Source organism: Bos indicus x Bos taurus, chromosome X, assembly GCF_003369695.1.
Source record: "Bos indicus x Bos taurus breed Angus x Brahman F1 hybrid chromosome X, Bos_hybrid_MaternalHap_v2.0, whole genome shotgun sequence".
Lineage (NCBI taxonomy): Eukaryota > Metazoa > Chordata > Mammalia > Artiodactyla > Bovidae > Bos > Bos indicus x Bos taurus.
The window spans coordinates 112,044,276-112,116,364 of NC_040105.1; the positions used below are offsets into that span (position 1 = coordinate 112,044,276).

Consider the following 72,089-nt stretch of genomic DNA (forward strand, 5'->3'; position numbering starts at 1 on the left):
AACCCAATGGTTCCACAAGGCTGGGGCAGAGTGTATGAAGGGTGGAGGGCTATGCAGTTGGGGAGGAAGGGTGAGGCCAGGCCACCAGGCCAGACTAAGATCTTGGTTTTATTTGATAAGCAGTGGAAGCCATTCCACATCGTCTTGCTTAGCCATGAAAACAGAAAAACAGCACAGTGCTTTTCTATGCCCTGTGGAACATTTACTTGAGTCATGGCAATAAACTGGAGTCTTTGTTATGGTCGTTGGGGCCTGTTTTGAGAGATGGGGATGGAATTTGCGGCAGCCCTAAGCCCCCCAAGCCCACCCTGGCCCCTTCTCTCCTGCCCGACATTTCTCCCAGGGATTTTGGCAGAAGTGAACAACACTCACATCCCAGAATGTTCAGAGGCTTCCTTCACTTTCACTGCCTTCAGCAGCAACCCTTGAGATGCCATGCAGGGCCTTGGCCGGGTGGTGCCCCACCGATGCAGATAAGGAAGATCATGGAGCAGGGCTGGCATTTTAATAATGTCTTTTTTATTGCTTCCCTTGTGGCTAAAGAATCTGCCTGCAATGTGGGAGACCTGGGTTCAATCCCTGGGTTGAGAAGACCCCCCAGAGAAGGGAAAGGCAACCCACTCCAGTATTCTGGCCTGGAGAATTTCATGGACTGTATAGTCCATACAGTCGCAAAGAGTCAGACACGACTGAGCAACTTTCACATCATGACATCACATCCTTCTTTATTATCAAAGTCATTTGGGAATAGGAACAGTTATCAATTTTTGCTGACCTACAAATTACATGAATATTCAGCTCGTAAAATCTGCACTTGGAATATCCTATTATATCCAGACTGAGGCTTGGTCAGTGAGGTGGCTGTGCTGCCCACCTGGGGATGAGCTGACGGGGGTGGGGATCATGGTGTCTGTGTTGGGAAGGGTCTGCCACACAGGGGCTGCTGTGTCATGTTCCTCCAACTTCCTCTGCCCTCTCCACCCACAGAGAACTGCAACTCCAGTACTTTTCTGTACAGGAGCTGCCAATTTGACTTTGTGCTGGAGGAGTAAAGAAATCCTTGCCCAGCCACCAGAAGGTCTTCTGGGGTGGTTAGGCAACAGTGGTCTGGGTCAGGGGCCACTCTTGCTGACCTCCTTACTAGGGGTGCATACTTTACATCTCGGGGCTGCTGGTGGTACTGTTGAAGGAAGGGAGGCCGGGGTCTGGGGTCCTGGATCAACTATGTCTGGGCCCCCTTCAGCTGTAGGAGCCCTGTGCCCACAAGATCACAGTGCTCTGGCCGCTCTACCCCACCCCCACCCCAACATCAAAGCTGGTGGGGGCCGGGCAGCTGTGGTGAGGTCAGAACTGTCCAGCAGAAGCAGCAAGGCCAGGAAACTTGGGGTAAGCTACCCCCATGTCCCAAGCCGTGTGCCCAGCCATTGAGTTGTGTATGGGTCCCAGTGCTCAGGGCACTACCCAGTAAGGAAAGCCATGAGGCTGAAGCTAGCATGCTGGGCATGGGCATCCTGGGAGCAAGGCTCACTTGGCCTTTGGATGGGGTCTCCCTCCCAGGCCCTTCCCTGACACACGCCTGCCCTTGGGCTGCTGGAAGAACCTCTTGTCTCCCTCAGAGAGGAGTCTGGAAGGAAAGACGAGCTGATTGAGTGTGTTGTGCACCGTGTATGAGTGGCCTGTGGGGCCCGGAGGGAGGGTGATGGACAGAAAAGCTTTGTCTTGTGTCATTCCAGGTGTAGCTTCCATTTGTGGCATGGGCTGCAGAGCCCCCAGCACCTCCTGGGGCAGTTTAGCACAGATCGTGGGGACAGCCATAGCTATTTCCAGGTGGAGTTGTGGCCTGGGAAGTTTGGCCCATGATCAGTCTTCTTGACGCAAGTCTGCTTCCCTGGGCAAGGTTGGGACAGAACCGCCCCCTCAGTTTGTGATGCAGAGTGCATGCAAGTCTCATTCCTTTGGTACTAAAGCCACCCCTGACCCTCGTGTGGACACTGCCATCTCTTGGTCTGGTCACCCTGTCTCTCCCAGCACCTGACATCAGACAGCTTTCTCTTGGGCTACAATCATCAAGAGACCCTCTGAAGCTGGGGGAATTAGGGCTCATGCCTGGGAAAAGAAAGATCCCAGTTAAAGCCATCAGTCTGCCCGGGCAGCCAAGTCTAAGGTCTCAGCCAAGAGTGCCAAGAATGCCTTGGAGCAGTAACTGGGACTAGAACTGCCTAAGAGAGCTTGCTCAGTGTGTTTTGCCTTTAGTCACATCCAAATCAAACTCATGCTGAACCAGCCAGCACATGAGCACTGGTTCTGGGCTTTAGTCCCGTGCCCTCCACTTTCCCCATCCTAAGATGGGGTGACACTGCAGCTACTGCTGTGGGGATCCCTGGAAAAAAGCAGGCCCTTATGACCCTCTGACCACCTGGCTTGGGGGTTGAGCTTGGAGCCGAACTGTTGATCAAGGTAGAGCCTGAGGGAACCACAGACTACCTCAGCTCAGGATTCTTGTCTGAAATCCAGAGGGTGGTGAAGCCGGAGTCATCTGGGTCAGATGGGACAAATCCTGGCCCAGAAACACCCTAAACATCAAATTCAAATAATAACCCCAACTGGATGCCTCTGGTTGAGTCAACTTTTGTGGTGCCCCTCTTGAAGGCTCTACAATGCCATTAAGCATCATCTAGCTAAAAGGCACTGTCTCTTTCTCCCTCCTTTTTTTCTGATGGATAAACAGAGGCCCAGAGGGCTTCAGTGACTTGTACAGCAGAATGAGGCCCCAGCTGCATTATCTTGGGGTGTGTGCTGCTCTAGGACCTGCGTGACCAGCTCTCTTTTCTGTGTAAAGGGGAAAATACTATACTCCAGGAGTTGGTGATGGACAGGGAGGCCTTGCATGCTGCAGTCCATGGGGTCGCAGAGTCAGACACGACTGAGTGACTGAATTGAACTGAACTATAGTTGGGGAGGGTGGTTGTTTCAACAGATTTTTATTTCTCACAGATCTAGAGGCTGTCAAGGAGATCAAGATCAAAGTGACAGCAATGTAGGTTTTATTCTGAGACCTCTTCGATTGGCTTGTAGGTAGCCAACTAGTTGTGAGCTGATGTGAGTGCCTCTTTGTGCACACAATGTGAGAGGGAGAAAGCCCTTTGTGTCTCTTCTTCTAGGTGCACTAATTCCACTATGAGGACCCCAGCCTTATGACCTCATCTACAGCTAATCATCTCACAGAGGCCCCACCTCCAAATACCATCCCATTAGTGAGAGACCTTTAACATATGAGTCGAAGGGGGGCAGGCATTCAGTCCATAGCACCATGGTAGAGATCTGGCTGCCTGGCAAATGTCAAGCTTCTCCTATGGGTCTGTGGCCTCACTGCCCCTTTAACTTACCACTGGGGATGGGGGCTTCCTTTGCCTTATTCCAGCAATGGCTCAATACTTTAAGACTGACATTCAAAGTACATGATGACTTTAGGTTGGGTTATCCAAGCACCCCCTACCCCCTTTTCCCCTCCCCAGTGCACACACCTGGGAAGATGCTCTCCTTGGTGCTTGACTAAGAGCAAATCACTCTTCCTCCAGGGAGAACACTTGCCCGAAAGAAGAGAAGGAACCTGAGTGCAGAGCAGATGGGCACTGTGCCCTTGAGCAACCAGGCTCACCTCTGATGGGATATACCAGGCACAGCCACAGTCTACAAAGAGAGGTTAGCACCAGGCCAACTGTGTCGGGCCTCGGCTATCCAGAGGGCTTGGGCACACGGCCACTTGGGAAGGCAGGAGCCATTTCTAGGTTCCCAAAGTCAATCCTAAGTTCACAGAGAGTTGTAGTCAAAGATAGTTTTTATTAAGCAGTGGAACTGTGATGATTTTAGCACAATTTGTTGACCTATTTCAGCTTCCCACAATTGGATTGCTATTTCCCATGGGTTTCCCCAGTACAACTGTGGAGGAGGCACAGGCCTTGATGGTTGAAGCCAAGGCCTCGAAATTCTCACAGCTTGAGATGGAACAGCTGTTTACTAGATTGCAAACTGTGCTGGAAAATATTTCTTGGCAGAAAAAGGGTATTCTAAGCTGAGCAGACTGCAGCCTGCCTGCCCATGGTAGAATAGTTAAGTGCAACACTGGGCAGCAAAATTTCCAAGACACAGGTTTTAAAGAACTAACAATTAAAACAGAAAGTATTAGGAAATAAATGCCTTCACCCCCCACCCCCCACCCCCCAGTCCAGGGAACCTGGAGGTCCCCTGGCCTTGCAAGCTTCGTTGGCCTGTCTTATCCCCCTTCTCTCAAGGCCTGAGAGAAAAGTAGAGCTAATGTGGCTCTACAGATTCAAGTGGGACTGCTGTGATGACATACAGGAGTTTAGCTCGTTCGGCCCATTATTCCCGGCTTGGACAGTCCCCAGTTCTGAAGAATGCTGGACTTGTTCAGTGGGTGCCACCTGCTGAGAGAAAAGGGACAAGATGGAGTCCTTTTCTAGAGTTCCTGGGCCCATTTTGCAGTGGTGTGAGGATCCCTTTGGTCTGAGCCAGTAAGCTGCTGAGAAGGAAAGCACAAGCCTGCAAGGTGCCAGTAGAAGTTGAAGCTGGGAGAATGGGATCCTCCCCAGCTTCTCTCTCCCAACAGCATAGTAGCTTAAAGAGCAGCAGAAGTAGGCCTGGGCTCTCCAAAAACTTGTCTGAATGCCTAAGGCTACTGGATTCCCTGTCTGGCTTCCCCCAACCCAGCTTCCAACAAGCCATGGCCAGCCAAGAAATTAGAAGATCTCTCTGGCCTCTCCCTGCCTCTACCTTTAGGTCTCACCATTCTACACAGACTAGATGACTTCCATGCAGAGCCTCAGTGGCAGCTACCTGGCTCACTCAACGTGACATGGAGAGGTAACAACCCATTCTGGCCTGTGGACAGGGGAGGAGGGACAGACACACAGATGGTGTCACCAAGAGTGGACTGCGGGGCACTTTGTGCAGGAGAAAGAGCAACCCCCTTGGGCTGGTTTTTGAAGGTGATAGATTTTAGTGAGTTGAACTCAAGGGGGTGGAGGACAAGACTAGGGAAACAGAAGGAGCAGGGCTGGGCTATGGGCAGAGGCTGAAGGTGTTGGAGGACCTAGGGAGAGCAAGGCTCCAGAGCGTGGAGAAGAGGAGCCAGGGCAGAGTGTAGGAGCCCCCACAGTCTTGTGGACAGGGAGCATCTGACACGGTCCTGCCCTTGGCTGCTCCCCTGGTTCTTATCCCACCTGTGTCACATCCCTGGGTCCTCTTTTCTCCACTAACTGGGCATCTGCCTCTCAGGGTAAGTGCTTGAGAACATGCATGAAGGTCTCAGCAGAGTCTGGCTTTGTAAATGAACCACAGCACACACTGACCATCTGATGGCATCATGAAGGCTGTCCCTTTAATGGGCCACCTTTCTGGAGGGCTGGTGGCCCAGCTGGTCAAGGGGTGTTTGTGAAATGAATCATACCATTTAAAATACCCAAACTCCTTCATTCTTCCTCAGTTTACTGGATTTTTGTTGTGGTTAGTTTTTTTTTTTTTTTTTTTTTTTTAAGGGGTTAAACCCTACACATGGACATCACCAGATGGTCAACACCAAAATCAGATTGATTATATTCTTTGTAGCCAACGATGGAGAAGCTCCATACAGTCAGCAAAAACAAGACCAGGAGCTGACTGTGGCTCATATAATGAACTCCTTATTGCCAAATTCAGACTGAAATTGAAGAAAGTAGGGAAAACCACTAGACCATTCAGGTATGACCTAAATCAAATCCCTTATGATTATACAGTGGAAGTGAGAAATAGATTTAAGGGACTAGATCTGATAGACAGAGTGCCTGATGAACTATGGATGGAAGTTCATGACACCGTAGAGGAGACAGGGATCAAGACCATCCCCATGGAAAAGAAATGCAAAAAAGCAAAATGCCTGTCTGGGGAGGCCTTACAAATAGATGTGAAAAGAGAAGCGAAAAGCAAAGGAGAAAAGGAAAGATATAAGCATCTGAATGCAGAGTTCCAAAGAATAGCAAGGAGAGATAAGAAAGCCTTCCTCAGTGATCAATGCAAAGAAATAGAGGAAAACAATAGAATGGGAAAGACTAGAGATCTCTTCAAGAAAATTAGAGATACCAAGGTAATATTTCATGCAAAGATGGGCTCGATAAAGGCCAGACATGGTATGGACCTAACAGAAGCAGAAGATACTAAGAAGAGGTGGCAAGAATATACAGAAGAACTGTATAAAAAAGAGCTTCGTGACCCAGATAATCACAATGGTGTGATCACTCACCTAGAGCCAGACATCCTGGAATGTGAAGGCAAGTGGGCCTTAGAAAGCATCACTACAAACAAAGCTAGTGGAGGTGATGGAATTCCAGTTGAGCAATTTCAAATCCTGAAAGATGATGCTGTGAAAGTGCTGCACTCAATATGCCAGTAAATTTGGAAAACTCAGCAGTGGCCACAGGACTGGAAAAGGTCAGTTTTCACTCCAATCCCCAAGAAAGGTAATGCCAAAGAATGCTCAAACTACCAAACAATTGCACTCATCTCAAACGCTAGTAGTGTAGTGCTCAAAATTGTCCAAGGCAGGCTTCAGTAATATGTGAACCGTGAACTTCCAGATATTCAAGCTGGTTTTAGAAAAGGCAGAGGAACCAGAGATCAAATTGCCAACATCCACTGGATCATCGAAAAAGCAAGAGAGTTCCAGGAGAACATCTATTTCTGCTTTATTGACTATGCCAAAGCCTTTGACTGCGTGGATCACAAGAAACTGTGGAAAATTCTTCAAGAGGTGGGAATTCCAGACCACCTGACCTGCCTCTTGAGAAACCTATATGCAGATCAGGAAGCAACAGTTAGAACTGGACATGGAACAACAGACTGGTTCCAAATAGGAAAAGGAGTACGTCAAGGCTGTATATTGTCACCCTGCTTATTTAACTTCTATGCAGAGTACATCATGAGAAACGCTGGGCTGGAAGAAGCACAAGCCGGAATGAAGATTGCTGGGAGAAATATCAATAACCTCAGATATGCAGATGACACCACCCTTATGGCAGAACGTGCAGAGGAACTAAAAAGCCTCTTGATGACAGTGAAAGAGGAGAGTGAAAAAGTTGGCTTAAAGCTCAACATTCAGAAAACTAAGATCATGGCATCTAGTCCCATCATTTCATGGCAAATAGATGGGGAAACAGTGGAAACAGTGTCAGACTTTAATTTTTGGGGCTCCAAAATCACTGCAGATGGTGACTGCAGCCATGAAATTAAAAGACGCTTACTCCTTGGAAGGAAAGTTATGACCAACCTAGATAGCATATTGAAAAGCAGAAACATTACTTTGCCAACAAAGTTCCATCTAGTCAAGGCTATGGTTTTTCCTGTGGTCATGTATGGATATAAGAGTTGGACTGTGAAGAAAGCTGAGCATCTAAGAATTGATGCTTTTGAACTGTGGTGTTGGAGAAGACTCTTGAGAGTCCGTTGGACTGCAAGGAGATCCAACCAGTCCATTCTGAAGGAGATCAGTCCTGGGTGTTCTTTGGAAGGAATGATGCTAAAGCTGAAACTCCAGTACTTTGGCCACCTCATGCGAAGAGTTGACTCATTGGAAAAGACTCTGATGCTGGGAGGGATTGGGTGCAGGAGGAGAAGCGGATGACAGAGGATGAGATGGCTGGATGGCATCTCCGACTCGATGGACATGAGTTTGAGTGAACTCCGGGAGTTGGGATGGACAATAAGGCCTGGTGTGCTGTGATTCATGGGGTCACAAAGAGTCGGACATGACTGAGCAACTGAACTGAACTAAGTTCTTTTAAGATTTCTAAAGCCAGAACCCAAACACCCTTTGTTTGTGGCATTAGTCAGATTGAGAGTTTGTGGTCCCCAAGGGGACTTCTGGGAGTATATCTGGGAGCCAAACCTGCTATGTGACTGTGGTCTCGATCAGCTCGCATCCCTGCCCTAGCAACATGGGCACTGCAGGTGGTCCCCAAGGTGGGGTTTGCCCTGCCAAATACAGGGCACTGCATGGTTGGATGCCAAGCACTCATCAGAAGGACTCCTGGTTTATTTTCAATACAAGGAAACACACTCACACCAAGCCTTGGATTTTGTAGCAGAACTAAAGATACAGAAGTTCAGAAAGGTATCCCATCTAGGGCACTGAGTTCAGCATATGGCAAGACTCACTCTGCCCAGGGAACACATTTTTGATAAGTTTCCAAGTAGGACTGCATTTAATATCTATGAGAACAGCTCACTTTTTCATGGAAGCCTAGAGAGTCTTTTGTTCAGCCATGACTGCTACCTCCATGTGGGTACCTGTCCTCAAATTTTCTTGTGCTTTCAAGTGTGGGTTTCACACACAGAGCCTATGCAGAAGGGGTGTAGTGCTGTGCAGAACCTCCAACCTGGGTCGGGGGCAGAGAAGAAGGGAGTGCTATACCTGAGTACAGATGGTTTGGCCCAGGGTGGCCTGCTCATTGGGAGACCAATTACTCATTTGGACCGCTTGGTAAAGATGACTCTGCGAGTCTTGAGGCTCTTGCCAGAGGCAGATGTAGTCCTGTGGAGTCTCCAGTGTTACAAGCTGCGGGTTGTGAGTGATAGTAGTCTGAGGGAGGTTGGTAGAATAAATGTCATGGGACCCTGGGCCGTGGGTCACAGGAAAAAGATTCATGTGGGGCTGATGGTGATCTTCAGGAAATAATCTGTAATGGAAGAAACATGTTACAGAGACACGGGTCTAACAATGAGGCCCAAGAGACATCATCTTGCTCATTAAGAGGTACTCAAAGAACCTTTGGTTTGGGTGGCCGAATCAGGAGTCACTTGCTTGGACTCTCACTTTGGCCTGAATAAGACTCAATTCTCCAAAGTAAAGCAAATGGAAACACTGAGAAAATTTAGTCATTTGTATCAAGTGGTATTGTTGCTATTACTTGGATGGTCCTGCTTCTTTCAATATGGTGATCTCTGTGTAAGTCACTTCACCGACTCAGAAGTCAGGGACTTGCCCTTCATCACCTAAGGAGCCCGAGACCCAGAGAGGCTGCAAGTCTGCTTTCTCCTCTAAGTCCAGGGCTCCCTCTATCACCCTAAACTTGAGGGTTGTGTGATAAACAGAGATTTCTGAGCATCATCCCAGACTCTGAATATGCACTTTCAATAACCTCCTCAGGTTGATTCTGATAATTAGGCCAGTGGGAAACATGGCATTAACCCATCCCACATGTCAGGGTCACTGTTCCTAAAGGAAGACCCAGAAGGAACTCAGGAGAGCTTTAGGAGAGCTGCTCAGAGACTGGCATTCATTCAAAAATAAATATTGGGCACCAAGACTGTGCTTACACCACCTTTCATTGCTGAGCAGAAGCTTCTTTTTCTGGCATTGAGACCAAAGATTTTATCCCTGAGCAGAAACTGTTCCTGTCCTCATAGTGCCTCCCAGGACTTTGTCTTTCTATATTCTTGGCTCTTTAGGTATCTAATGCCATATGGATTGTCAGTGCCATGGAGATCCCTTCACCTGCTCTACTGTGACCACAAGATCCCAGGAAAATGGAAGCAGGAAGTTAGGAGCCAGGAGTCACTCAGCTGGGGACGCTCAAGACTTCCCAATAGACACCCTGTACCGTGAGACTTGGCTTGGCTAGAAGAAGTCAAGCAATTTCAAGATCGGCATGCTACTTCCCTAGCTTGGAGACTTCCTGATCTAGCCTTCTTATTTTCGGAGACAACTCTGTTCCATCAAGGCATGCTTGGCTATGGATCATGCCAGCAGAGGCAGTGAGGCCACAGAACAGGATGAATTGGAGCATGTTGCTTGGGATAGGGGACTTTGGGTGCCCATGGGCACGTCGCCCATGGTTTCGGACGTGATGTCCAGCCACCATAGGAAAGCAGTGACCTCAGTCCTTATGACCATCTCATGGCCTCCTTACCTGAATCTACCATTTTCTGGGCCATTGAAGTTTTCTGCATGATAGTAACCAGAAGCATTGAAGTTTTCAGTAAGGTAGTAGCCAGGGGCATTGAGGCTTTCGGCACGATAGTAGCCAGAGGCACTGAGATTTTCTGCATGATAGTAGCCAGAAGGCTGCTGTTCAGCCACCATTTGGGTAGGAATAAACATGGGTGGTGGTGGTGGTGGTCGTCGTAGGGGTAGGGGTAGGGGCATGAAACCATCATTGTAGCACAACATAGAGCAGCTAAGTTGGTTTGGCACGAATACTTGCATTTCTTGGTTTTCTCTGGTGGTATTACACTGTTGTGGCTGCTCAGGCAGTGGCAGAAGCTGCTGCTGCTGTTGTTGCAGCTGCTGCTGTTGCTCTTGGTTCACCTCTTCCTGAATGGGCACCTGCATCCACAGGAAAGAGAGAAGAGCAACTCAGTGTCTGCCAGAGCCTCATACATGGAACAAACTCTCCATCTTCTGTGGCAGAAGACAACAGGAACACTTCCTCTCTGGGTGCCCCGGCAGTCTGGTGACTCTGCTCCCAGCTGTGAGAAGCTGTGGTCCAGAACCCATGTGTGCATGTGCACCCAGGTACAGCTGGCCTGGACGTTTTATCTCAGGCAAATGAACTGTACCCAACCGGGAAACCACCACTCCCACCAGAGAAACAGGGGAGCCCACGCTTTCATAAGAATGAACTCTGCCTTTGGCTACAGCGATGAAAGCGGCCTGCTGTACCTGAGAAGATGTGTCAAAAGTCTGCTGAAGCTCCTCATGGATCTGAGAAGAACCCGGTAAACATGAACCACTGACAGATGTGGGCTCCGAAATATCGGAGAAGGGACTCTTCATTGCCTCAGAACGTGGTTTCTCAGGTGCTGGCTCCAGCAAATCAGGACTAAGAACACGGCCTACGATGGATGGCAGTGCCTGTAAGGACACAGTATCACAAAGGTCTTACTCAGGGCCCACAGCTTTCCTTAGGGCAGAAGACATGCTGGTCATGGAGCAAGACTTCCAGCTCACAGAGAGCCTTGGCCCATCTCAGCTCCTGCAACTAAAAGAAAAGGAGCAAAGCCCTAAGTCCCTGCAAAAGATCATTCCAGATGTGCCATGCTTCCCTGGAGGCAGTTGCCCTCACGACTAGCAGGCCCTATCGACTAACCCCTTGGAGGCTGTCCAGGTCCCTTACTCGTCTCCCTTTTGCCACTGGCATGGAACTGGTCTCTGACCTGTGGCTTGGAATTATTCCTCTCTTGGAGCTGCTCCTTCAAAGTTTCCAGGGAGCTCCTCTGTTTTTCTAGTTCAGTGTTCAGTAGTTGTATTTTCTCATTCAGCTGCTCCTGGAATTTCTTCATCATTTCCTCCTGACTCTTGAGGTATGATGTGATGTGTGGTGACAGCTGTAGGGGCTGTGGGGAGACATCACTATGGTTTATATATTGGGCCACCAGCTTCTCCAAATTCTACCACATTGTTTCATTCCCAAGCTTTGGCATACTGAGAATGTGAACAACAACACCCCAACCCTGATTTCATTCACTACTAGAAAGTGTGAAGAAATGTTAGGGAATCCAAAAATCCTATCATCAGAAAAGATTACGGGGAATGTTTAGTCTAATTTTTCCCCAAACATTGACTCAGAGACATGAAATAACCTTCCCACAGTCCTTAGTGGAAGAGTCAGAGTGTAGCAGGTCAGATCACAAATGAGACATGTGGAAACATCCATCAAAGCTCCTGCTAGTGATGCAGAAAGAAGAAAGAGGCTCAATTGGCACTTCCTTTCATCCAAGCACTCGTCTAAGCACCATCAGAATCCACAGATCTGACTTTCACACAACTATGGTGTCCACATACAACTTGTGTGGAACACTCTCCCCTTAGCCCTAGAAATCTAATTTTAACTTGAGTATCAGCCTCAGATCTGCTGATAAACAGATGTATGTGTGTGCTTAGTCACTCAGTTGTGTCTGACTCTTTGTGACCCCACAGACTGGAGCCCATCAGGCTCTTCTGTCCATGGGGAGTCTCCAGGCAAGAATACTGGAGTGGGTTGCTATGCCCTCCTCCAAAGAATCTTTTCAACCCAGGGATCAAACCCAGGTCTCCCACATTGCAGGCGGATTCTTTACTTCCTGAGCCACCAGGGAAACCCAAGAATACTGAAGTGGGCAGCCTATCCCTTCTTCAGGGGCTTTCCCCAACCCAGGAATGGAACCTACATTACAGGCAGATTCTTTACCAACTGAGCTACCAGGGAAGCCCAAACAAATGTATAGGTCAATAAAATTAGAAACTGTGTTGCAGGACAAACTAATGCTTTGCACTGGCAGGAAAGGGATGAGGCAAGTCACACTTGAAAGGGAAGCTGGGAAAAGAGCCTTGTGCAGACCATACACATTTAGGTGGCCAGGGAACTTAAACACTGCTGCCAGGAGGCATGTTCTAAAGCACAGATTTGATTGGGGAAGTGACATGCTCAGATCAGTGTTGTAGAACATGCCTTTGGGCAGCAGTGTGGAAGATGAACTGACAGGACAAAGTAAGTCTGGAGTCAGAAAAAAACCTAGTGAGGAGGCAATGGAGTTAATTTAAGATAGAGATAACTGGGACCTGAAACAGATCAGAGACAGGAGACAGACAGGAAGAGTCAGGGGAGTGCCCAAGATGGAAGAGTAGGAAGACCCTGAGCTCATCTGCTCCCATGGGCGCACCAAAATTCTATCTACCGAGCAACTATTGATGAGAAAGATCTGAAGACCAGAACAAAAGATCTTCTACAACTACAGATCTTCTCTACAGAGAAGGAACCATGAAGAGATGGGTAGCAAGAGTGGAGTTGCATGACAGTTCAGTCACATACCCTAGGGTAGGTGACCCACAGACATGAGGACAATTACAATTGCAGAGGTTCTCCCTGGGGTGTAAGAGGTCTGAGCCCCATTTCAGACTTGCCAGGCTGAGGGTCCTGCCCAGGAAGCTGAGTTCCCAGATCATTTGGCTTTGAAAGCCAGTGGGACTTACCTTCAGGAGAGCCAAGGGGCATAGGAAATAGAGATTTCACTCTTACAGGATGCACACAAAGTCTAACATACTCCTGGATCCAGGACAGAAGCAGTAACTGGATAGGAGGCTGGGTCAGACTCACCTGCTGATTGTGGACAGCCTCCCAAGAGGCAGAAGGCAACTGTGGCTCCCCTCGGGGACATAGACACTGACAGTAGCCATTTTTGGAGTTCATTCTCCTATGTGGACACTGGTGTTGGCAAGGGCCATTGTGGGATCCTCTCTCAAGCTTATTAGCCCTGGGACCCAGCCCTGCCCTGGCCCAACAGTCTATAGGTGCCAGTTCTAAGATGCCTCTGGCCAAGCAAATAGCCATACAAGGATACAGGCCCACCTACCAACAGGCTGGCTGCCTCAGGACCACCTGAGCTTTCAGCTAACTCTGGACCTGACCCAATCCACCAGAGGGCTCAGGACACAGACTTGCCCACCAGTGAACTGCCACTACTCCTGGTACCTCCTGGGTCCCCACCCTGCTCACTAGCTGGGCAACATCAGCTCTGGGACCCTGAGGGCTCTGCAGCCAGAAATATCAGGTCCCAGCTCCATTCAGCAGGAGCTGTCACTGTCCCCAAGACACCCTGGGTCCCAGGCCAACCCACTGGTAGGAAGATACCAGCTCCAGGACCACAGTAGCCCCACAGACGGCCCTGTCAGGATCTCGTCTAAAGACATCACCAAAAAACTACTAGAATTTATAAATGAATTTGGTAAAGTTGAGGATACATTAATATATGGAAATCTGTTGCATTTGTATACATTATCGACAAACTATCAGAAAGATAAATCAATAAAATAATCCCATTTATAATTACATCAAAAGCAATAAAATCCTTAGGAATAAACCTACCTAGGGAGTTTAAAGACCTGTACTCTGAAAACTGTAAGACAGTGGTGAAATAAACTAAAGATGACATGAACAGATGGAAAGTTATACTGTATTCATAGATAGAAATAATGTCAAAATGACCATACTACCAGAGGCAATGTACAGATTCAAAGGAATCCCTATCAAAATACCAATGGTGTTTTTCACAGAAGTAGAACAAATAACTCTCAAATTGTGTATGGAAACACAAAAGACACTGAATAACTAAGACAATCTTGAGAAGGAAGAACAAAGCTGGAGGTATCATGCTCGCTGACTTCAGACTATACTACAAAGCTACTGTAATCAAAACAGAATGGTACTGGAACAAAAGCAGACATATAGGTCAATGGAACAGAAGAGAGAACCCTGAAATGCACCCACACTTATATGGGTAATTAATTTACAACAAAGGTGGCAAGAATATACAACAGAGAGAAAACAGCCTCTTCAATAAGTGTTGTTGGGAAAACTGTACAGCTACATGCCAAAGAATCTCACAACATACATAAAAATAAATTCAAAATGGATTAAAGAGTTAAATGTAAGCCCTGAAGCCATAAAACTTCTAGAAGAAAACATAGGCAGTATGCTCTTTGATATCAGTCTTAGTAATATTTTTTGATATGTCTCCCCAGGCAAGGGAAACAAAAGCAAAACTAAACAAATGGGACTATGTCAAACTAAAAAGCCTCTGGACAGCAAAGGAAACTATCAACAAAATGAAAAGGCTGCCTACAAAATGGGAGAATATATTTGCAAAAGAAATATCTGATAAGTGGTTAATATCCAAAATACACAAAGAACTGATACAATTCAACATCAACAAACAAATAAACAGTCCCCAAATGGGCAGGGGATCCGAACAGATATTTTTTTTCCAAAGAAGACATACATATTACCAAGAGGCACATGAAAAGATGGTCAACATCACTAATTATCAGGGAAACATAAATCAAAACCACAACGAGATGTTATCTCACACCTGTGAGAATGGCTATTATCAAAAAGACAACAAATAATCAAAGTGTTGGTGGAGATATGGAGAAAAGGGAACTCTCCTGCATTGTTGGTGGGAATGTAAATTGGTATAGTCCCTATGGGAAAACAGTATGGAGATTCCTCAAAAAATGAAAAATGAAACCAGCATAAGATCCAGAAATTCCACTCCTGGGTATTTATCTGAAGAAAAGAAACACACTAATTAGAGAAGGGTGTTGGAGAAGACTCTTGAGAGTCCCCTGGACTGCAAGGAGATCCAACCAGTCCATTCTGAAGGAGATCAGCCCTGGGATTTCTTTGGAAGGAATGATGCTAAAGCTGAAACTCCAGGACTTTGGCAACCTCATGCGAAGAGTTGACTCATTGGAAAAGACTCTGATGCTGGGAGGGATTGGGGGCAGGAGGAGAAGGGGACGACAGAGGATGAGATGGCTGGATGGCATCGCTGACTCGATGGACGTGAGTCTGGGTAAACTCTGGGAGTTGGTGATGGACAGGGAGGCCTGGCATGCTGTGATTCATGGGGTCGAAAAGAGTCAAACACGACTGAGCGACTGATCTGATCTGATCTGATGTTCACTGCAGCACTATTTACAATAGCCAAGATATGGAAGCAATGTAAATGTCCATCAAAAGATGAATGAATAAAGATGGAGCATACATACATTTGAGATTCCCAGGTAGCACAATGGTAAAGGACCCGTGCGCCAATGCAGGAGATACAAGAGATGCAGGTTCAACTCCTGGGTTGGGAAGATCTCCTGGAGAAGGAAACGGCAATCCACTACAGTATTCTTGCCTGGAAAACTCCATAGACAGAGGAGCCTTGTAGGCTACAGTCCTTGGGGTCACAAAGAGTCAGACACGATTGAGCAACTGAGCACAGCCCAAACATATAATTGGAATATTATATGTTATATGGAATATATATGTTCAGTCATTAAAAGGAATGAATCTTTGTCATTTGCAGCAACATGGGTGGACCAATAGTGTATAATGCTAAATTAAGTCAGAAAGAGAGAGACAAACACATTGATTTCACTAAAATATGGAAAGTAAAAAAGCAAAGCAAATGAACAAGTAAGACAAATCAGAATCAGAGTCATAGATACAGAGAACAAACAGGTGGTTGCCAGAGGGGACAAGAGTGAGATATTAGAGGAAAAGATGAAGAGATTAAGAAGTACAAACTTTCAGCTACAAATTAAATGAGTCACAGATGTGAAAAGTACAGTATGGGGAACATAGTCAATAATTATGTATGTGTATGGTGACAGATGGTAACGACGTATTGTGGTGATCATTTAAAAATGTATAAAAATATCAGACCACTGTGTTGTATACCAGGAACTAACATAGTGTTCTAGGTCAATTACACTGCAAAAATAAACTCATAGACAAAGAGATCAGATTTGTGGTTAGCACAGGTGAGTGGGGGTGGTGGGGAAATGGATGAAGGCAGTCAAAAGATACAAACTCCAAGTTAAAGATAAATAAGTTACAGAGATGTAACATACAACGTGACAAAAATATAACTAACACTATTGTATATTATACATAAAAGTTGTTAAGAGATCAAATCCTAAGAGTTCTTGTCACAAGGAAAAAATCTTCTAAAATTTCCCTTCTCCAGCTTTTCTCTGTCTTCTGGGTATACTCCAGTCTGTCAGTCCATGGCACCCAGAAACAAGCCTATTATATTATCACAGGAAGAGCCAGGCTATACACATTGCTGATTATTTTGACCATTTTAAACAAAAGGTATATTTAAAGCTTAAAAAGAAATTAACTCAAAGAAGAAGAGAAAGCCATCATCAGTGAAAGGGGAAGCACAACTTTCTAGCCTGATAGGGACATAAACAAAGACAAATGTATTTCTTCACAAATTTTCTTTTAAATAGCTGAAAGAACTTTCAGAGCAGTCTAAAAATCCCTGCAAGGCAAGCAGACCACTTCAGGTGAAGAAACTGAGGCTCAGGGGTGTGCCAAGGTCACAGTGCTGGGGCCAAAACACAGTTGTTTTCTAGCCCTCGCTTCTTCTCATTAGAAGAGGATGCCATCTAATGAAGAGACTCACCTAACGCTTGGTAGTTATTGCATACAATTCCACATAACAGACCATAAACTCATTATCTTGGCTGCCAATCCTGATGACAATAATCCTTTCTAATATAAAGATAATCACCCAAACCTGTGATTATGTAGATAAATTTGGACATAGAACAACAAGAGTCATGAATCCAACTGCTTTGATTTGGCCTTGAACCATACATTGGTGCTGACAGTTGAAAGTGGGATATATCTAACATTCTGACAACCCACTGGGGAGACCTAGCTTGTGGTGTGGAAGTGTTGGTATGGGTAGGCAGGAAAACCATCCTCCCATGGGACAGTTAGCATCTCCTCACAGATAACGAGCAGAGCGCTTAAAAACAGTGCCTTTTGTTAGTAGTCAAACTTCCTATTTGACTCAAACTTTCTCTCAAGTACAGAGTGTCTTTGGATATTTCAAGTTAAGAGGAGAACAGTACTTCATCTTACTTAAAGAACCTCCAATCTCCCTGTTGGCTAGGGCCCATTGGATTCTCAGCAGCATCAGAAAATCCAGTACAACAGAAATGATGATACAGTTTTAAAATAAACAAAGAGTGTTCTTTCTGCAAAGTGAAATTGAGCACAAGAGTGGAAATTTGGGGCTTTTTAGGGATAGTGGTACAGATAGATATGTGGAGCAAGACTCCCAGAGCACCCGATCTCTGATATCAGCAGCCAAACTGGAGGACCAGTCTCTTGCTCCACTTGGTTCACCTGGTCTTCCTGGGTCTGCTGGTACTGCTCATACTGCTGTTACTACTGGTCCCCCAGGCCCTTCTGGTCCACCTGGCCCACCCAGCCTACCTGATACTCTTGTTCTTTCTGGCCCTCCTCGTCTTCCTGGTCCTTCTTGTTTTCTTGATCCTTCCAGTCCTTTTGGACTTCCTCATGGTTCTCTTCATATTCTTGATCTTCCTGGTTCTCATGGACATCCTTGTCTGACTCTTCTGTATGATCCATAACACTCACCTTGTGTACATGCTTCAACTCATACACATGAGTCACATGTCCCATCCCAGGTTCTGATTCAAAGCTCTGCCTCGAGTACATTTCTGAGGAAGAAAAAATTGGAATTCATAACGAAAAAGGCTAAATTACTAACATCCCCAAACAGATTACACAGATTTCTCTGTTTATTTCTTGTTATATATTATAGAAACAGGAAGGTACACTTTTACTCCATGTTATGGATTAGATGCACCAGGTACCAGGAGTAATTCAGAACATTATTTAAAAATCTGTTCACATTTGAAGTCCATACACCCAAGCATAAGCAGGCACCCAACCCATTCACATTGTGTCTTTTCATTATAAAAGTTCTTTTGGCTCTGCTACTTGAATTTGGTATGTTTCAACTAATCAAATCAAACCTAGTCATAATGCACTTCTGAAAAACTAGGTTCCCAAGCAGACAGGATCTTGGATCTGCCTGAAGTGCTCTTGGAGGTGGTGTGACATGACTCTCCTTCAGCAGCCCCCAGAACATTATTTGAATAATGCAAAATGATAGAATCATTTCAGTACAGAGTTTGGCAGTTCTCTTCACACACACTTCCCACAGGACCCACTAGTCCCACTCCCAAGAATTTACCCAAATGCTTTAAAAGTGTATAGGCACACAAAAAACCTCTATGCAAATGTTTTACTAGCTCTATTTATAATCACCAAAAACTTGGAACCAATCCAGATGTTCTTCTTCAGATGAATAAATTTAAAAAAAAAAAAAAAAACACCGTGGTACATTCATAAAATGAAGTACTACTCAGCAAGAAAAAAGGAATGAACCACTGATTCACACATTTGAATCTTAAATGCATTTTGTTAACAGAGACAGGCCAAAAAGGCTAGACATTGTATGATTCCATTTACATGACATTCTGGTAAAAGGAAACCGGAGATCAATGGAGTAGAGATCAATGGTTGCCAGAGGATGGGGGACAGAGTTTGAGTTCAAAGACGCAGCACAAAGGAATTTGAGAGGTGGCAGAGCTGTTCTGTTTGTACTGTGGTGGTAGCTGTATGACTTTGCCTTTGTCAAGAACTGTACACCTCAAAGAGCGGATTTTACAGTGTGTAAACTAAATTGGCCTTACACATTTTCAAAATCACAGTCATGGGTTCATGGACTTTGCCCATGCTCCACCAAAAACAATTGGTTAGAAAGGATTTTTCTTCTTTTTTAAGAAATTTTAATTAGAAGATAATTACTTAACAATATTGTGATGGCTTTTGCCATCCATCAACATGAATAGGCTATACATATACATATGTCCCCTCCCTCTTAAATGCCCTTCCCACCTCCCTCCCCATCCCACGTCTCTAGGTTGTCGCAGAGCACCACAGAGACTTTGGGTTCCCTGCGTCATACAGCAAATTCCCACTGGCTATATAGTGTACATATAGTGTACGTATATATATGTATATGTTTCAATGGTATTCTCTCAAATCATCCCACACTGCTTCCCCTACTGTGTCCAAAAGTCTGTTCTTTATGTCTGTGTCTCCTTTGTTGCTCTGCAAATAGGATCATCGGTACTATCTTCTTAGATTCCATATATATGTGTTAATATATGCTACTTGTCTTTGTCTTAGAAGGATTTTTTAAACAAAGCTTTGAGACTGACAACAATACTGGAAGAATTTTTAACTAGAATATTTCAAAAATACAGGCATTACTTCTATATATGGGGATTCTACAAGTTATCAATGATAAGATCAGCTAATTGGAGGGCATGATTTGCATTTGGCCTTCACTGTTGTTTTGTATTCTATTTTTCATACAATTATATTAATGAAATGTTTTTAATATTTAAACTTCTGTAGTAAATATCACTGTTTTTGAGAGACTATCACTTCACTCTTTAGTAACAATTCTTCTTATAGTACAGTTTTTAAAAAAAAAAGAGATTTCTTTGGACTGCAATTAATATACCATAGCAAAAAAGGCTGCATAAGTCTGAAAAGATAAGGTGCTACTCCTCCAAGGACTGAGATCTAGCACCAATCTTTAGATCAAAATTAAATGGGAGATTTACAATGTTGGTTAGTTTCAGGTGTAAAGCAACATGATTCAGTTATATATATATTCTTTTCCCATATAGGTTATTGCAGAGTATTGAGTAGAGTCCTCTGTTCTATACAGTAGGTTCTTATTAGTTATCTTTTTTATGAATAGTAGTGTGTATATCTCAGTCCCAATCTCACAATTTATCCCTTTCCCATGCTTCACCTTTGATAACCATAATTTTGTTTTCTATGTCTGTGAGTCCATTTTTATCTAGATTCCACATATTTCAATAAAAACCTTAAAAAAATAAGTTGGAGATAATAATACCATTCCCAAACACTTGAATCATTGCTGAGATATTAATTTGCACTGCTCTCAAATCATCATTCACAAAAACTTACAGATGATGAAGAAAGTTACAATTCACTTTTGTGATTTCATACCATTATAAACAGAACACTATCTTCATTTGAAAAACTGTAACTACTCTGTAGGTCACTATTTTTCTTTTGATAGTCCCCATCCAAATGTTAAAATGTACCCACCAGAAGATGCAGGTATGCTTGGCAGGGGGGACACTGTGTTGAAGTCATCAGACATAACGGGATTTACATTAAAGGAGTCCATAGAATCTGATGATTCAGAAAGTTCAGTCTCTATAGTATTTGCTGGTTCCTAGGAATTTCCAAAAGGGAAGGAGAAGATGACATCTCAATTTGGTGACAAAGAGATATATAAAACAACAGAAAACACAGGTAGAACACAAACTTTGATATATTTCACATCATTTCTAACATTGTTTCAATAAATTGAATACCTAACAGAAAATTATCATGAAACATGTACTTGAAAAAAATTGCTGGAAGGTAACAACAAGCAGAGATTATGGGTGTCATATGCTATCCAACATCAAAACTCAGAAGAGAAATATGGTATAGATGTGGTAAAAGCACAAGCATAAGAAAAATGTGTACCAGTCGAAGGCTGTTGCTATACAAACACACACACACACACGTGTGTGTGTGCATTTCAGAGGTGTTGGTAGCATGCTGGTTCAGAAAAGTGGGAAGGCTGTAAGAGAACTACCCTCCACTGATGGGGCCATTTTTCTACAGATCTTCCACATGCAGACTAGGTTTAGAGAAAGGAAAGGACAACTGGGGGCTGTTTAACCACTTCTCTCTTTTTTATACAAACTAAAGTTGAAAGTATTATTAACAAAAGTACCTTTACTATATAGTAGCAGAGAGACAGCAATGACCCTGGGGAGCTTCTAGTGCAAACTCCCCATTTGATAGTGTCAAAAAGGAGAAGGTCATACAGCAAGTGAGAAGCAGAATGAGTGATATACTCCAGTGATTTCAAGCTCAGTCTAAGCTATCTGTTGTTTTAAACCATATACATTATATTCACACTTAGTGATCCACTTCCACTTACATAACAACTGGAGCCTTTCTGAATAGTCTGGGGCTCACTGTTCATATGAAATTTAAGTATCTGGTTTATCAGTGAAATCTTGGAAATCTCTGCCAAAAGATCGTGTATGTGTTTGTGTGTTTGTTTTAGACTAGATTAACACATAGACGCATGCTCATTTTTTCTTAAGGAAGCTGTTTGTTGGAGCACATTCATCTAGATCAGGTCCCAGCATTTGAACTTCAGGAAACTATGCAACTTCACTGCTCAAGTACAGTGTTTTGTACTCTTCAAAATGAGCAATATGTTTCTGAGGATGTGGTAATCTTTTCATTACGCTGAGAAAGATATTCGGCTGGGGAGATATTCATTAAGATATGATATGACCTCTCTTTCTCTGTCCTCTTGGTTCTGTTCTTTATCATAGCTATATATCAATTTAATCACTAGCTCCTTGCTTCCTGGGTGATTTTCAAGGGAAATATATATACTTGGATGTTAAGATGTCCATATTTGTACATTCATAATTTTTAGCCCATCAACAGAAATGCGGTGAGTTAAGTGATCTTAACTGATGGAATCATGTACAGTAATAGTAAACGGCTTGGGAAAAAATGAAGGAAAGAAACAAAGCAAAGAATCTTCTAGTTTAAAATACAGTTAGGATGAAGGCCTGAAGACAGTCTTTCAAAAGAGGCAGCTAGAAGCTAAAAGTAAAGATGAAATCAACATGAACACATGGGGCAGAAAAGCAAACAGTAAGCTCACACACATTCAAGAGGACTTTCAGATTCATTTTTATTCCATAATTGTTTCTATGAATAATACATTGAAGGATTTAAAAGAGAAGTATGGCCTTTGAGGCTAGATATGGAGCAAGCTACCAATGCAGCCTCCAAGACCTGATGCAACTGTGAACTAGAAATGAGTGTATATCGCAAGGGTGGAACTCCAGAAGTTTCTCCCCCAATTTTAACATTTTCCCCGTAAGCTGGCTTAAAACTCAACATTCAAAAAATGAAGATCATGACATCCAGTCCCATCACTTCATGGCAAATAGATGGGGAAACAGTGGAAACACTGACAGACTATTTTCTTGGGCTCCAAAATTACTGCAGATGGTGACTGCAGCCAAGAAATTAAAAGACACTTGCTCCTTGGAAGAAAAGCTATGACAAACCTAGACAGCATATTTAAAAACAGAGACATTACTTTGCCAACAAAGGCCCATCTAGTCAAAGCTATGGTTTTTGTCATGTATGGATGTGAGAGTTGAACCACAAATAAATAAAGCTGAACACTGAAGAATTGATGCTTTTGAACTGTGGTGTTGGAGAAGACTCTTGAGAGTCCCTTGGACTACAAGGAGATCAAACCAGTCCATACTAAAGGAAATCAGTCCTGAATATTCATTGGAAGGACTGATGCTGAAGCTGAAGCTCCAATCCTTTGCCACCTGATGGGAAGGACTGACTCGTTGGAAAAGACCCTGATGCTGGAAAAGATTGAAGGTGGGAGGAGAAGGGGATGACAGAGGATGAGATGGTTGGATGGCATCACCAACTCAATGGACATGAGTTTGAGCAAGCTCTAGGAGTTGGTGATGAACAGGTAAGCCTGGAGTGCTGCAGTCCATGGGGTCACAAAGAGTCAGACACGACTGAGCTACTGAACTGAACACTGTAGCTATAAAATCAATGGAAGAAGCTTTCATGATTGCTCCCTGAGTCAGGTTTGTCCTGTCCTCCTCATTAATACATAGCTTGGGTAAAGTGCTTCCAAGTCTCATGTACACTACAGTTCTCCTGCCCTACTCAGCCCCTGGTACAGGGTCAAAGCCAGCATCTTCTGAATAATTGCCTGCCACCTCCAGGCAGAATGGATTTGAGTGGAAAAGCATTCTGAAAATGTACAAGCTCCAATTTTGCCAAAATGCCTATGTAGTGAAACACAGTTCAGGAACAACAGATCTCTACAGATGGGTGACAGAATGTCAATAGCTGGCAACAACTCATCTAAACTCATCGTTAAAATAAAGTCTTTGGGACAGAATCAGTTAATGACAATGTGCTTTGGATTAGCATGGTGGAGAGGTCTGACCGAATTGGTCCAGTGGAGAAGGGAATGGCAAACCACTTTAGTATTCTTGCCTTGAGAACCTCATGAACAGTATGAAAAGGCAAAATGATAGGATACTGAAAGAGGAACTCCACAGGTCAGTAGGTGCCCAATATGCTACTGGAGATCAGTGAAAAAATAACTCCAGAAAGAATGAAGGGATGGAGCCAAAGCAAAAACAATACCCAGCTGTGGATGTGACTGGTGATAGAAGCAAGGTCCGATTCTGTAAAGAGAAATATTGCATAGGAACCTGGAATGTCAGGTCCATGAATCAAGGCAAATTGGAAGTGGTCAAACAAGAGATGGCAAGAGTAAACGTCGACATTCTAGGAATCAGCGAACTAAAATGGACTGGAATGGGTGAATTTAACTCAGATGACCAGTATATCTACTACTGTGGGCAAGAATCCCTCAGAAGAAATGGAATAGCCATCATGGTCAACAGAAGAGTTCAAAATGCAGTACTTGGATGCAATCTCAAAAACGACAGAATGATCTCTGTTTGTTTCTAAGGCAAACCATTCAATATCACAGTAATTCAAGTCTATGTCCCAACTAGTAACGCTGAAGAAGCTGAAGTTGAACGGCTCTATGAAGACCTACAAGACCTTTTAGAACTAACACTCAAAAAAGATGTCCTTTTCATTATGGGGGACTGGAATGCAAAAGTAGGATGTCAAGAAACACCTGGAGTAACAGGCAAATTTGGCCTTGGAATACAGAATGAAGCAAGGCAAAGGTTAATAGAGTTTTGCCAAGAAAATGCACTGGTCATAGCAAACACCCTCTTCCAACAACACAAGAGAAAACTCTACACGTGGACATCACCAGATGGTCAACACTGAAATCAGACTGATTATATTCTTTGCAGCCAAAGATGGAGAAGCTCTATACAGTCAACAAAAACAAGACTGGGGAGCTGACTGTGGCTCAGATCATGAACTCCTTATTGCCAAATTCAGACTGAAATGGAAGAAAGTAGGGAAAACCACTAGACCATTCAGGTATGACCTAAATCAAATCCCTTATGATTATACAGTGGAAGTGAGAAATAGATTTAAGGGACTAGATCTGATAGAGTGCCTGATGCACTATGGACAGAGGTTCGTGACATTGTACAGGAGACAGGGATTAAGACCATCCCCATGGAAACGAAATGCAAAAAAGCAAAATGGCTGTCTGGGGAGGCCTTACAAATAGCTGTGAAAAGAAGAGAAGTGAAAAGCAAAGGAGAAAAGGAAAGATATAAGCATCTGAATGCAGAGTTCCAAAGAATAGCAAGGAGAGATAAGAAAGTCTTCCTCAGTGATCAATGCAAAGAAATAGAGGAAAACAACAAAATGGGAAAGACTAGAGATCTCTTCAAGAAAATTAGAGATACCAAGGGAACATTTCATGCAAAGATGGGCTCAGTAAAGGACAGAAATGGTATGGACCTAACAGAAGCAGAAGATATTAAGAAGAGGTGGCAAGAATACACAGAAAAACTGTACAAAAAAGAGCTTCATGACCCAGATAATCACAATGGTGTGATCACTCACCTAGAGCCAGACATCCTGGAATGTGAAGTCAAGTGGGCCTTAGAAAGCATCACTATGAACAAAGCTAGTGGAGGTGATGGAATTCCAGTTGAGCTATTTCAAATCCTGAAAGATGATGCTGTGAAAGTGCTGCACTCAATATGCCAGCAAATTTGGAAAACTCAGCAGTGGCCACAGGACTAGAAAAAGTCAGTTTTCATTCCAATCCCAAAGAAAGGCAATGCCAAAGAATGCTCAAACTACAGCACAATTGCACTCATCTCACACGCTAGGAAAGTAATGCTCAAAATTCTCCAAGCCAGGCTTCAGAAATATGTGAACCGTGAACTTCCAGATGTTCAAGCTGGCTTTAGAAAAGGTGGAGGAACCAGAGACCAAATTGCCAACATCCGCTGGATCATCAAAAAAGCAAGAGAGTTCCAGAAAAACATCTATTTCTGCTTTATTGACTATGCCAAAGCCTTTGACTGCGTGGATCACAAGAAACTGTGGAAAATTCTTCAAGAGATGGGAATACCAGACCACCTGACCTGCCTCTTGAGAAATTTGTATGCAGGTCAGAAAGCAACAGTTAGAACTGGACATGGAACAACGGACTGGTTCCAAATAGGAAAAGTAGTACGTCAAAGCTGTATATTGTCACCCTGCTTATTTAACTTCTATGCAGAGTACATCATGAGAAACGCTGGGCTGGAAGAAGCACAAGCTGGGATCAAGATTGCCAGGAGAAATATCAATAACCTCAGATATGCAGATGACACCACCCTTATGGCAGAAAGTGAAGAGGAACTAAAAAGCCTCCTGATGAAGGTGAAAGAAGAGAGTGAAAAAGTTGGCTTAAAGCTCAACATTCAGAAAATGAAGATCATGGCATCTGGTCCCATCACTTCATGGGAAATAGATGGGGAAACAGTGGAAACAGTGTCAGACTTTATTTTTCTGGGCTCCAAAATCACTGCAGATGGTGACTGCAGCCATGATATTAAAAAATGCTTACTCCTTGGAAGAAAAGTTATGACCAACCTGGATAGCATATTGAAAAACAGAGACGTTACTTTGCCAACAAAGGTCCGTCTAGTTAAGGCTATGGTTTTTCCAGTGGTCATGTATGGATGTGAGAGTTGGACTGTGAAGAAAGCTGAGCGCCGAAGAATTGATGCTTTCGAACTGTGGTGTTAGAGAAGACTCTTGAGAGTCCCTTGGACTGCAAGGAGATCCAACCAGTCCATTCTGAAGGAGATCAGCCCTGGGTGTTCTTTGGAAGGAATGATGGTGAAGCTGAAACTCCAGTACTTTGGCCACCTCATGTGAAGAGTTGACTCACTGGAAAAGACCCTCATGCTGGGAGGGATTGGGGGCAGGAGGAGAAGGGGACGACAGAGGATGAGATGGCTGGATGGCATCACTGACTCGATGGACATGAGTCTGAGTGAACTCTGGGAGTTGGTGATGGACATGGAGGCCTGGCATGCTGCAGTTCATGTGGTCTCAAAGAGTCGGACACGACTGAGCGACTGAACTGAACTGAGCATTGATACTACTACTTAAAGCCACTGCTGATCAAACAGTGAAGTGGTGGTTTTGTGGAGAGAACTTTGTTCTCAATACTTTGCCTTGTTCTCAATTCCTTGCCAGTTGGAAAAGTGAAGTGAAAGTCACTCAGTCGTGTCCAACTCTTTGCGATCCCATGGACTATACAGTCCATGGAATTCTCCAGGCCAGAATACTGGAGTGGCTAGCCTTTCCCTTCTGCAGGGGATCTTCCCCACCCAGGGATCGAACCCAGGTCTCCCATACTATAGGCAGATTCTTTACCAACTGAGCTATCAGAGAAGCCTTTTAGTAGCTGCTCTCAACAGAACCTGCTTTATTAAATACAACATAGTCCATAGTAACAGCCGACAGATCAAAATATTATGATACCTGGCAGGGACCAAGGTATGCTTTGTGTGGTTTTCTTCACTCTTCTTTTGCTTAGATTCAGTTGAGATCCTTGAATCTCTGGGTTTACGGCTTTTATCAAATGTGGACAAATCTCTGGCCATTATTATTTCAAATATTTTTTCTTGTGCTTCCCTCTACATTTCGGAGACTATATTTACATGTACATTTGGCTACTTGAAAAGTTTCTACCAGCCAATTGATACACTTTCCTTTTTTCTTGTTCTTTTTAAACTTTTTTTTCTCTTTATTTGGAGAATTTCTATTATAACGTCTTTAAATTTCCCAATCTACAAAATCTGCAAGGTTTAATCTGCCATCAATCCCATCCAGTGTTGTTTTCATTGCTCAAATTTTAACTTGAGACTTTATCCCATCTTCCACATCTCTACTTGAAAATTTGAACGTATGTAACACATATGTTAATATCCCTGTCCACTAATTCTAAAACCTGTATTGGATCTGGGTGAGTTTTTATTGATTGGGTTTTCTCTTCAATAAGAGTTACATATTATTGCTTTTTTAAATGCCTGGTAATATTTGAGTAGATGCCAAATATTGTTAATTTTATTTATTGGATTATGGATTATTTTACATTCCTAGAAACACTCTATCTTTGTTTTGGATTGTAGTTAAATTACTTGAAAACAATTTGGCCCATTTGCTGTTGCTGTTGTTCAGTCAATCAGTCGTGTCCAACTCTTTGCAACCCCATGGACTGTAGTACACAAGGCTTCCCTGTCCTTCACCATCTCCCAGAGTTTACTCAAACTCATGTCCATTGAGTTGGTGATGCCAGCCAACTATCTCATCCTCTGTCGTCCCCTTCTCCTCCTGCCTTCTATCTTTATCAGAATCCAGTTCTTTTCTAATGAGTCGGCTCGCATCAGGTGGCCAAATTATTGGTGCTTCAGCTTTAGCATTAGTCCCTCCAACGAATATTCAGGGTTGATTTCCTTTAGGATCCCTTTGGTCTTGCCTTAATGACTTGATAGTCAGAACCAGAGCAATAGTCAGCCTGGGGCTAACTTTCCCCCATAACTGAGGCAAGATCTCTCTGTGTACTCTTATGCCTCGTGTCCTGTGTATTATGAGAATTTCCAATGTGGCAGATAGAAACAGGAAGCATTACTGACCCTGTAAGAATTTTGGCACTGTTTCCTCTAATTTCTTGAGTGGTTCTCTCCCCTTACAGATCCCCATAGCAACCTTCATCCATGCAGCCCTCTCCTCTCTGGTAATCTGCAAGCAACTTTAGACTATCTAGTCTCACCTCAGTCTCCTCAGCTCAGGAATTCTACTGGGATCCCTGTGTGTCCTCCCTCTTGGCTAAATGGCCTGGTAACTCTCTGGGTAGTAAGTTATGGCAATTGCAGGGCTCATTTCATTCATTTCCTATCTCTTAAGAGTCCCTGTCTTTTGTTGCCTTCTGTCCATTATCTTGAAAACTGTTATGTCGTATTTTTTTGTTTTTTATTTTTGGCTGTTTTGGGCAGGAAAGTCAATCTGGTCCCTGTTGCTCCATCTTGATTGGAAACACAAGTCCCTTAATACCATAGTATATTGTCCAGTTACTGAAATGACTAAATTTGAGACTGTCCAAAGACAGACTTTAGCAATAAGTGATGACCAAAGGAAATGGAGTAGCAGGCAAGCTATCATTTATAACAAAGTTAAAAACAGAAGTGATGGTAGACCGAGACTGAATGGAAATAGCAAAATTAAATAGCAATTGGGCCATTGTGATAAGATTATGAGATTCTTTAAAAAAAAAACACAAACTGACCTTTAAATGTTAAAATTACTTAGGTTTTATAAAGTGAGAGTTTTTTTAATCCAACTTTCCTCAAAACACTAAGTTGAAGGACTGGATTCTTCACACATAGCACACAACAGGTCCTGGGTAAATATTTGTTGACAGACTGATGAAGTCAGGCTGTCAGCTATGTAGATGTCAGACTGATGGCCAGAGCTATATGGATGTCTTGGCCTCTTTTCCTAGCATAACTGAAATTAGTTTGTGTATAAACAGAGCATTGTTCCACTTAAATTAACTTTGTTCTACCTAATTTCCTCGCTGTTTCATACCATCTTGAACAGAAAGCTGGGTTAAGCAGAGGTACCTCTTCAGAAGGGAGAAGTTTTATCTACACAGAAGTAGCTTATTGAATGAGCAAGAGTTAGAAAATATAATAGAAAAACCAGCACTTCATATTGAAAATACATGTTCATAGTATTTCCATGTTACAGAAGAACTTAAATACTAAAAACACCTGCTGTCTGCACAGTCTCATGAATGTGAACACTTTTAAGCAAAATCACGTGAAAGGCTGAAAGCCAAAGTGACAGTCTACACATCCAACCTGTCAATATTGTTCTTTAAATCCCTTTACCAGACATTTGAAGAGTGCTATAAAAATAGACTGTTTTATCATACAATATTCTTTTGTGTATTTAATATTTATGAACACCTACTATGTGTGGCCAGTACTGTTCAAGGTGTTTGGTGACATGCTGATGAACAATACTACCCCCGCTCTCATAGAAGATTCATTCTATTGCAGGAATACAGACAATATCCTGAGATGGGTTTGGCTAAAAAATTCATTCAGGTTTTTTGTAACATCATATGGAAAAACTCAAGTAAACTTTTTGGCCAGTTCAATAAATGCAGTTCCTTTGAGTGTTATCTAATCTTTATGAGGTAGCCTGGCAGAGATTATTACCACTCCCATTTTACACATAATGAAACTGAAGCTTCCCATGGTAAAATAACATTCCCCAGGTCACATAATTAATTGGTAAAGGCAGAATCAGGAATTGAGCTCTTATCTTCTGATACCCAAGCCATCTTTCTCTCTATAGTACTATCACCACCACCCTGAATCAGCCTAGTAGCTATGTTGTATGCACCCATGGAGTAACAAGTAAGGTGAAAGCCTATTCATTGGGGAAGGCTTCCTGGGATGGTTATTTGTTGTTCTATATCTGTTTTTCTTGCACTTTGATCTTATCCCCCAGGCTAGAATTTAGATTATTGAGGGCAGACCCAAGTTTCATATTTCTATTCAGGTATATCCCTATAGGGTTCTCTAGCGGAACGTCTGGTGAATGGATAATTGAATGATACATTTAATGGCTTAAGGAAAGGATGGAGGACAATTCACATTAATTAGGGATTCGTTCTACCCATAATCGGCAGAGGACTCTGCCATCTCATGAGTCTACTCACATAGCCTATAGGAGCAGGCTATAGGCTATATAACCTCTGATTTCAAAATGCACTCACAAGTCAAAAAGACTTGGAATGATGTCTGGCACAGAGGCTAGCTTAATTCTTTTTAAAGCTACTACAGGGACCATTCCAAGCATGGCTGTTACTGCTTCCAATAAGAAATAACTATAAAATGGCAACTATGGAATACCACTCATGTTCTGTGTCCATATGGGATACTTCAAATTAAAAACCTTTATATGTAGGTTCGAGGGAGGCTGAAATTGCCACCCCAAAATATGACTTGTTGGCATAAGGGTTATTTTGAGCTGGTTATTTCTAAGAAACAGCAGGCAGAGGAGGAGCTCTGAAAACCAATAGAAGTTACCATTTTGTAAGATACATTTATATTTATAAGGGAAATCTCCATTTATAAGTATGTCTCCCTTTCTGCACCAGGTAGAAAAGGATGACTCTTAGTTTCTAGAAACTTATTAATGCAGAAGACCAGGACTTAAATCTGCAGAAAACCTTAACCCTTGTTTACTGTATCCCCACTGCTGACTCCCCACTCCCATCACCTTCTTTTATCTTAGCTGAAAATGGTATTCAAGATGGTGGCTTGAGTCATTTCAGAGAGTTATTCAATATTATTGGGTCTCTCCCATGTATGTAAGAAATATATAAATACCCATTACTAAGCTTCCATTCATCCTTCTCCTGTTAATCCTGTCTTAATTACAGGGGCATCTTACCTGAGAACCTAGAAGGGTAGCAGGAAAATTCTTTTCTTCCCCCCACCTTGGCCACACACATTAACTAAACAGTCAACATTATGGAAATAAGGCATGACTCTATGTACTCAATGTACGTACTTCTACATCAGTAATTTCAACTTCTGAGGATTCCATTCCAAAACATCCTGTTTCCTCTTGAATACGTCTATAAATAGGTGAAAAGAGAAACGGTCATCACTTCATGGGAAATACATGGAGAAACAGTGGAAACAGTGTCAGACTTTATTTTTTGGGGCTCCAAAATCACTGCAGATGGTGATTGCACCCATGAAATTAAAAGACGCTTACTCCTTGGAAGGAAAGTTATGACCAACCTAGATAGCATATTGAAAAGCGGAGACATTACTTTGCCAACAAAGGTCCCTCTAGTCAAGGCTATGGTTTTTCCAGTGGTCGTGTATGGATGTGAGAGTTGGACTGTGAAGAAAGCTGAGAATTGAAGAATTGATGCTTTTGAACTGTGGTGTTGGAGAAGACTCTTGAGAGTCCCTTGGACTGCAAGGAGCTCCAACCAGTCCATTCTGAAGGAGATCAGCCCTGGGATTTCTTTGCAAGGACTGATGCTAAAGCTGAAACTCCAGTACTTTGGCCACCTCATGCAAAGAGTTGACTCATTGGAAAAGACTCTGATGCTGGGAGGGATTGGGGGCAGGAGGAGAAGGGGATGACAGAGGATGAGATGGCTGGATGGCATCGCTGACTCGATGGATGTGAGTCTGGGTGAACTCTGGGAGTTGGTGATGGACAGGGAGGCCCGGCATGCTGTGATTCATGGGGTCACAAAGAGTTGGACACGACTGAGTGACTGAACTGAACTAAAACACATCTCACTTACCACTAAATTCTCTGTAATACAGTAAAAATGAGGTTCTGTTAAGAAAAAAAACAAACACCCCGAATGGTATCACTTGTGCTAAAACCCATGTTACTAAACCCAGATTTAATGCCTAACCTAACTGCAGTCTCAGCCTTTACCAGCAGTGGAATCTTAATCAACCAGTTTGGAACTTCCTAGTCAGCACCAATTAGGTAATCTATCACATGGTCCTTTCTATCCTCCAAAGGAAGAAGAATGTCCTGGCCCCAAAATAATCCTTTCTTTGCTTTTGCTAGTAATTCCCTGGCCCCACTCCTCTTCCTATAAAAAAAACTTCCATTCTATATAACTCTTGGGATGCTGCCCAATTCATGAATCGCCTCATAAAGTCAATTAGATCTTCGTATTTACTCAGTTAAATTTTGTTTTTTAACAGTTCAAACAAGAAAAAAAAACTCTTTTATTTTCCTTTTTTTCTTTTTTTTAAAAAAAATTATTGATAATATATTTATAGGCGAGTTGAAAAATATAGAACAAAGTTACATATAGTTCTACCATATATTACAATTATCTTGAAGTAGGTAAATTAAGATTTTTAGTTGGAGTTTCAATATCAAACTCTCAGAAACTAACAGAATGGATATATAGAAAAGTAGAAGGATATAGTAGACCTGAAAAGCACTGTAAACCAATTAATTCAACACAGTTAAGATTTGTACCATTTTCACACAAGAGTAGGATACAAATTCTTTTAAATTCCCATAGACTATAAACTAGGAGACACTGGAACATATCCAGGGATGTAAAACTAGGTGGTCTAAAGGTATTGAAATCATAGAGTCTGTTTTCTTATCACTGTGGAATTATGTTAGAAATCAATATCAAAAGATATTTGAAAATAACCCATATATTTTCAAGTGCAATGTGACATTTACCACGAGACATCTTTGACTTAGCCATTGAAAGCATCAATAAAGTTAAAAGACTGAAAAAAACGCAGAGGGTGACTGCAGAGAAGAAAGCATTTAAATGAGAAATTAGCATCAAAGATACTTTAAAAAACCCATGTAATTGGAAATTAAATGTCCACTTTTAAATGATGGGTGTATCTAAGAAGCCATAACAAGGAAAATTAGACCTGAGAATATAAAGAAATACTATTCATAAAAAAAGAAATTAACATATGATACACTAATATTAACTCTCTTATTTTTCTTAATACATAACATTGTCAATCTTTGAGGTGTCACTTTTCCTACAGAGAAAGTAGTTCTGCACCATATTTATAATAAAGTAAGTCATATTTATAATAAAGTAAGGCTTCAGCAATACGTGAACCATGAACTTCCAGATGTTCAAGCTGGTTTTAGAAAAGGCAGAGGAACCAGAGATCAAATTGCCAACATCTGCTGGATCATGGAAAAAGCAAGAGTTCCAGAAAAAAACATCTATTTCTGCTTTATTGACTATGCCAAAGCCTTTGACTGTGTGGATCACAAGAAACTGTGGAAAATTCTGAAAGAGATGGGAATACCAGACCACCTGACCTGCCTCTTGAGAAACCTGTATTCAGATCAGGAAGCAACAGTTAGAACTAGACATGGAACAACGGACTGGTTCCAAATAGGAAAAGGAGTACGTCAAAGCTGTATATTGTCACCCTGCTTATTTAACTTCTATGCAGAGTACATCATGAGAAATGCTGGGCTGGAGGAAGCACAAGCTGGAATCAAGATTGCCAGGAGAAATATCAATAACCTCAGATATGCAGATGACACCACCCTTATGGCAGAAAGTGAAGAGGAACTAAAAAGCCTCTTGATGAAAGTGAAAGAGGAGAGTGAAAAAGCTGGCTTAAAACTCAGCATTCAAAAATCAAAGATCATGGCATCCAAGCCCATCACTTCATGGCAAATATATGGGGAAACAGTGTCAGATTTTATTTTGGGGGCTCCAAAATTGCTGCAGATGGTGATTGCAGCCATGAAATTAAAGACACTTCCTCCTTGGAAGAAAAGTTATGACCAACCTAGATAGCATATTAAAAAACAGAGACATTACTTCGCTGACAAAGGTCTGTCTAGTCAAGGCTATGGTTTTTCCAGTAGTCATGTATGGATGTGAGAGTTGGACTATAAAGAATGCCAAGTGCCAAAGAATCGATGCTTTTGAACTGTGGTGTTGGAGAAGACTCTTGAGAGTACCTTGGAAAACAAGGAGATCAAACCAGTCAATCCTAAAGGAAGTCAATCCTGAATATTCATTGGAAGGACTGATGCTGAAGCTGAATATCCAATACTTTGGCCACCTGATGTGAAGAACTGACTCATTGGAAAAGACCATGATGCTGGCAAAGCTTGAAGGCAGGAGAAAAGGGTGAAAAAGGATAAGATGGTTGGATGGCATCACCGACTGGATGGACATGAGTTTGAGCAAGCTCCAGGAGTTAGTGATGGACAGGGAAGCCTGGCGTGCTGCAGTCAATGGGGTCACAAAGAGGCTGATGGAACTGAGCAACTGAACTGAACTGAACATCTTTGCAAGATTCTCCTCACAGCTCTGTACAAGATAACACTTCACCGAAACAAGATGAAAGGGGAATTCACCAGGGACATTCTTTCTGGTGCAGTTGCTGACAGGTGGAGTCTCCCTGGGGACCACCTTCTTCAGGAGAGTTTCTGAAGACTGCAGACAAAGGGAAGAGCTACTAGAACTCTCGGACATACCTGTCATCTGATTTTCCAGTGTTACCTACTCTACCTTTGGGGGAAAAGATACTATCTTTGTCGAAAATGTTTGGGCTAATTGATGTGATCTCCTACCATACTAACAACTCCTCTCTCTCTCCATCTAAGACGACATACATTAAAAGAAAAAACGTCTTCTCAAAGTAATGTCCCCAATCAAGTACTTCCCAAACTCCTGGAGTTTTCTCCTTGGAACCCGATACCAGCCACAGTGCCTTTAAGTGACATCCTAACGGAAACCAGCCCAGGAGAATCTGGGTCCCCATGCCAGCTCTACTGCTTAACCAACTGCATGGCTTTGGGTAAATCATGCATCCTCTGTGACTGCACTTTCTCATCTTTACAATGAATCTAAAATCTAGCTAACAGTTTGTGGAGAATAAGTCAATAAACATGAGATCACCTCATGAGGAATAAAGTACAAGATGCACTTCTATCAAGATGATGTTATGACATAATTTGGGGCCTCACTGATACATAGAAGCTAAGAGTAGTAACAGTAGTTCAGTGCTTCCTCTGATTGTAGCAGTAGGAAGATGGGAAAGGGCCATACAGTATTCAATTCTGTGCCTACTCCTCACCAGTTCTGAAGTATTCATTATTTTTCTATGTTCAAGCAAGACCTTCTCCTCCAGTGTATCTGTAGCTCAAATGGAAAACCCAACCACTGAGTCCCTCTTCTGAAATGAAAGATTCTTTAGCCTCAGAAACATGCAAGGACAGGACATCTTGCCTGGAAAGAAACCCTTTCTTCTAAACATTTTTAAATCTCCCTCTCTGTGTTTCTTTCATAAGCACAAACCTTTCAAGCCTCTTAACAGGATGCTTCTTGCCTTTCAAAAAAACACTGAAAATTACCAAGGGAAGTTCCAGAAGCATCTGGGGAGCTCTAGGTCCCTATGAACTTTGTGCCTGATTACTTTTTCAACCATCCCTCAGACCACAAAAGCGGAACAGATTATCAATTGCCACTCAGGGTGCCTACAAACTAATGCCTGACGTATATCTCTCTTCTTGTTGCTATCTGAAAATATCCAGAGGACAAAGAATAAGTCTATGAAAAAAAAATAAGGCAATACTGGTTCACACTGAGGTGTAACAATACTGTACTATATTTGTGAAGTCTCATGACACAGAATGGATTATCATTTTGATAGGATCCATCAGTGAGTCCCTAAGCAGATGTTCATTTATGCCTGCTCAATGTCAAGCTCTGTGCTAAACAGGGATGAGGCTGCCAGGTCCTCCTTTATAGACTTCAGACTAGTGGATGAGCCAGGTCCACCAACAACCCATCATGTGAGACCTGAGGTGGTTGGACCTGGAAAAGCAGCCATAGTGTTGGAAAAGAGGAGAGGGATATGAGAGGGAAGTGAGGACAGCTGGAATTATACAGAATTTTCTTCATCAAATCCATCAGTTATTTCTTGTCATGTTTTTATCTTATTGTCTACATGATGAAAAATCTATTGCCTAATATTTGAAGAAACTGCAGGCATATTTATGAAAGTATTAAAATATATAGCATTATGGTGCATCCCTCCAATAATGATAATTTCTCACTATATTAGAAAAGATATGATTTTAAGCCTTTCCTTATATTGAGTGGAGACCAAGTGGCACTGATGTAGTAGCTGGCTTGTTTCTGCATCAGAATATTTTTCATTCAATTAAGTTCCACTTAAAAATAAAATGCAGGTCTCTTCAGTCTCTGAACTCTCACTCTCTGAAGATTTGCCATAATGATCTACTAATTGACACAAAATTCATTACCCAAACCTACTAAACAAACCTGCTGTAAGTTGCATGGAAGAATATGTTCAAGTCATGTACCCTCAGGTGAAAGGATATGGTTGGCTGCTATTGTAGCTCAGGTATTCTCACAGAGTAGTACCTAGAGCTCGTGTTTAAACACTGTATGCTTTATAGATATCCTCTCTCCCACCTTATGCAGTAAAAGGTCTTCTAATAAAGTAAAGGAACTAATGAAGAAGATGGGTAAGTCTAAGAGGCCCAGTGGAGAAGGCAAAGGCACCCCACTCCAGTACTCTTGCCTAGAAAATCCCATGGACGGAGGAGCCTGGTAGGCTGCAGTCCATGGGGTCGCTAGGAGTTGGACATGACTGAGCGACTTCACTTTGACTTTTCACTTTCATGCATTGGAGAAGGAAATGGCAACCCACCCCAGTGTTCTTGCCTGGAGAATCCCAGGGACAGGGGAGCCTGGTGGGCTGCCGTCTATGGGGTCGCACAGAGTCGGACACGACTGAAGCGACATAGCAGTAGCAGCAGCAGCAAGAGGCCCAAAGAAGCGCATGCACTACAAGAAACACTGTAGTGTTTGATAAAACACATTAAGAATTTTGAATGGCTGTTAGTCTTAAACTTGGCCATGCACGTGTCCCTAACTCCTATGAACCATAAATATAGTGATGAATATGTACAAAAAATTTGAGATTCTCCAAAAAAAAAAAAAAATCTTGCTGGGGCACGTGAGTGTGATGGTGGCACGAGCAGACCTGTGACACAATTACAAACTCGGTCATGTGTTAGCAAGAGTTGTAGGGCACCAAGCAAAAGGAACGCAAACAGACTGCCACCATGAGCTCTGTTTTTCATCCTGTGGCTCTGGTGTGCAGCTTTAGACAATGGTTCCTCACCAAACACGTCTGAGCTCTCCTGCCAGAAAGGGAAGATTCTCCCCTGTTCCTCAGATTCAGACACAGATGAACCTCAGGCATTTCCTGTTTAACTCATTTCTTTACCAGCTGTTTCTTCCTTACCTCATTTCACCACCAAAGCCTAACAGAGACCACAGCCTCCAGCTCTCTTCTCCCACCACCAGACCTCACATAAACATGCCTTCCATCAGAAGAATCTTCTCAAAGCATCATCTTGTTTATTTTATTTTGCTAACTTTTACTGGCATCTAGTGCTCATCTTTAATGTATTATTTTGCTATTTATTTACATCTCCACATACACTGCAATGTAGAAGGAATATGTAATCCATTCTCAATATCCTACACTGAGCAATGTCTACTATTATGGCTTATTACATATAAAATATCTACTAATGAGTTTATCAAATATGAAGTGACTAGATAGTATTGCAAAAAATTTCTATTTTGTAAAAATTCTTGGTAGATTGTTAAATAGGCGAATTAAGGGGTTGAAGTGATATCTAGCAAGTTGGCATTTTTCTATAGGTCAGGAGTGCATTTTTACTTTTCCCAGTCAAAATAATGGAATTACCCCCTTTATTCTCTGAAAATTTGTTAACAAACAAATGTTAAAGAATAGATTAGATTCACAAAAAAGAGGAACACCTGTATAATAGCAGTTTCTACAATGCTTATTCATTCTTCTACCATTTAAAGTGTTTTTAAAAAAGAAGCAATCAAGTCTATGTGTACTGTATTGTCTTAATTTGAAAGTAATTAAACGTCTGTGTCAGTTAAGGTTGCTATGTTTATTGCTTTATTTCTTTTATAGAAAGCCAATTACTTGTATTTATATGTTAGAAAAAAATATGAATTATACTAGCTGAGAAAGGAAGTTCAAACTAGTAGATTGCTCATCTGGACTCAATTTTTTTTTCCCCCATTTTGATGGAAAAATAGTCATAGATATGATTTCTCTTGTTTCAGTTTTGTTGGATAAAAGTGTACCCTAGTTCCCCATTACTTACAACAATAGTTTCTCACCTGTGGTCCTCAGATAGCTCATCTTCACCCAAATTTGGGACCAATGGACTAGGCCCATTTGTACGGAAAAAGCCCTGCAAAAAAATTGGCATTTTAGATACTTAAAATGTACTTACATAGTAAAAATATCTGACATATCTGTATAGGTTTTAGTAAATTTGAAAATCCAACTCATCTGTATATCATTGTGATAAAGGCACTCGATTTTACAAACATGAAAATCGAGGATTTGAGAGCTAGGATGATTTGGTCAAAGATGTACAACTCGTAGATGCAGGATCAAGGTAGGTCCACCTCAAAGTTGAACTCTTGAGTTCACCACACTTCCACTGCTACACAGCCACGCTGGGAACAAAGTCTTCCTCCAAAAAGCCCTCTTTTCTCACAAGATTTGTTCTTTGAAATGACCACTAATATGAAACAAATATCCCAGAAGCCCAGAGAAAAACTGGCATAGGTCACAAACAGAGATCCTCGTGCCAAAAGGGAGCCCAGGGTGAGGGCACCGTCTCAAATGAGATTTTTCTTTCTCAGATGAGGAAGTAGATTTGGGGGTTGTTGATGTTTTAGTCACTCAGTCATGTCTGACTCTTTGTGACTCCATGGACTGTAGTCCACCAGGCTCCTCTGTCCATGGGATTTCCCGGGAAAGAATATTGGAATCAGTTGCCATTTCTTCCTCCAGGGGCTCTTCCCGACCTAGGGATCTTCCCAACCCATGTCTTCTGCATTGGCAGGCAGATTCTCTACCATTGAGCCACCTCTAAATGGGATGTCTGCCTTCTCATGGCAAATATGAGAGCTCAAATCCCAGAGAACTGCTGGAGAGGGATACTGAACGGGGCCAACAGATTTAGCAACTTACTTTAATTGCTTTTCTCTTGACCAATTTTCTAAAGATCACATAGATCACTACTCTAAATTGAGTGTGAAGAAGTCCCTCACAGCTTCTGAAATGTGGTCAGTTAAAGCCCAGATTTTAAACCAGAGAGGAAAAGTAAAGCAGATCTTTTGCCCCCTCTGGATTGTAATGATACTAATAATAATGATAAAAATGACAATGATGATCCTGACTGTAAGGACTCAAATTTACTGAGTGCTGATGGACAGAGAGGCCTGGCGTGCTGCGATTCATGGGGTCGCAAAGAGTCGGACATGACTGAGCGACTGAACTGAACTGAACTGAACCATATACCAGGGGCTGTCTTATTTGCAATTCACAACAACCCTCAAAGAGGTACTGTTTTCGCCATTTATAGAAAAAGAACCTGAGGCTAAAAGATGTAAGTGACAAGAGCTTATCTTGTAGCTAGTAAGAAAGGTTGTGAACTCTGGATCCAGAGGCCTCTCATGTAAGTACATGTATTGTATATTACAACATCATCACAATATTAACAACTTTGTCTAGTCATATGATGGTCTTTGTTCCCTGGAACTCTCCATGCAAGTTACTACCTCATTACTTTTACAGCTGCTGAACCCTCTACTTGAACTGCCTTCCTTTCTTTCCTGGATTGGCATCTTATCATCATTCATAGTCTCTGTTCAAAAGGCACATCGTCAGAGAGAGATCTTCCCTGACACTCTACTGGACTCCCACTCCCACCAGTCATTAGCACAGAATTCTGTTTTATCATCTCCATGACATCTGTTAATATTACTTGTCTACTGTCTGTTTTTTCAGCACCAAGCAAAGTGCCTGGCACATAGTAGGTGCTTGCTAAGTACGTCACTTGGTAAATAACTCATTAGTCTGAACCAATCAAATGAATCTAAAGACTAAAGATTTTTCCTTTTTTTTTTTTTTTTTTTTTTGAGACAGAATCTGGAAATTCTCTATTAGAAAGATACTAAGTGAGCAACGGGCAGACAGAAGAGCTGCTTCAAAACTCACCTGGTGACAGAGCCTTCTTTTATCCACCCGCCAAAATGGTGATTTCTCTCTTACTATGTCCCAGCCCCCAGACCTTGTATACCTGTTTAATATGCTATCAAAACCACTTGTCAATGAGTGTGCATCTCTTTAGGGTGTTCATCTTCTGAAACACAGGGGCTGGTCTTTTCTCACTCACATATCCTAACACAACCCTCTGCACACATCAGGTGCTTTAGCAGTGCTGTCCAGTAGCTGAGAGACCAAAGAGGACATGTCCCTTTAAAGGAAGCCTGCATGGCCACAACGGGGGAGACACACACCCAACATACTTACCTGTAGAGTCCGAGCGCTAAGGACACAAATGGTCCCCACTAGGTAAAATGCATCATCCAAAGGAAGATTTACAGTAGATGGCCCACAGACAGGTGTGGAGAAGCTGTGGAACAATGCAGGATGCTCTAAGGGAGAGAGAGACACACAAGTGACAATCTAATAGAAAGGCAGGCCAAGTACACAAAAGAACAGTCACCTGTCCCATCCATGTGCCATTTATCAACCCATTGACAATTTTCAGAATTCTGAACCACCAATTTTTCCTGTCTTCCTTCCATTCCAACCACCTTCCCCACCCTGGTCTCCACAAGAACAAGGAGTCATTACTGGGAAATAATTGTGAGTTTAGGGTGATTTTTCAGCCTTCTAATCTTACCTTGTGAATGGATGTTTTAACTCCAAAAGAAATTTGCTCCTCTTCTTTACACAGACCACGTGGATATCAAATATGTGTGTAATTTGTGTGTACATAGAATCAAGTATTTTTTAAGGTATTTGACTTTTAGTTTCCAAGGCATGTGACAAAGATACCTGCCAACCACTGTGTGAGCTAATTTTCATTCTTTACTTACCCATTCATTCATTTGTTATATTTTTAGACCTCAGTGGCAAAGAACTGAGTTAATCATATTCTTAGTTCATAGCGTATTATGAACACAGATAAAATTCCCACTCTCATTTTTGTTTATTTTTTCTCTCTGTCCCTTTCCCACCCATGGGCACCCACTATTATCTACCACCTTTAACATGTGGTCAAATATACCACCTTGTCAAATATGTGCTAAGTTGCTTCAGTGGTGTCCAATTCTTTGTGGCCCCATGGACTGTAGCCCACCAGGCTCCTCTGTCCATGGGCTTCTCCAGGCAAGAACACTGGAGTGGGTTGCCATTTCCTTCTCCAGGGGATCTTCCTGACCCAGAGATTGAACCCAGGTCTCCCACATTGCAGGCAGACGCTTTAATCTCTGAGCCACCAGGTACCAGGCCATATTTGACTGGGGCTTCCCAGCTGGCTCTGACTTCCCTGGTGGCTCAGACGGTAAAGTGTCTGCCTACAATGCGGGAGGCCCAGGTTCAATCCCGGGTTCTCCCTTCTCCAGCAGATCTTCCCAACCCAGGGATTGAACCTGGGTTTCCCACATCTGAGCCACCAGGGAAGTCAGCGCCACCTGGGAGCCCCAGTCAAATATGTAGCCTGGTTCTATGTACTATTATGTTTTCACAATTTACAGAAGTTGTCTTGTGCTATAGATCTCATTGCTTCTCAGTCAACAACATGGTTTTAAGATCTAAAATACATGTGGTATTATGTATATCTAGAGTTCATTATTTTTAACTACTATAAAGTTTTCTATATTGTATATTTCCCCCAAATTTTACTTGTTCATTTCCCTAATGATTACACCTAGGCTGTCTCCAACTCCCTCCTACTACAAACAACACTATGACATACATAGTGCAAGTCCCCTTAGACACAGATCTCTGCAGCTTCGCCTCTGTGGTATCTCCATCCAGTGATAGGATTACTGAGTTACAAGATAACTGACTTAATTTCACTCTGTTTTCCAGGATGGCTTCTTGAGTTTACATTCCTCTCGACACTGTATTAATGTTTTCATTTCTCACATCCTCACCAATATTTGGTATTATTCACACTCTTAATTGTTGCTGTTCTGATGTGTGTACATTGCTACTCATTGGTTTTTTAATTTTTCATTCTTTACTTGCTAGTGAGTTTGAGTATCTTTTCACATATTTGTTGGGCTATTTACCTCAGATTCAAGCCCTAGATCTTTTAATGGCCCCAAGACAGTGTTTATATTAATTTATCAGTGTGCGGTTCCTGAAACCTTGAGAATTTCAAATTCTGATCCTGTATTCACATTAAGACACACAGATTTGGGTTTTGATTTCCTCTAAATAACACATATTTTTTCTCAAACCCTGAGAGAGTTAGCACACTTACTGTTCATCTAAGCCAATGGGCAGAATTTTACTGATCATTTTAAGTCTCTAAGTTTTATGTGTTGGTCCTTGAACAAGTGTTACTATTCCAGATTGCAGTCAATGGAATCAATGTATGATTTAAAAATCACTTAGGCCCAGCACAAAATCAACTCCTTCTTATCACTGTGTCCTGTACTTTATCCTTTCTTTTAAGGTTGTCTATGCAATACACTCCTTAGGTTTAAGCAATAATTTCCTTGTTTTTTGTAGAAGGAAAGAGCCATCCTTATCAGCTCAGTCTACCATGTTACCATATGACCTCACCTTGTAAATTTTGCTATAACTTTTTAAAGTCTAATTGATGTTTGTGGTCCACCAAAACCTGTGATCACAGGGGTAGCAGAGAGAGTAGCCAATAGTAGAAGGGCATTTATATTACCAATGAAGGGCTGCATAACTCATGAATTTCATATAAATAAGATTAAAAACTCTATTGATTACCATAAGAAACATCTTTCAGAGTCAGGATGACTTTAACATATTCGTAAGCAGAGGTGTTATCTGATTCAGCTTCTCCTCTTTTGAAATGACAGCAAAAGTCAATATGTTTTCCCACTTAAAAAAAACAAAAACAGACACAAAACAATTTTACATTTGTATTTAACTATATTCTGAAGGATTATTTCATATGACTATTGTCTTACTTATACTAGATTTTAAAAATATTATTTTCTTTTCATGAATATTAGCACTTGCATAGCTATCTATGTTGTATCTATAGAGTGGTTCAGTTCAGTTCAGTCGCAGTCATGTCCGACTCTTTGCAACCCCAGGCACTCCAGTACGCCAGGCCTCCCTGTCCATCACCAACTCCTGGAGTTTACTCAAACTCGTGTCCATCGAGTCGGTGATGCCATCCAACCATCTCATCCTCTGTTGCCCCCTTCTTGTCCTGCCTTCCATCTTTCCTCTACCCCTATAGAGTGGGGTATCATCTAAAACATAATTTACATAATAATAATTCAATTATACAAAAGCTGAAAAATTCAAGGTTCATGATAAAGAACAAGATTTAATAGTGGAGAAAGTTTAATATTAGAAATAAAATTTGCAAAAACAATTATGTAAAGTTTAAAAATAAAATAAAAAACTATAGTAAGTTAAATTAATATATGATCGGCAGCTATATTGGCGCTAATGTCTTTATTATTCCTTTAAGTGATTGTTATCTGTCTCTTAAAATCTAAGCATTTACTATTTGAAAAAAAAATCTGTACCTGAATCCGATACCGCAGTTTTGAAAGCCATCTTTGAAAATATTTTACTTTTCTCGTCATCAGGCAGAAGGCTTAAGAAGCTTTTACCCACGATGTCATTCTCAAGAGGGAAAGAGGGAATCAATTTTGTTATATGCATTACTGGCATTTAATTTCTCTATCTCCTTACCTCCATTAAACTTATCACCTGCCCCACCTCAGTCATCTTATAGTCAGACCTGTTAAACTTCTAAAGTCTCAATTCACATTGACCCATTCTATGACCATCACCTCCTACCTTTCCAGTGTGTTCATGCAAGTATTTGTTTATTTGGTTGTGCTGGGTCTTAACTGTGGTATGTGGGATCTTTGATCTTCCTTCCATCATGACAGGCCCCCTACATTAGGAGCTCGAAGTCTTAGCCAGTGAACCACCAGGGAAGTCCCTCAAAACTATTTTAAATAGCATCAACTCCCTGACATTCTCGTCCTGTCTTTTTGTATACCACTTATTACTACCTGACATCATAGTCACATGTATAAAATATACAATATAAAATAAAAAATGCATAGGGTCCCTAAATAAAATATAACTTGTATTAAAAGAGAAACCTTGACTGTCTTATTTACTGCTACATCCTCAACACCTAAAACATAGTCTGACATGAGTGAGCACCAATAAATATTAGTTGGATGAATGAATAATGCTGTACCATGTAGTTGAAATGTGGTGACATGAATTAACTGAATGTCAGACATTAAGTAAAGAGTTTTTAATGTGATAGAAACAAAATAATAAGCAAAGTACTCTTTGTAGTTTAATGATGGCTTTGGGTGATGAACTACAAATTTAAAAGATTTTAACTGATTAATATTATTAATCTACAGTCAAAATTCAGAAATATATTTTTATGGTCCATTTGTAGAAGCCAGCCTACAAACTGGCCAATGCTCAAATTAGCAGATGGATCCTGTCTCAATCAAGAAAACTCTTGGCTCAATTCAGGGCAGAAATACAACCCTAGTTTAGCAAAGAAAACATGAATTAATAGGCAATAGGTTTTGACAATGAAAGCCACATAGTAAGAAACTGACTTCTCAAAAGAATAGGATATTTTTCTTTCAATTTTTTCAATGAAAATACTTTATTGATTTAGTTATGAAATACACTTCAGGTACCAAACCAAGTTATCTCTGATCAGTAGAGACCACTCATTCATTCCTTCACCTAACACCTGATTAACAACTGCTCCATGCCAGAACATTGTACTAGGTACATTCAAACAAACTAGCTCACCTAATCAGATTCCCTATGAGAGGAAGAACTCTCCTCTATTGAATTCATGAGGAAATGGAGGCTTGTCCAATTATGGAATAGAAAGAAGTTTAGAGATGAGATTCACACCCAGCTCTACCCAACTACAAATTCATTGTTCCTTCCACTACACCACAGCTACCTTGAGTCCAATCAGCTGATTTGCTACTGGGCCAGCTTCTGAATTTTGGATATTTTACATGAAGTAAGAATTTTGGATATTTTACATGAAGTAACTTATTATTATTATTTTTTTTTTTTGCTGAAACCTATGATAGTTTAAAAAGATGAACCTGACATGTCTATTCTAAATGTCAATAAACACTGAGTTCAGTAGGGAAGATGACACGTGCACAATTACAATGCAAAGTATAAAATAATAGGTTGAGATCATTTCAGCCCCTGAAATAATAAATAATACAATAATACCCCAACAAGAGGTACAAAGTGCTAAGGCTCACCAGTTCTTTCATTGGTGGAAGAAAGTATAGCATTGTCACCTAAAAGAATTCAAAGCTGATAGGGTCCACATGGGGTCTCACTCACCTGGGCACCTCTGGAATCAGCAGCATGTCTCTTTGGTATGCTGCTGCCCCGCCACCCTCAGGGGGCAAGGGTGGGAGGTGGATGGAAATACATTACCAAAAACAAACAGCAGGGGTACACCAGCAACAGACACTTGGGGCATACACCCAACAACCTCACAGAACACATGCTTCCTCTCCAAACAATCATAATGCCCTGCAGGGCAAAGGAAATCCCTGTCCTCCAATATGTGGATGATCTTCTCCTTTATAGTCCTTGGCTTACACACTCTCAACACCACACTATACAACTCCTTAGTCTTCTAGCTGATAGAGGCTATCCAGTATCTCCCACCAAGTTCAGCTTTCTCTTCCCAGAGTCACCTATCTCGGAGTCCTTTTAACACCAACAAAAAGATACATTACTACCAATAGAAAGTCCCTTATATACCCTACCACTCACTATATCAAGTGTTATAAAATATTTTAGTGCTCAGTCTGGTTTTTGCATTTTTGTATTGTTATCTTGTTTTATAGGTTGTCAGCCCCTCCCCTAATTTCCCCTTCCTCTCTGCCATCTTATCCTGAACTAACGCCCAGAACAGGTGGAAACAGGATGACACCATTTAAAGGCAGGGAAGAGCAAAGTAGAGATTTGGTTCCAGCTTTCAGGTGCTAACTTCCTACTGTGCAGGGCATGATGCATAACGTTGTCTGCTTGTTCCCCTTGTCTCCAGTGTACAGGATCTTTGCACACATGTCTGAATCATCGAGGGATTTCCTCTGCTCTGCAGGGTGTTATGTATCGTTTGGGGAGGAAGCATGTGATCTGTGAGGTTGTTGGGTGTACGCCCCAAGTGTCAGTTGCTGGTGTACTCCTGCTGTTTGCTTTTGGTGATGCTGTATTTCCCTGCAGCTCCCACCTGTGGCCCCCTGAGGGTGGCATGGCAGCAGCATACCAAAGAGACATGCTGCTGAATTCCAGAGGTGCCCAGGTGAGTGAGACCTCTTGTGGACCCTATCAAAAGTGAACAGTTTTTTTTTTTTTTTTATCATGCACATTCTCTTGGATGGAAATAGCAGCCATAAGTTACTTATTAATTAACTACATTCTTTAAGGAAGGTGACAGTGACAGTGCATGCTTGAGCATGCTCAGTCGTTAAGCTGTGTCCAACTCTTGGTAACCCCATGGATTGCCGCACATGAGTCCTCTGTCCTCCACTGTCTCCTGGAGCTTGCTCGAACTTATGTCCATTGAGTTGGTGATGCCATCCAACCATCTCATCCTCTGTCGTCCCCTTCTCCTTTTGCCTTCAATATTTCCCAGCATTAGGGTCTTTTTCGATGAGTCAGTTCTTCACATTAATCAGGTGGCCAAAGGAGTGGAGCTTCAGCTTCAGCATCAGTTCCTCCAATGAATATCAAGGTTGATTTCCTTCAGGATTGACTGGTTTGATCTCCTTGCTGTCCAAGGGACATTCAAGAGTCTTCTCTAGCACCACAGTTTGAAAGTGTCAGTTCTTTGGTACTCAGCCTTCTTTATGATCCAACTCTCATATCCATACACGACTACTGGAAAACCCATAGTTTTGACTAAATGGACTTTTGTCAGCAAAGTGATATCTCTGCTTTTGAATATGCTGACAGGGTTGGCATGGTTTCCCAAGTGGCACTAGTGGTGAAGAACTCACCTGCTAATGCAGGAGACAAGGGTTCAGTCCCTGGCTTAGGAAGATCCCCTGGAAAAGGGGTTGACAGAGTCAACCCACTCCAGTATTCTTGCCTGGGAAATCCCATAGTCAGAGAAGCCTGGCGGGCTACAGTCCATGGGGTTGCAAAGAGTCTCACACGACTGAAGCGACATAGCAAAGCAAAAAAAAGTTTGTCATAGCTTTTCTTCCAAGGAGCAAGCACCTTTTAATTTCATGGCTGCAGTCACCATCTGCAGTGATTCTGGAGCTCAAGAAAATGAAATCGGTCACTGTATTCAATTTTTCCCCATCTATTTGCCATGAAATTATGGGACCAGAGGCTATGATCTTCGTTTGTTGAATGTTGAGTTTCAAGCCAGCTTTTTCACTCTCCTCTCTCACCTTCATCAAGAGGATCTTTAGTTCCTCTTTGCTTTCTGCCTAATCTAGGGTGGCTTCATCTGCATATCTGAGGTTATTGGTATTTCTCCTGTCAATCTTGATTCCAGCTTGTGCTTCATCCAGCCTGTCATTTCACATGATGTACTCTGCACAGAAGTTAAACAAGCAGGGTAACAATATACAGCCTTAATGTATTCCTTTCCCAATTTGGAACAAATCTGTTGTTCCATGTCTGGTTCTAACTGTTGCTTCTTGACCTGTATACAGGTTTCTCAAGAAGCAGATAAGGTGGTCTGGTATTACCAACTCTTTAAGAATTTTTCAAGTTTGTTGTGATCCACACAGTCAAAGGCTTCATCCACATAGTCAATGAAGCAGAAATAGATGTTTTTCTGGAATTCCCTTGCTTTCTCTATGATTCAACAGGTGGTGTCAATTTGATCTATGGTTCCTCTGCTTTTTCTAAATCCAGCTTGAACATCTGGAAGTTCTTGGTTCACATACTGTTGAAGCATAGCTTGGAGGATTTTGACCATTACCTTGCTAGCATGCAAAATGAGTACAATTGTACAGTAGTTTGAACATTCTTTGGCATTGCCCTCCTTTGGAATTGGAATGAAAACTGACCTTTTCCAGTCCTGTGGGCATTGCAGTTTTCCAAATTTACTGGCATATTGAGTGCAGCCCTTTAACAGCATCATCTTTTAGGATTTGAAATAGCTCAGCTGGAATTCCATCACCTCCACTAGCTTTGTTCATAGTGATGCTTCCTAAGGCCCACTTAACTTTACACTCTAGGATGTCTGGCTGTAGGTGAGTGATCACACCATCATGGTTATCTGGGTCATTAAGACCTTTTTTTGTATAGTTCTGTGTATTCTTGCCACCTCTTCTTAAAATCTTCTGCTTCTGTAAGGTCCATACCATTTTTACCCTTTATTGTGTCCATCTTTGCATGAAATGTTCCCTTGGTATCTCTAATTTTCTTGAAGAGATCTCTAGTCTTTCCCATTCTATTGTTTTCCTCTATTTCTTTGCATTGTTCACTTAAGAAGGCTTTCTTATCTCTCCTTGCTTTTTTTTGAAACTCTGAATTCAGACAGGTATATCTTTTCTTTTCTCCTTTGCCTTTCACTTCTATTCTTTTCTCAGCTATAGGCCTCCTCAGACAACCATTTTGCCTTTTCATATTTCTTTTTCTTGGGGATGGTTTTGATCACTGGCTCCTGTACAAGGTTACAAACCTCCATCCATAGTTCTTCTGGCACTCTATCAGATCTAATCCCTTAAATTTATTTGTCACTTCCACTGTACAATCATAAAGTATTTGATTTAGGTCATACCTGAATGGTCTAGTGGTTTTCCCTACTTTCTTCAATTTAAGTCTGAATTTTGCAATAAGAAGTTCATGATCTGAGCCACAGTCAGCTCCATATCTTGTTTTTGCTGATTGTATAGAGCTTCTCCATTTTTGGCTGCAAAGAATATAATCGATCCCATTTTAGTATTGATTATCTGGCAATGTCCATGTGTAGAGTTGTCTCTTGTGCTAGAGTGGTATCTTTTGTAAAGTTCTTCTCTGTATTCTTGACACCTCTTCTTAATCTCTTCTGCTTCTGTTAGGTCCTTGCCATTTCTGTCCTACCCTCATAGCCTATTCTTAATACAAGAGCCAGAGTGATTCTGATAAAAGTTAGATTCAGATAATTTCCTGCATCAGATCCAAATGGCTTCCTCCCATCTCTGAGGAAAAGGCAAAGTCATTACAATGGCCCTAAACCAGGTGATCTCTGTTACTGCTCTGACCTCATCACCTCCCACAACTTTTCTTCTTGCTCACAGCACTCCGGTCCCAGTGACCTCTCTATGATAGCTTTTCACACCAGTATAGTCCTGCCTTAGTGTCTTTTCACTTGCATTTGTTTCTGTTTGGAACACACTTTCTGCATGACTCTCATACTTATCCTGTTCTAGTACCTGTCTAAACGTCACCTGATCACACAGGCCTTCACTAACCACACCATGTGTAATATCCCACCTGCAGTCACTCTCTGGGTAATATTGTCCCCTACTGACAGATGAGAAATGAAAGCTCATGTAGTTAGTGACTGAGAGTTAAATTTTAATCTCTAGATTATTTGACTCCAAAGACCAAGTTCTTTCCACCTCACCATCCTATCGGCTTGGAGCTGCCCAGTAGACAGAGGTTCAGTTCAGATGCTCAGTCGTGTCTGACTCTGCGACCTCGTGGACTGCAACATGCCAGGCTTCCCTGTCCATCACCAACTCCTGGAGCTTGCTCAAACTCAGGTCCATCCAGTCAGTGATGCCATCCAACCATCTCATCCTCTTTCACCCCTTCTCCTCCTGCCTTCAATCTTTCCCAGAATCAGGGTCTTTTCCAATGTGCCAGTTCTTCGCATCAGGTGGCCAAAGTATTGGAGCTTCAGCTCCAGCATCAGTTATTCCAATGAATACTCAGGACTGATTTCCTTTAGGATTGACTGGTTTGATCTCTTGCAGTCCAAGGGACTCTCAAGTGTTTTCTCCAAAACCACATCTCAAAAGCATCTATTCCTCAGCACTCAGCTTTCTTGATGGTTCAACTCTCACATCCATACATGACTACTGGAAAAACCACAGCTTTTACTAGATGGACCTTTGATTTTTAATGAAATTGTAGATTCCTGGAGCTGGGCAGATGCTCCAGAAATGGTTTTGTCTCCATATTTACATGAGATGGGTGATTTATAAAATGAAATTTTAAATCAAAGCTTGGTTAAAAATCACATGCTGTTAAAAACTAAGAGTTAGGATTTAAACACAAGTGTGAAACTGTGTCCCAGGTATGGTATTTTTCAACCCAGTTTTAAAATAATATGGGCTTCCTTTGTGGTTCAGCTGGTAAAGAATCCTCCTGCAAGGCAGGAGATCTGGGTTTGATCCCTGAGTTGGGAAGATCCCCTGGAGAAAGGGAAGGCTACCCACTCTAGTATTCTGGCCTAGAAAATTCCATGGACTGTATAGTCCATGGGATCACAAAGAGTCGGACATGATTGAGTGACTTTCTTTTTCACTGAAAAGAATATATAAATTCATTTCCATTTAATATTTATGTACAGAATAATAGTTATAGCTTTGCTTCCCTGGTGGCTCAGACGGTAAAGCATCTGTCTACAATGAGGGAGACCCAGGTTCGATCCCTGGGTTGGGAAGATCCCCTAGAAGGCAATGGCAACCCACTCCAGTACTCTTGCCTGGAAAATCCCATGGACGGAGGAGCTTGGTAGGCTGCAGTCCATGGGGTCACTATGAGTCGGACACGACTGAGCTACTTCACTTCACTTCTTTACTTTAAGTACACCAAACTCAGATTACCATATACCTGGTTTAAGATGAGCAGTTCAAACCCATGTCCCAGACACGTCTACCTTAGGGTGACTCTGTGCGTGTGTGTTTGTTACCTCAAATGTTGAATGGTGAAAGAGTCTCTTAAGAGTGAAAGCTCTGAACCAAAAAGGAATAAAGAATCAAGGATAACAGAATAAGAAGCCTCATAGGAGGATCCTCAGGAAAAGTCATGGGTCTCAGTCAATGGTCAATTTGCTTTAAGTAATATTAAATATTACAAGAATTTGGGTAGTTTTCTGGTCTTCACTATAACAAACTTTAATGAATGTATTACATTCATAGTCTTTCTTTTAATGTACATTTAATAAAACCATTCTCCTTTTATGATAAGATTCCTCTAAAGTCCAAGGCAATGAATATCTCTAATGCTATGCATGCTAAGTCGCTTCAGTCATGTCCAACTCTTTGGGACCCCATGGACAGCAGCCCACCAGGCTCCTCTGTCCACAGAATTCTCCAGGCAGGAATACTGGAGTGGGTTGCCATCTTCTTCTCCAGGAATATCTCTAATATTTGCATTTTATTCAGCTGTTTTGGTATCCTATAAATATAAGCTGAATTTGGAAATGTAAATTGCTTTCTAAAAGAAAGGAAGAGAATGAGGAGTTTAAAAATGGATACAGGTATCTTTAAATAAAGAGAAAAGAGGAGAAAAGTTCTCTGAGTTTCCAAGTGGGCCATAGAACATGCTGGCTGGAACAGTATAACTAGTGGAATAAGCATGCAATCCTCTTTGAACTTAACTAAAGAAAAATTTGACAAAAATTCTATTAATGTGTGTGGTTCAAACTTGAATGCCACAGATCTGTGGGTGAGGGTGTGTCAAGTTCTTCAGACAATTCTGTGGAGTGAGGAATGTGCAATGAAAGCAACAATCCAGATATGATTAACACAGTCAGTCAAGTGACAGATTTGGGAGTGGTGGTGGTTGTGGATGTATGCTACACAGCTCCTTTTCACACACAGGCATGCACGCATTATGAAGGTTTGCAGTCCTTTCATGTTTAAGTGATATATGTGGTGGGTGTACAGCCTGAAGATCCAGAAAAAAATTCAGGAAATCATATTCTAAGTCAGTGGTGCTGGGAAGATTGTAGAAAGCTCTCCTGAGAGGGATATAGTGACACCAAAAGACTCAGGAAGAACTGGCTATTTTGAACATCTGATACTCTGACTATAACGCATGTGAGTGTCTCTCCAGCAATATGTACAACATTGCTAAATTAGGCAATCATTTATTTTTTTCCCCAAATTAGATCATGGCTTGTTCTTCAACATAAAGAAACAAAACACAAATCAGACCTGGAAATGGATGTCACAAGCTAGCATGACCAAATCATAACATTCATTGTTTAATCAGTATGTGGTAGACTCAAATGTACAAAATCAGAGACATCCATCTGGTTGAGGGCTGCCTAGCAAAGCAGTCACCTTGGGGACCATCACCTTCAAGGGCAGTTTACAAACCACACACCAGTGCACACCCAGTGTTTCATTACCTTATGTCACAGTTTGTTTTCTATAGCTTTAAAACTGAAACCAATGGAGAGGACAATAAAACAGGTGCACATTTTGACCACATTAACAATGTCTTCTCTGATGAGTTGTATGCTGCTAAAAACAAATAATGAACCCCTATACAACTAAGCGCATGATCCTTTCCCAAAAACTGAGAGAACTTACAGGTAAATGGCCAAGAAGTGAAGTGATGCGAGGGCCCACGGAAACTATTATTCCATCTATGCTCACTATTAGCATAAATCCATCCAACGACTAATGAAAAGAGAATAATAATGTAATTAAATAGTGGAACAATAATAAAATGATAGCTTTATTTCTAAATGCATAATTATAATCACACACTGAAAATGTATTGTGGTTCTTAAATATCAATAAAACAAGCCCAGAATTAATTAAAATTCCATTATTCTGCCTCCTACACAGAATCTACTTAACCTTAAGCATGAGATGTTTATCAAATGATGTTTCACTTAGACAAACACATTTCAGTGTACACCCAATTAAAACAAAACTCTCCAACACAAGCTAGGAAGATTCATTTCCATGTGTTGGTTATTTCACACTTAATTCAAAATTAATTCCAAAAACAGTAAGAATATTTTGGAGGGCATTTTCATTTGTAGTTAGTTTAGTCTTCTATTTATAAATATGGCTATTGCCTTCACTTTCCTGCTATATAATGGAATAGATATCCAGACAAATGCCTCCTGGTAAAGAACACCTAAAATGATGGATAAAATATATAAAACAGGGAGAAGCTTATGGTAAAGTATGGGAAACAATCTGATACAGAGATGACTAGAACATGAGAAGTCAAAGGATATCGAAGCTTGCATATGCTTTGGAGCATGGGAAGCATATTCTTGGGAGCATCTATGCTACATTGATGGCATAGAGCCAGGGGGACAGAAAACAAAGCTTGGACCCACACAAAGTGGGGGTTGAAATCAAAGACTCCTGTATCAAGCCAGGAAAGGAACACTCTCAGCAGACAAAATAGAAAGATCTTATCCAACAAAGAGCCAGGGAACTCATAACCTGCCTATCTTGCCTCAGCCTCAGCTCTGGCTAGAAAAGGAAAAGAAGAACTAGTCTCCTCTGGGAATTGCAAACAGAAGCCCACACTCACACTAACTACCTGTGTAGCCCTCAACACCCCAAGCCTATTATTTACTTTCAAATGGTCCTGGGCCCAAATATCTAGGAAAAATAAATTGAAATCACCTCTTGAGAATGATTTTAAAACCAGGGCTCAAAGAATGTAGATAAATTTCCAAATACCATAAGTTTGTCATAATTGATTAACAAACACAGGAAAAACATGAAACATGAACAAGAGGCAGTATAAAGAATAAAATGCAGAATGAGATTTAAAACTGGAAATACAAGAAATATCAGAGATAGAATATAAAATAAGTAAAATAAGTATGCTTAAAAGCAACTATGCTGCAATAAAAATTAATAAAAATAAATATATATACCAAAACATGCTTAATATGCTTAAATAAATCTTAAAAGGGTATTGAAAATATAATGAAGGAACAGGAGACTCCTGACTAGGCAGATGTGAAAATTAATCAAATTGTCTAGAAATGATATCAAAATAAAAACTCAATATGTAGGTCAAATAGCAAGTTAGAGCATAGGTAGAAAGATAACTTCTAAAGTGGAAGACAAAGCCGAAGAAATGACTCAGATGCAACACAAGGAGACAAGGGAATGGAAGATAAGAGAAATGAAATGACACAGAAGAGCAGGAAAGTGCACTAGACATTTTACACATGTTCATTTTACTCTCATAACCACTCTGTGAAACAGAGATATTGTACAGAGAAAGAAGTCAGAGCTGAGAGATGGCAATTCTCTCAAGGATGCATAACAAGTAAGTAATAAAGGCACAGATCATATCCCTCTCTATCTGACTCAAAGGATCATGGTCATTCGGGCTTTAGTCTGTGGCCTTTGAACTCAGTAAAACCTACCAGTTCCTTTGGAAGTAGAAACCATAAACATCTCATGTCCTTGAGGGGAAAAAAAAAGTAAGGAATGAAAAGGCTTAATCTGTAGAATCTAACAACCTGTGTTGAATGAATCTACCAGATAATTAATTAACTTGCCACTAAACTATGCAAGCACTTGTTCGTTTTTGTTGTCACTGGAGATCGGTGGGTTCAGTTGGCATAAGAAACATCCAAGCAGCCTGCTAGACATGAAGGCCCCTGGCCCTACCAAGATAGAGATTCCAATTCAAATAGTTTAAGGTGGGTCTCAGGCATCTGTGTTTTTACCAAGTTCCCTAGGTAATTCTGAAGGTAGAGTCCCCTAGCCACACTTTGAAAAACAATATTCTGTATCTTTTACTGCATGCATTCTACATATAAAGCAATCAGAGAACAAACTCCCTCTTACTTGTAGTGTCTTCTGGATAAAATCTTCGTAATTTTGAAACGATGGAGTCCAATTCGGTGTTTCTGTAGACGTTTTTATAAGGAAGAAAGGATAAAAAACAGTCACATTAAAATGATTAGCTTATCGGTATTAGATTTTTCAAAGTTATAATTAACTTTATAGAAAAGATTCTCATGAGAAAATGCTGAGTGCTAATGAAGAATCTGAGGTAGATTAACTAATTGCTTATAAGCTATCATCAACAAAGAAGTGTTCAGAATTGAAAAAGACCTTGAAGATCATCCATCTCAATTTCTACTGTATGCAGGATGATCTTTCTAACAACGTTATGATCTTCAACTCCCAGTTCTTTCCCTTTCTTGACTTCTATAAGTCTTCCAAATTCTACCCAAACCCAATATTCACAATATACCAGATAAGGTACAGGCTGTTGAATGCTCCAGGTGTATTAAGACACTGAAAATGTCCTCAGTCCCTGACTAAAATACAGAATTCCATGACTGTTTCATCAAATTAAGTTTTTAGCAAAGGCCCTCAACTAGAAAATCCTTAAGCTGTATCTTGTAATTCTCCAAAGCTGCAGACACTCTTTGGTCTCCCATACCCCTATCTCCATGCTTTAAGGTTTTCTGGTTTTCCCAATGAACAGTTTCAGCTCCTGAACTAACTCAGAGCCTCTGCTATCAACATCCACCCCACTTCACCTCCCCAAGTCCCACCTGTTCCACTGACTTCACTAACCCGGGGACCTCATTAACACAGCCCTCCAATCTCCAGTTATTTGAATGTATGTCCATAAATGTTTGTTTCTTCTCCTCACAAAAATGGTGAGGAGACCCATAAAACTGTAATGCCTATTCAAAATGTTACATTCCTTGACAAAGACAAATCTAATAGCAGCACTTGCTCTCTTGGTGGGAAGGAGTCTCAGATCCTTCTCTATGAGTAGATAAGAAGGGGCCCAGGCATGAGCAGAAGAGCTCCTGAACCCTCACTTAAAAGGGGATGAGAAGAGGGTGTGTAACTATGTGGGAAGGAGGAATAATACGAAATATAAACCATGCCGGTTGCACAACCACCTCACAATCAGTGTTCCTGACCCCTGTCCCAGCCTGGAAACTGAATTCCAGTCACAATTTCTCCAACTCAGAAAACAAACCATGCCCCTCTCCCATGGCTGATTTCTGAGGTCATTTCCCCACTGACTTTCAGGTCCATCTAGTGACTTTCATCTCCTGTACTCCCTACAAAGAAATACAAAAGACAAAAGACAGTCCATATATTTCCAGAAAATAAAACCTATGTATTTTATAAAACAACCATAAAGGGCTTTTCTACATTAATATTACCCATGAACTTGTCCTTGTTTTGTTTCTAGGGTAGGCACCATATACAATTCTTCACTAAAACCCCAGTGTCCCGCATAGTACTTAACTCACAATAGGAACTTGGCAATTCTTGTTAAGCTGAACCTCATTCATTCATTTATTTAACTACCATGTACTGGGCTCCTACTACATATCCTACTCTGTTTTAGAGGCTAATGATAGAGCATGAACAAGACAAGTAAAGTGACCATTCTTTTGAGTCTTACAGACCGGTGGGGAAGGTAAACAGATAACCAACACATAGACCAGGGAATCAGTCGTTGCATATACCTTGAAGTACAATAATTTCAACTGGGTGTACAGGGAAAGCCTTGCTGAGAAAGTAAAAAACAGCAGAAAGAGAGCCATGTGAAAATCCAGGAGCAGGGAAAGCATCTCAGGCAGAGGAAACAGTAAGTACAAAGGGAGACAGGAAAGATTTTGGCCAATTTAAATAACAGGAGGTCAAAGGGACTACTGTAGGGTGACTAAGGGATAGAGCAGTGGGAAATGAAGTCCGAGAGACAGGCAGGACCAGATTATGTAGTGTACATGAGGGAGCCAGCATTGTTTTGACTGGAACAGCATGTGCTTTCAAGCAGAAGAGTGACATATGTTTTTTTTTTTCCTAATACTTTTATTAGAAAACATATTTTTCTATACTTCATTAAGGCAAACATGAACGAGTTCCCCGACCAGGGGTCCCTGCATCGAGAGCACTGGATCCCAACCACTGAACCACCAGGGAAGTCCCTTGATATATATTTTTTAAAGATCACTATGGCTGTTTATGAAAAATAGGTCAAGCTAGGGAGCAAGAGTGAAGCAAGGGAGCCTTGCTGGAAAGCGTGTTCAAATGGAATAGACGGTGGTGGCCTAGATTAGCTTGGTCCACCAAGGCTATGGAAGGGGCAGAGTGAATGGATTTGAAATATACTTTAGAAGCAAAGCTAAAAGGATTTGCTGATGGATTGGTGGGGAACACAGAATGACAGCTGGAGTGTATTTTGAGCTGCTAGAAGAATGGTGGTACTTTTACTGAAACTGGGAAAATCAAGGCTGGGAGTGTGAGAGGAATCGAGAGATCCTGAATGGCCTGTTAGACATCCAAGCAAAGAAGTCACAGAGGAAACTCTCTTGCTGATTTAATAATGAGTATGATTCTCAAGTATGGAGGTAAGGGAGGAGGTTCGGGCTGCAGATAGATTTTAAAAATGGGAGGCACTGACATCCAAGTAGCCCTTCAAATTAAGGGACTGGATGAGATTACGTGGGGAATGACTGTAGACAGAAAAAACAAAAGGTCCTAGGGCTGAGCCCTAGGGCACATCCATGATTCAAAGTTGAAAAGGCAAAGGGGATGGGAAAAAGAGAGGAGGAATGGCCAATGAGTTAGGAGAGAAACCAGAATTCAGTTACCCAGGTATCCTGGAAGCTGAGAGAAAAATGCTTCAAGAAGGAGGGAGTGGTCACCTGTCCAATGTTTTTGAAATATCATGAAAGATGAGGATAGTTAAGGGACCAAAGACCTCAGCAATGTGGCTGCTGCTGCTAAGTCGCTTCAGTCATGTCCGACTCTGTGCGACCCCATAGACGGCAGCCCACCAGGCTCCTGTGTCCCTGGGATTCTCCAGGCAAGAATACTGGAGCGGGTTGCCATTTCCTTCTCCAGTGCATGAAAGTGAAAAGTGAAAGTGAAGTCGCTCAGTCATGTCTGACTCTTAGCAACCCCATGGGCTGCAGCCTACCAGGCTCCTCCACCCATGGGATTTTCCAGGCAAGAGTACTGGAGTGGGTTGCCATTGCCTTCTCCCAGCAATGTGGAGGCCACTGCTATTCCTGACGGAAGTAGTTGTCCTGGAGTGGTGGGGAGCTCCAGGCTCAGTGAAGTGGGTTGAGAAAGGATGGGGCATGAGGAAGTGAACACAGGGTCAATACAATCATTTCGAGAAGTTTTGTTGTGAAGGGGACACAGAAATAGGGCAACAGCTGAAGGTATCATGGGGCCAAGAAAAAATATTTTTAAGGTAAGAGAGATCTTCTACAGCATGATTACATGCTTGTGAGCGTAACCTGCTCAGATGTTTTGAGTTAAATATACTTAAATATTACAGGTACTATTTGACACCCTTGGGGCCCTGTTTCCCTTAGCAACATTTACATATGCCTTCAAGTGCCTAAGATACAGAAATTTGCACTACTGTTGCCCAGAATACTTCCACTAATTCTCATTTCCTTATTCCACTTTTGCATGAACCTCAATAATGCTTTTAGCATCGAACATAAGAAAATTATAAATGGAGAGAAACTAAATATCCACATAATAGAAGTTGCTTCAGGAGATCTTCTCATCATTGCTGCTGCTGTTACTATTTAGTCACTCAGTCGTGTCCAACTCTTTGTGACCCCACACACTATAGCCTGCCAAGCTCCTCTGTCCATGGGATTTCCCAGGCAAAAATACTGGAGTGGGTTACCATTTCCTCCTCCAGGGGATCTTCCCAACCCAGGGTTGAACCCACACCTCCAGCATTAGCAGGCAGATTCTTTACCACTGAGTCACCAGGGAAGCCCCATCTCGTCATTAATCCCACACAATGATGTTTGAGGTAAAGGGAGAGTTCCAGTTGTCCCACCCATAGCTAATTTTCAATATAGCTAAGCTCAGCTGAAACCTGTCTTTTGTGAAAAAGCAGAAATACCCTGTGATTTTTCCATTTTGTTTTTCTTCGCAGGAGAACTTATCTTCTGAAGAAAATAACGCAATCCACTGAGGACAGAATTGATGTGCCTCTTTTTCTCATCTTCAGATAAATCTCTGTACCTAATTGATAAAAGATAAAGAAGGTTATTCATAAGGGTACATGCATGCTAAGTTGCTTCAGTTGTGTCTGACTCTTTGCAGCCCTGTGGACTGTAACCTGTCAGGCTCCTCTGTCCATGGGATTCTCCAGGCAAGAATACTGGAGTGCGTTGTCGTTTCCTCCTCCAGGGGATCTTCCCAACCCAGGGATCGAACCTGAGTTTCTTAGTCTCCTGCATTAGCAGGCAGGTTCTTTACCACCAGTACCACCTGGGAAGCCCATAGGAAGCCTACAAAGTATTATAATACAATTAGGTGAGGGATACGAAGTACCCACGAGACAGGTCAAATTTCTCTGAGTTTGTCAAGTTTCCCAGAGGAAGGAGAATTTTGCAAGGTGTGAAAAAGGAAGGAAGGACAGGGGAGAGGTCTTTGAGGAAAATATCAGTCAATTAGGAATTCATACCGCTTCCTTTTTCTTCCGTTATCTTCATCCATTTTTCAATGAAAAAACAAAGAATCCTGAAATCAAAATGGAGCCACATTTTACTAAGAAATCAATCTATGATGAATCACATAAAGCGATAAGATTAATCAAAATTCTCAATTTCCCTTGAGGAATGCCTACTTCTTTTAAAGAGAATCTCATTAAGCATCTGTAGATGCTAAAGACTTGCTTTATTGTGTGATCCCCAATGAATGTTTGTCACAATAATACTACAAATGAATGCATTTGGAAAAAGTTGCAAAAACACTGTGAAGTTACACAACTTAATCCCAAAGTCAGGTACTTGTTGGTTTAATTCTGTACCCTTAGATTCCTTTAACTTCCACTGATTTCATGAAACAAAGACAGTGAAACAAAGATAGATGTGGATTGAAAACTTCATACCTAGCCACTATATCATGCCGCAATAGACAAAAGCCTGCACTTATCATTGATATCACAGAATATCATTGATATCCTCGGCATAGAAGAATGACCTTGACAACACCAGAAGTCTCTGCTTTGAATTGTATAATTACACTCACATATCATCTCAAGGTTGAAACCTCAAGATAGAATTCAATGACATTCAAATACATGTGCATTAAACAAGAAGGCACTGTTAAAATATAGCAAACATCTTGTAAATGCTCTCAAGAAAATAAGAGAAAGCTCAGGTGTCAAACCCTGGGCAGATACTGAGAACAAGCCGGTTAGTTCACCAACCTGTGATGCTGGGGAGATGATGAAGCATAACTTACATCCCTCACATCTAGCAGAGTGCTAGGAAAAGACTGAAAAAATGAACAGAGCTTTCGGATGGGATAACATCAAACAATCTAAAATATAGGTAACTGGATTCCTAGAAGGGAGAGGAAAAGTAATATTTGGATAATGGCCAATTGTTCCCATACTGGATGAAAAACATACATTCATATATTCTTGAAGCTCAATGAATCCAAGAACTAAACACCATGAAAAGCTACCAAGGCACATCATAAACAAACTGCTGAAAAGCAATTGCAAAGAGAAAATCTTAAAAGCAAACAGAAATAAAAGATACATTTAATACAGAATGGGGAAGAATGTCCTCTGTCTGACTTCTCATCAGAATAACCCAAGCCAAGAGAAAATGAAACATCTTTAAAGTTCTGGGGGCAAACAAATCAACTTAGAATTCTATATCCATTAAGAATGAACCCTTCAAAGAAATTGAAGGCAAAACAAAGACACCTCCAGATGAACAAAAAATGGAAGAATTCAAGGCCAGCATACTAGCACTATCAAAAGTGTTAAAGTAAGGACTTCAAACAGAAGGAAAAGGATGCCAGATGGAAAGTTATATCTACATAAAGAAATGAAAATAACTGGAAATAATATGTACATGAGTAAATATAATATTTGCATCTTAAATTTCTTTAAAAGATAACTGAAATAAAAGCAAGGAACTGTAAGGTTTGTAATACATATTGATATCAAATCTATTACAATAATAATACAAAAGACAGGACTGTTATGAGGTTCATACATTATACATGAAGTGGCACAATATTAATTCACATTAGACAGTAATAAATTAAAGATGTATAGTATAAACTGCCTAGAGAAACAAATAAAGCACACATGAGATATAGATGATAAATGAAAAGAGATAAAATGGAATATTAATTACTCATTTCATCCAGAAGCAGAAAAAGAAGGCAAAGAAAACAAAGAACAAATTGGACAAAGAGAAAATATATAGAAAGATGGTAGACTTAAGCTTCCTGTATTAATAATTATGTTAACTGTCAGTGGACTAAAGGCACCAGTACAAAGCCTAGGAGTGTCAAAACTGGGGAGAAGAGTAAGACCAAACTCTCTTGTCTACAGGATACTCACTTCAATTATAAAGTCACAGCTTATAAGTACAATAACAGAAATACATATACTATGTAACCCTAATGACATAAAGCTTAAGTGGTTAATTAATACTAAAGACTCTAGGTAAGGAATAGTCTTAGAGAAAAAGAGGGACATGTCATTACGATAAAGGAGTCAATCAAGAAGGTAAAACAATCCTAAACAGGTATACTCCTAATTACAAAGCTTGAAAATGAAGTAAGAACTAAAAGGAGGAATAAACAAACCCACCATTACATCTGGTGAGTTCAAACACTCCTCTATCAGTAATTAATGGACCATATAAAGAGAAAAGAAGTAAGGATGTGGGAGACTTACTAGCCCGCCAACAGACTTGGCCTCATTTGTTGACAGAGTACTGCTACCAAGCAACTGTAGAACACAGGCTTAACATTCCAACTGTCATGATGATGCAAAATGCATGCGCCATGAGATTTGGCCTCATTTGATGACAGAGTACTGCGACCAAGCAACTGTAGAACACAGGCTTAACATTCTAACTGTCATGATGATTCAAAATGTACTGGGCCATGAGACCAGTCTCAGTGAATTTAAATCTTTAAAGGCATACAAACTATGTTCTCTGATGAAAACAGAATTAAATTAGAAATCAATAATAAACAGATAAATCCCTGGAAAAAGGCACCAATACAAAGCCTAGGAGTGTCAAAACTGGGGACAAGAGTAAGACCAAACTCTCTTGTCTACAGGATACTCACTTCAATTATAAAGTCACAGCTTATAAGTAAAATAACAGAAATATATATACTATGTAACCCTAATGACATAAAGCTTAAGTGGTTAATTAATACTAAAGACTCTAGGTAAGGAATAGTCTTAGAGAAAAAGAGGGACATGTCATTACGATAAAGGAGTCAGTCAAGAAGGTAAAACAATCCTAAACAGGTATACTCCTAATTACAAAGTTTGAAAATGAAATAAGAACTAAAAGGAGGAATAAACACACCCACCATTACATCTGGTGAGTTCAAACACTCCTCTATCAGCAATTAATGGACCAAATAAAGAGAAAAGAAGTAAGGATGTGGGAGACTTACTAGCCCGCCAACAGACTTGGCCTCATTTGTTGACAGAGTACTGCTACCAAGCAACTGGAGAACACAGGCTTAACATTCCAACTGTCATGATGATGCAAAATGCATGCGCCATGAGACTTGGCCTCATTTGATGACAGAGTACTGCTACCAAGCAACTGTAGAACACAGGCTTAACATTCCAACTGTCATGATGATGCAAAATGCATGCGCCATGAGACTTGGCCTCATTTGATGACAGAGTACTGTGACCAAGCAACTGTAGAACACAGGCTTAACATTCTAACTGTCATGATGATTCAAAATGTACTGGGCCATGAGACCAGTTTCAGTGAATTTAAATCTTTAAAGGCATACAAACTATGTTCTCTGATGAAAACAGAATTAAATTAGAAATCAATAATAAACAGATAAATCCCTGGAAAAAGGCACCAATACAAAGCCTAGGAGTGTCAAAACTGGGGACAAGAGTAAGACCAAACTCTCTTGTCTACAGGATACTCACTTCAATTATAAAGTCACAGCTTATAAGTAAAATAACAGAAATATATATACTATGTAACCCTAATGACATAAAGCTTAAGTGGTTAATTAATACTAAAGACTCTAGGTAAGGAATAGTCTTAGAGAAAAAGAGGGACATGTCATTACGATAAAGGAGTCAGTCAAGAAGGTAAAACAATCCTAAACAGGTATACTCCTAATTACAAAGTTTGAAAATGAAATAAGAACTAAAAGGAGGAATAAACACACCCACCATTACATCTGGTGAGTTCAAACACTCCTCTATCAGCAATTAATGGACCAAATAAAGAGAAAAGAAGTAAGGATGTGGGAGACTTACTAGCCCGCCAACAGACTTGGCCTCATTTGTTGACAGAGTACTGCTACCAAGCAACTGTAGAACACAGGCTTAACATTCCAACTGTCATGATGATGCAAAATGCATGCGCCATGAGACTTGGCCTCATTTGATGACAGAGTACTGCTACCAAGCAACTGTAGAACACAGGCTTAACATTCCAACTGTCATGATGATGCAAAATGCATGCGCCATGAGACTTGGCATCATTTGATGACAGAATACTGTGACCAAGCAACTGTAGAACACAGGCTTAACATTCTAACTGTCATGATGATTCAAATGTACTGGGCCATGAGACCAGTTTCAGTGAATTTAAATCTTTAAAGGCATACAAACTATGTTCTCTGATGAAAACAGAATTAAATTAGAAATCAATAATAAACAGATAAATCCCTGGAAAAAGGCACCAATACAAAGCCTAGGAGTGTCAAAACTGGGGACAAGAGTAAGACCAAACTCTCTTGTCTACAGGATACTCACTTCAATTATAAAGTCACAGCTTATAAGTAAAATAACAGAAATATATATACTATGTAACCCTAATGACATAAAGCTTAAGTGGTTAATTAATACTAAAGACTCTAGGTAAGGAATAGTCTTAGAGAAAAAGAGGGACATGTCATTACGATAAAGGAGTCAATCAAGAAGGTAAAACAATCCTAAACAGGTATACTCCTAATTACAAAGTTTGAAAATGAAGTAAGAACTAAAAGGAGGAATAAACAAACCCACCATTATATCTGGTGAGTTCAAACACTCCTCTATCAGCAATTAATGGACCAAATAAAGAGAAAAGAAGTAAGGATGTGGGAGACTTACTAGCCCGCCAACAGACTTGGCCTCATTTGTTGACAGAGTACTGCTACCAAGCAACTGGAGAACACAGGCTTAACATTCCAACTGTCATGATGATGCAAAATGCATGCGCCATGAGACTTGGCCTCATTTGATGACAGAATACTGCGACCAAGCAACTGTAGAACACAGGCTTAACATTCTAACTGTCATGATGATTCAAAATGTACTGGGCCATGAGACCAGTTTCAGTGAATTTAAATCTTTAAAGGCATACAAACTATGTTCTCTGATGAAAACAGAATTAAATTAGAAATCAATAATAAACAGATAAATCCCTGGAAAAAGGCACCAAAACAAAGCCTAGGAGTGTCAAAACTGGGGACAAGAGTAAGACCAAACAATCTTGTCTACAGGATACTCACTTTAATCACAAAGTCACAGCTTATAAGTACAATAACAGAAATATATATACTATGTAACCTGAATGACATAAAGCTTAAGTGGTTAATTAATACTAAAGACTCTAGGTAAGGAATAGTCTTAGAGAAAAAGAGGGACATGTCATTATGATAAAGGAGTCAATCAAGAAGGTAAAACAATCCTAAACAGGTATACTCCTAATTACAAAGTTTGAAAATGAAGTAAGAACTAAAAGGAGGAATAAACAAACCCACCATTACATCTGGTGAGTTCAAACACTCCTCTATCAGCAATTAATGGACCAAATAAAGAGAAAAGAAGTAAGGATGTGGGAGACTTACTAGCCCGCCAACAGACTTGGCCTCATTTGTTGACAGAGTACTGCTACCAAGCAACTGTAGAACACAGGCTTAACATTCCAACTGTCATGATGATGCAAAATGCATGCGCCATGAGACTTGGCCTCATTTGATGACAGAGTACTGCTACCAAGCAACTGTAGAACACAGGCTTAACATTCCAACTGTCATGATGATGCAAAATGCATGCGCCATGAGACTTGGCCTCATTTGATGACAGAATACTGTGACCAAGCAACTGTAGAACACAGGCTTAACATTCTAACTGTCATGATGATTCAAAATGTACTGGGCCATGAGACCAGTTTCAGTGAATTTAAATCTTTAAAGGCATACAAACTATGTTCTCTGATGAAAACAGAATTAAATTAGAAATCAATAATAAACAGATAAATCCCTGGAAAAAGGCACCAATACAAAGCCTAGGAGTGTCAAAACTGGGGACAAGAGTAAGACCAAACTCTCTTGTCTACAGGATACTCACTTCAATTATAAAGTCACAGCTTATAAGTAAAATAACAGAAATATATATACTATGTAACCCTAATGACATAAAGCTTAAGTGGTTAATTAATACTAAAGACTCTAGGTAAGGAATAGTCTTAGAGAAAAAGAGGGACATGTCATTACGATAAAGGAGTCAATCAAGAAGGTAAAACAATCCTAAACAGGTATACTCCTAATTACAAAGTTTGAAAATGAAATAAGAACTAAAAGGAGGAATAAACAAACCCACCATTATATCTGGTGAGTTCAAACACTCCTCTATCAGCAATTAATGGACCAAATAAAGAGAAAAGAAGTAAGGATGTGGGAGACTTACTAGCCCGCCAACAGACTTGGCCTCATTTGTTGACAGAGTACTGCTACCAAGCAACTGTAGAACACAGGCTTAACATTCCAACTGTCATGATGATGCAAAATGCATGCGCCATGAGACTTGGCCTCATTTGATGACAGAGTACTGCAACCAAGCAACTGTAGAACACAGGCTTAACATTCTAACTGTCATGATGATTCAAAATGTACTGGGCCATGAGACCAGTTTCAGTGAATTTAAATCTTTAAAGGCATACAAACTATGTTCTCTGATGAAAACAGAATAAAATTAGAAATCAATAATAAACAGAAAAATCCCTGGAAAACCCCCAAACATTTGGAAATTAAATAACATCCCTGTAAATCATTTCTGAATCAATGAATAAACCTTTGGAAAAGGTTTAAAAACAGAAAATCAGACAGTATTTCTAACTGGATTATAATGAATATTAATGTTAAATTGAAAAATATTCAATAACCTAATTGAAATTTATTAAAATTGCATTATATGTATTTATGATGTTATATAGTTCCATCAAAAAGCCAAATCTCTATAATTACTCAAATCATTTTTTGTGTTCTTAAATAATACATGATTCTTCATATATATAGTAAAGGAAATGATACAGTTTTAGGAGCTAATTTAACATAATGTGCAAAAGTATTACACAGAAAATAATGTCTTTATTGATTAATATAAAAATATCTAAATAAATAGAAAGATACGTCATATTCCTGGGCAGGAATTTTCATAGTTTTATCAGATCTCCCCAACTAATCTACCAATTAACTCTGATCAAAACTCAGTATATTTTTGTTTGGGTTTGGTTTTCTATATAACTTCACATGTTAATTACAGAATTCCCATCAATATCAACAAGTCAAAAATATACAATAATTTTGAAGAATAAAAATATACAAAGATGTGTTCTACTAGACATCAAGACTACATATCTTTGAGGTAAATAGATAAGGGTACAAAGCATAGGACAGAAGAGACCCATTAGGAACAGTTCCATGCACAAATAGAAATTTGATTTGTGATAAAAAATCATTATCATTTTGACAATTCTACTAAATCCCTTAGGATTATACAGGGAAAGTGAGAAATAGGTACAAGGGGTTAGATCTGACACAGTGCCTGAAGAACTATGGACAGAGGTCCGTGACATTGTACAGGAGGCAGGGATCAAGACCATCCAGAAGAAAAAGAAATGCAAAAAGGCGAAATGGTTGTCTAAGAAGGCCTTAAAAATAGCTGTGAAAAGAAGAGAAGTGAAAACAAAGGAGAAAAGGAAAGATATAAGCATCTGAATGCAGAGTTCCAAACAATAGCAAGGAGAGATAAGAAAGCCTTCCTCTGTGATCAGTGCAAAGAAATAGAGGAAAACAATAGAATGGGAAAGACTAGAGATTTCTTCAAGAAAATTAGAGATACCAAGGGAACATTTCATGCAAAGATGGGCTCAAGAAAGGACAGAAATGGTATGGACCTAACAGAAGCAGAAGATATTAAGAAGATGTGGCAAGAATACACAGAAGAATTATACAAAAAAGATCTTCACGACCCAGATAATTACAATGGTGTGATCATTCACCTAGAGCCAGACATTCAGGAATGCGAAGTCAATTGGGCCTTAGGAAACATCCCTACGAACAAAGCTAGTGGAGGTGAAGGAATTCCAGTTGAGCTATTTCAAATCCTAAAAGATGATGCTGCGAAAAGTGCTACACTCAATATGCCAGCAAATTTGGAAAACTCAGCAGGGGCCACAGGACTGGCAAAGGTCAGTTTTCATCCCAATCCCAAAGAAAGGCAATGCCAAAGAATGCTCAAGCTACCACACAATTGCACTCACCTCACATGCTATTTAAGTAATGCTCAAAATTCTCCAAGCCAGGCATCAATATGTGAACCATGAACTTCCAGATGTTCAAGATGGATTTAGAAAAGGCAGAGGAACCACAGATCAAATTGCCAACATCCAGTGGACCATCAAAAAAGCAAGAGAGTTCCAGAAAAATATTTACTTCTGCTTTATTGACTATGCCAAAGGCTTTGACTATGTGGATCACCACAAACTGTGGAAAGCTCTTCAAGAGATGGGAATACCAGACCACCTGACTTGAGAAATCTGTATGCAGGTCAGGAAGCAACAGTTAGAACTGGACATGGAACAACAGACTGGTTCAAAATAGGGAAAGGAGTATGTCAAGGCTGTATATTGTTACCCTGCTTATTTAACTTCTATGCAGAGTACATCATGAGAAGCGCTGGGCTGGATGAAGCACAAGCTGGAATCAAGATTGCCGGGAGAAATATCTATCAATAACCTCAGATATGCAGATGACACCACCCTTATGGCAGAAAGCCAAGAAGAACTAAAAAGTCTCTTGATGAAAGTGAAAGGAGAGTGAAAAAGTTGGCTTAAAACTCAACACTCAGAAAACTAAGATCATGGCATCTGGTCCCATCTCTTCATGGCAAATAGATGGGGAAACAGTGACAGAATTTATTTTCTGGGCTCCAAAATCACTGCAGATGTTGACTGCAGCCATGAAATAAAAGATGTTTGCTCCTTGGAAGAAAAGTTATGACCAACCTAGACAGCATATTAAAAAACAGAGACATTACTTTGCCAACAAAGGCCCATCTAGTCAAAGCGATGGTTTTTCCAGTAGTCATGTATATGGATGTGACAGTTGAACTATAAAGAAAGCTGAGCACTGAAGAATTGATGCTATTGAACTGTGGTGTTGGAGAAGACTCTTAAGAGTCCCTTGGACTGCAAGGAGATCCAACCAGTCCATCCTAAAGGAAATCAGTCCTGAATTTTCACTGAAAGGACTGATGCTGAAGCTGAAACTCCAATGCTTTGCCCACCTGATGTGAAGAACTGACTCATTTGAAAAGACCCTGGTGCTGGGAAAGATTGAACGTGGGAGGAGAAGGGAATGACAGAGGATAAGATAGTTGGATGGCATCACTGACTCAATGGACATGAGTTTGAGTAAACTCTGGGAGTTGATGATGGACAGGAAAGCCTGGCATGCTGCAGTCCATGGGGTCACAAAGAGCTGGACAAGACTGAGTGACTGAACTGATCTGAACTGAACTGAACCATAGAGTATGTGTGTATGTGTGTTTTCATATAGCCCTTTCTATATATGGGGCAATAAAGTTTGTTGCAAGCTATTTAAATACACAAGTCTAAAAAAATAAAATAAATAAATAAAAATACTTCAATAACAGAAGAGTTGGGTGACTTGCCTGGCAGTCCAGTGGTTAAGGCTCTGCCAAAATAAATAAATACATACATACAATAGTCATGCTTTATATATCTTTGTTATTTCCAAACAGCACCCAGCTCCACACAGAGAAGACACTCAAAACACACCATTAAATTTTCCTGCCAGTGCTCACTTCAGCAGCACATATACTAAAATTGGAAAGATACAAAGAAGATTGGCATGACCCCTGTGCAAGGATGACATGCAAATTCTTGAAGTGTTCCATATTTTTTGAATGGATAAACAATTTGTGGTACATATACACAATGGAATATTACTCAGCCATAAATAGGAAAATATTTGAGTCAGTTGTGATGAGGTGGATGAACCTAGAACCTATTATACAGAGTGAAATGTGTCAGAAAGAGAAAGACGAATATTGTATTCTAATTCATATATACAGAATCTAGAAAATGGTACTGAAGAATTTATTTACAGGGCAGCAATGAAGAAACGGACATGGAGGAAAGACTTATGGACATGGGGAGAGGGGAGGAGAGGGTGATATGTATGGAAAGAGTAACATGGAAACTTACATTACCATATGTAAAATAGATAGCCAATGGGAATTTGCTGTATGGCTCAGGAAAATCAAACAGGGGCTCTCTATCAACCTAGAGGGGTGGGATGGGGAGGGAGATGGGAGGGAGTTTCAAAAGGGAGGGGATGTATATATACCTATGCTGATTCATTTTGAGGTTTGACAGAAAACAACAAAATTCTGTAAAGCAATCATCCTTCAATAAAAAAATATATTAAAAAAATTTTCCTGCCAGAATCTCCAAATATATTCTCAGATTATATAAATATAAGGGGCAGTATTTCATACTGTCTCCACTATTGATTAGGCAAGTTAAACTAAGTTTCAATCTCCTTGCTTAGAAAAGGGGATAATAATAGTACCCACCATTTCACAGGCTTGTTGTAAAGATTGAATGAACATGTCACTTGTTACATGTTACATGAACATGTCTTTTTGGCATAGTGGTAAATTCTGAATGCTAAATAAATGTTATTATTTTTTTTAAAAAAAACCCACACTGCTAAATATTCAATGACTTCCCTTAATCACTGGACAAGGTCGTTCCAGGCACCTGTTAATTACTGATCTGTTCCGCTCAGTAATTCATTCTAAAACAAAGACTTAGAAACTGACACAGGGAAAAGAATACACAAAGAATGAAAAAAAGAAGGCCAAAAGTAGCCAGCAAAGTATTTTCCTATGCAATGTAATAATTATTTTCTTTCAGAATAGCAGAGTTGTGTGTTGAGTGGCTTTTTCCAAAGTCAATGGGAAATCACCTAAAAAAAAAATCTCATCAAATTTTGTGAAAGTTGCTCAGTCGTGTCTGACTCTTTGAGACCCCATGGACTAAAGCCCGGCAGGCTCCTCTGTCCATGAGATTCTCCAGACAAGAATTCTGGAGTAGGTTTCCATTCCCTTCTCCAGGGGATCTTTTTGACCCAGAGATAGAACTCGAATCTCCTGCATTGGTAAGCAGATTCTTTACCATCTGAACCACAAAGATCAAAAAAGTCAAGTGAGTCATACTTGCAAAGATTTCCTCTTTTGGGGAGGCAAAGCCACTTCCAATTTTCTGGTGTGTGTACACAGATACACACACATTTTGTTTTAGTTCACAAGAGAACACACTGAGTAGATGGATTATGATTACTCTCTGTGGTTGAGAATCACTGATGCAGATACTTTCTAGTATGATGATTAGGATAGCATAGGTCGTCAATGTTCAGTTGGGATAAGATTTATAGTCAAAGAAATCTTCATTCTGTTTCACAGTCTCATAACTGCCAAAAGCAAATAAGTCAACACAGTCACAGTTCAGCTCCAGGGAAGTACCAGTCTATGGATGTCAGTCTAGGCTTCTGCTGATCCAATCTAGGCTTCTGCTGCTAATGCTCTTGCAGCACGTTGCAGGGGCCATGTCTGGGGCCCATGTGACACACATAACATGTGCACAAACAGTTTAGGACTAAATGACACTAAAGTCTTAATCTTGAATGACAAAGTGAACACGTCCTGAGAACTACTGGACAACTCAGCTAGGCCCACTGTGTTCAGTCTCCCATCATCCCTGGACATCTTTAAAGAGTCTCAGCATTTTAACACTGCAGTAAGGGAAGCAGAGCAGCGAGAGCAGGACTTTTTCTGGATGCACACCTAGGGGAGAAGAAAGCCTGTGCATAAGGACTACAACACTAAGGAATTTTCTTACACATCTCAGGGTTGATGACCTTTCCAACAAACTCTCCACCAATTCAGATAGATTCAAGGACTCAGCCACCTCGGCCTGTTCTGCCTGAGGAGTTACACAGTTGAAACTTTTTTTTTAATTTAATTTTATTTTTTAACTTTACAATATTGTATTGGTTTTGCCATATATCAAAATGAATCCGCCACAGGTATATATGTGTTCCCCATCCTGAACCCTCCTCCCTCCTCCCTCCCCATACCATCCCTCTGGGTCGTCCCAGTGCACCAGCCCCAAGCATCCAGTATCCTGCATCGAACCTGGACTGGCAACTCATTTCATATATGATATTATACATATTTCAATGCCATTCTCCCAAATCATCCCACCCTCTCCCTCTCCCACAGTTGAAATTTAATGAAGTTCCATGTGGAATGTCTATACCGGTTGCATTCTTCAATTTGAAATAGGGTAATATTTGCCTGGGACTAGGAGTTCAAACTCCCTTTACCCATCCTCCCAAGACTGCGTTTCTTATTTCATGGAAAGTCTCAGCATTTGTGACGCTCTCCAGTGACCTTTTCATATGGTTTTTAACCAGTGCAGAGGCCACTGGAAAGTATGTTTGTGAAGAATCTATATTATGAAAAAATTATTATAATACTAGCTGGAAAAGGTAACAATGTTGTATAATATATATCAGTCCAATCATTT

General features: G+C 40.9%; 1 protein-coding gene, 1 long non-coding RNA gene and 1 other non-coding gene across 4 annotated transcripts; 1 reads left to right on the forward strand and 2 right to left on the reverse strand.

Moving 5' to 3' along the window:
* Window positions 1–3,820: 3,820 nt before the first annotated feature.
* On the reverse strand, window positions 3,821–8,736 carry LOC113887408. The gene is made up of 2 exons (XR_003509730.1): window positions 8,462–8,736; window positions 3,821–4,442 (listed from the first exon to the last, which is right to left on the reverse strand). It is a non-coding gene; the product is annotated as an uncharacterized LOC113887408 (long non-coding RNA).
* Window positions 8,737–9,817: 1,081 nt separating this feature from the next.
* On the reverse strand, window positions 9,818–59,699 carry PASD1 (PAS domain containing repressor 1). 2 transcript variants are annotated; one of them, XM_027534079.1, is made up of 14 exons: window positions 59,636–59,699; window positions 59,069–59,190; window positions 55,000–55,061; window positions 52,753–52,842; window positions 43,747–43,846; window positions 42,971–43,084; window positions 40,523–40,647; window positions 38,314–38,387; window positions 31,122–31,188; window positions 20,559–20,688; window positions 17,811–18,058; window positions 11,206–11,385; window positions 10,712–10,903; window positions 9,818–10,375 (listed from the first exon to the last, which is right to left on the reverse strand). In XM_027534079.1, the coding sequence occupies exons 1-14, from the start codon at window positions 59,665–59,667 to the stop codon at window positions 9,956–9,958; spliced, it is 1,956 nt and encodes a 651-aa protein (XP_027389880.1). In that variant the 5' UTR covers window positions 59,668–59,699; the 3' UTR covers window positions 9,818–9,955. The 2 variants fall into 2 exon arrangements, with proteins under 2 accessions (XP_027389880.1, XP_027389881.1); XM_027534080.1 differs by lacking the exon at window positions 11,206–11,385.
* Window positions 59,700–69,290: 9,591 nt separating this feature from the next.
* LOC113888330 lies at window positions 69,291–69,397 on the forward strand. Its single transcript, XR_003509956.1, has one exon. It is a non-coding gene; the product is annotated as a U6 spliceosomal RNA (small nuclear RNA).
* The last annotated feature ends 2,692 nt before the right edge of the window (window positions 69,398–72,089 follow it).

Excerpts from the sequence above, each read along its gene's own strand:
- PASD1 (XM_027534079.1), bottom strand. The coding sequence starts at position 59,667 with ATGGATGAAGATAACGGAAGAAAAAGGAAGCG. Across the intron at positions 52,843-54,999 it reads TTATCCAGAAGACACTACAA|TCGTTGGATGGATTTATGCT; the intron begins GTAAGAGGGAGT and ends TCTTTTCATTAG. Across the intron at positions 11,386-17,810 it reads AGAAAGAACAAGAGTATCAG|CCCCTACAGCTGTCACCACA; the intron begins GTAGGCTGGGTG and ends GTCTCCCCACAG.